The sequence below is a fragment of the Triticum urartu genome, chromosome 3, assembly GCF_003073215.2.
Source record: "Triticum urartu cultivar G1812 chromosome 3, Tu2.1, whole genome shotgun sequence".
Taxonomy (NCBI): domain Eukaryota; kingdom Viridiplantae; phylum Streptophyta; class Magnoliopsida; order Poales; family Poaceae; genus Triticum; species Triticum urartu.
In genome coordinates this window covers 680,685,628-680,757,555 of record NC_053024.1, presented here as the reverse complement: position 1 = coordinate 680,757,555, position 71,928 = coordinate 680,685,628, and the positions used below count along the sequence as shown (strand labels likewise).

General features: G+C 44.2%; 4 protein-coding genes across 6 annotated transcripts; 3 read left to right on the top strand and 1 right to left on the bottom strand.

Annotated features, from left to right (window-relative positions):
- Positions 1-1,875: 1,875 nt before the first annotated feature.
- On the top strand, positions 1,876-4,391 carry LOC125545890 (translation initiation factor IF-2-like). Of its 3 annotated transcripts, none has more exons than XM_048709945.1 (2): positions 1,876-1,971; positions 3,097-4,389. In XM_048709945.1, exons 1-2 carry the CDS (start codon positions 1,923-1,925, stop codon positions 3,741-3,743), a joined length of 696 nt encoding a protein of 231 aa, XP_048565902.1. In that variant the 5' UTR covers positions 1,876-1,922; the 3' UTR covers positions 3,744-4,389. The 3 variants fall into 3 exon arrangements, with proteins under 3 accessions (XP_048565902.1, XP_048565903.1, XP_048565904.1); XM_048709946.1 differs by having other exon boundaries at positions 1,904-1,971; positions 3,112-4,391; XM_048709947.1 differs by having other exon boundaries at positions 1,906-1,971; positions 2,975-4,390.
- A 35,961-nt stretch (positions 4,392-40,352) lies between these two features.
- Positions 40,353-42,234, top strand: LOC125545888. The gene is made up of 3 exons (XM_048709943.1): positions 40,353-40,898; positions 41,024-41,289; positions 41,390-42,234. The coding sequence occupies exons 1-3, from the start codon at positions 40,409-40,411 to the stop codon at positions 41,963-41,965; spliced, it is 1,332 nt and encodes a 443-aa protein (XP_048565900.1). The 5' UTR covers positions 40,353-40,408; the 3' UTR covers positions 41,966-42,234.
- Positions 42,235-42,753: 519 nt separating this feature from the next.
- Positions 42,754-44,942, bottom strand: LOC125545889 (kelch-like protein 17). The gene is made up of 5 exons (XM_048709944.1): positions 44,751-44,942; positions 44,099-44,175; positions 43,646-43,747; positions 43,400-43,520; positions 42,754-43,087 (listed from the first exon to the last, which is right to left on the bottom strand). Exons 1-5 carry the CDS (start codon positions 44,901-44,903, stop codon positions 42,998-43,000), a joined length of 543 nt encoding a protein of 180 aa, XP_048565901.1. The 5' UTR covers positions 44,904-44,942; the 3' UTR covers positions 42,754-42,997.
- A 19,401-nt stretch (positions 44,943-64,343) lies between these two features.
- Positions 64,344-65,504, top strand: LOC125547152 (putative F-box protein At3g52320). Its single transcript, XM_048711143.1, has one exon. It carries the CDS (start codon positions 64,344-64,346, stop codon positions 65,502-65,504), a length of 1,161 nt encoding a protein of 386 aa, XP_048567100.1.
- The last annotated feature ends 6,424 nt before the right edge of the window (positions 65,505-71,928 follow it).

Below are 71,928 nucleotides of genomic sequence, written 5' to 3'. Positions count from 1 at the left end.
TTTGAGCTTTCTCTATCTACTCATTTCCTTGTTCTATAATGGCCATCGTATCAGTAATTAGCTCAGGACTGCAGTATACACCGGTTATTTCTTCTCCCCCATTTTGTAGACGGTCCTTGTGTAGATGCGGCAGCTTATAGTTGTTTCCTCCTTGATCTTTCATCACTTCCACCATGACTGCTTGCAACGTCATAAAGCTTTTGAACAGCTTATGGGGATCGTAGTTCTCAAACTCCTCCTCTACACCCTGTACCAGTTCCTGTATATTCATAGGCGCTCTGTAGTCGGTTAGGGATTGGAGGGAGCAGTGGAAACAAAGATCCAGAACATTGAGCTCAGGGCTGTTTGGTGGTTGTTGCAATAATCGAATATCCAGATCTGTCTGTGCCACGGCTTCTAGAAAACCAGCATCATTAGGGAGGACATGCGGTGTTGCATTATCTTGTTGAATAAAGATCGTTGTGTCCTCGTCACCGTCCGGCCATTTGTCTTGAATGGCAGGGATTACTTTATTGATCAAGTAATCTCTGCACACAGGTCTAGTAACTTTGACCGGCTTCAACTCTATTGTCCCCCTATCTCTGTTCTGGCTTGTTCATTGTGCCTCGGTCTGTACCACGAACGGCCAAATGCCAAGTTTCCCATCAAATATCATCTCCCCATCTTCATTGTAGCAAGGTTTGGCTACAGCTGTTAGAAACATTACCTTCCCAATGCTATGAGTATTGTGCACAGTTCGGTTTGGTTCTTCTTCTCCAGGCAGTACGTAGTAGCTACTCTTCACTCGGGTCATGTCATACCATTTCTCGTCGATGTGGACCATATTTGTCATTGGCTTGAAACTGGGCCAAGGACTTGATATCCATCTTTCATCCATCATGGATAGGCAGAACTTTAGTCTCGCTATCTTGTTCTGTGGCTTGAGGGTGGGTTTGATGGTGCTTGTGATGCGTTTCAGCTCTTGCAATTGAAATATGTCATGTAGGGTTGATCGGGGCACACCTAAACACCTTGATAGAGACCGGATTGTTCTTCTTTTGTTCAAGGGGATTGTGGCTGTTCTCGACAGATCTAGTTCTTTTCTCTTCCTACCACTTTTGTTCTTCTTGCTTGAAACATCAACTTCTTGGCCTGCTGCAAGTTGTCGTTTGGCTAGATTCCATATTCTTGTAACTGTTCGCAGGTGAACATTCAGCATCGTCGCAATGAGCACCTTGTCATACACGTGAACCTGTCCATCTCTAAGCTCGATTACTTGCAGAGCAAAGTAAACACCATGTCTCTCCTTGTCTGTCAAGTCCTTGCCTCTTGGATTGCCATGTGCATCAGCTTCTTCCAATTCTGCATCTTCTTGTGCCTCTTGAGCTTCTTCCAATTCTGCATCTCCTTGTGCCTCTTGAGCTTCTTCCAATTCTGCATCTCCTTGTGCCTCTTGAGCTTCTTCCAATTCTGCATCTCCTTGTGCCTCTTCAGCTTCTTCCTCTTCAGGAAACCAATTCAATTCAATGTCTTCATCCTCATCTTCCGGCATCAAGTTCAAATCAATAGCATCACCCTGTTGAGCTTGTTCTTCTTGTTGAGCTTCATCCTCATCTTCCGGCATCAAGTTCAAATCAATAGCATCACCCTGCTGAGCTTGTTCTTCTTCTTGAGCTTCGTCCTCCTCTTCCGGCATCAAATTCAAATCCATAGTTGTGTGCTCCTATCTGATCTCATAACAAGAGTATACAAAAGATGAATGGTGAGCATATAATCATAACAAGAAAACCATGAAGAATCCTAGACAAAAAGCAAAGAAACCAAGAAAGAGAAAAGTAGATATTAAAAGTACTCCTTGTTCATAAGCAACTACAGGTCCTACTACATCTCTATTTTTTGCAGGGACCAGGGCAGGAATTAAAAAGTAAACAAAAGCAGGGGCCATGAGTACATCTCAACTTTTACTGTATTTCTTGTTGACAACTAGTGCAGGTACACATTTTGAATATTGAAATTATCTTCTGTTAGTAGACCATGGCAGTAGTTATAGAACTATGAATATCTATTACTCCCTCTACAACATCAGAAAAGTTAATAACATCCTCTACAACATTTTCTGTAGAATAGAGTAGGCTTCAATTTGTCAAAACTGAATTTTACTCACTGAAAACATGACAGTGGAGTACTGTCCAAACTGTATTCACTGTCTAAATTTCATTGATGTCAAATTTTATTTATGTTTCAAGTTTGACATCAACTTGACTGAACATCAACTTGACAGATCAAAACCTGACAGAAATTGACAGGTTTTGGAACAAAATGACAGGATCTGAACATCAACTTGACTGAATAATATAGTGTCAATTCTGATTGTTAACAGCAGAATAATACAGTTAATAGCAGAGTAATGGAGTGAGAAATCTTACTATAAATTCAGTTACTATAGTTACTGAAACTTCACTGTAATTATGCAAATGAAATTATTATTCTGTAAATTCAGTTAACAATCAGAATTATGTAATGGAGTGAGAAATATTAGTGTAAATTAGGTTAACAAGAAATCTTAGTGTAAATTCAGTTAATAGTGTGTTCCTAAATAATCTGAGATTTATTGTCAAGTCTGAGATTTTGACAGAAATGTTGTGACATGTTCAGAATAGGACTAATCAAAGTTCAAAGAATTAGTAGAAGAAGCTTGTATTTTCAGCTTATAAATTTTAGGACTATGTGAATAAAATGCTTTCAACTAAGAAGATAATCTGTCTTCCCATCTCACTGCTCACTGCTAGCAAGAGTAGAAGAAGAAGAATTCCAAATAATGTTTCCAATTTGGCTAAATCTGGCCTGAATTTGCTGTAATTTAGTACATGATTTTTTCCTTCTTTTGTCAATGATTCTGACCTCTATAACCTTTCTCATCATCTCATGATTCTGCCCATGACTTATTTTTTACTGCCATGAATGATTCTGCCCCTCTGTAACATTTTTTTGGCAGTACTAAAGATTGGTCCATCAGAAATCAACATCAATGTTAACTGAATTTTTTCAAATTACAGAGCAAGCAAGCAAGCAATGTACACAGATCAGTTATGTTTTAAATTACTCCTTTTTTTACAGAGGGAGGGAGTACAGAGCAAGCAAGCAAGGCACTGGAGATGAACAAATTACAGAACCCTGTACTTGTTCTCACCAGCAGCAGCACGAGTAGGGGACCTCAAGCGGCAGCACACAAGAAGGGGATCTCCGGGCGGCAGCACGAGCAGGGGAGGAGCAGCAAGTTGCGGAGAAGCAGCAGAAGGGGCTCCAGCTTGAGGTCCAGGATCGCAAAAGAGCTTGAGGATGAGCTTGAGGGAGCTCGTGGTCCAGGCGCGGCGGGAGCTCGTGGTCCAGGCGCTCGAGACCCAGGCGCGCGCGGGTCCTGGCCGGCGGCGGCGCAGGCCCTGCGAGGAAGGAGGGGATATCGTCGTCGCAGGTCCTGGGCGGCGGAGGAGCACGTCTTGTGCGGTGACGGAGCAAGCAGGGCGGCGCAGGTCCTTGGCGGCGGAGGAGCAAGCAGGGCGGCGCGGGTCCTGGGCCGCGGAGGAGCACGTCCTGTGCGGCAACGGAGCAAGCAGGGCGGCGCGGGTCCTGGGTCGCGGAGGAGCACGTCCGGAGATCTTGGGCTGACGACTGGCCCTGGCGACGCGCGCCGGCGACGGGCGGAGGAAGAAGGAAGAAGACGCGACCTGTATGGTGACCTGTTTGTAACAAATTTGAAGTTATAAGGGTGTTTTTGAAAAATTGACATTACACTACGCTGTGGACAACTTTTCCCGGACGGAGGGAGTATCAATCTATCTCTTCTCTATGTATTGTTTAATTAGATCCTTTTCTTGCAATATCTACTGTGTGATATGTACATTACTAAAAGTGAGGACTTATTCACTGAATTATATCTGATAACCCGATGTATGTGCCTATGACTGTTTCTAATCTCCACCTCATAGTTTGAACTAAGGGTTCGGTTTAATTTATATGATATACAATTTCCCACACAATTATTTGCTTTTCCAATCACACGAAAAAACTGGCAGATGATATTACAACAATATGACGTAGCAAGTCCATGGATCAAATAATCTTATTATTCTCCAAGAGTTATGACATGAAAATTTTACCAAATTACATGTTTTCAATAGCATATTATTAAATATATATTATAAAAAGTAACTTTATTCGCAAAATTAAACAGGATAAAGAGGATGCCCACGCGCACTTGCAGGGGCCACTATATATGCTAGTTTTGACAACAAAAAAGTGTACCTCAATTAAAGCATTGAAGCAAGGAAATGAACCAGATTTAACAGCGCAGTCAAGTGGTGTTCCCATCATATAAGAGTGAGAATTAACTTCCACACCATTCTCGAGCAGAATCATCACAAGTTCTAGATCTCCTGTAAAAGGGAACAGATCATAAATATCAGATTGGGAATGTTATAAAAAGGGCATGCACGTGGCACAATTTTACCCCTAATTGCGGCCTGGTGAAGGGTTGTGATTCCAAGCAGAGATTTAATACGCGGGTCTGCTCCATTGGTAAGCAACCAATTGGCTGTTCCAACATGACCATTTTTGATAGATCTGTAGAGTGGAGTTTCACCTGGAAACATATTGATATGTCAGGCTATATATGGGCATTTCAATATATATGGGTATATATGACTGCCCTTCCAGTTGCTATCAATAAGCTAAAAAGATGCTGATCTTATGAACAAAGCTAATAAAAAAATGTAGTAATCGAGTAGATTGACAATGATGTGGTCTCATATTTTGTGGCTGACTGTAAAGGATGCAACGGATAGATGTATAGCGGAATGAACAAGGTATTCAGCCACAGGGGAATCGTCAGGCTCAAGCCCTTCTTCAGTCAAGTGCCTCTTCATTCAGTTAACAGATGGCCAGGACGGCTCACATGGCTCGTCGTGTTTACCGTTGTCGCTGTATCGTTTCTTTACAGCAATCATTTCTTACAGTGTACTGTATCATTTCTTACCGTTGTCACCGCACTACATAAGTGATGTGACCCATCCGGCAAAGGCGTTCCTGGTTGATGATATCATTCTCAAATCTAAACAAATGCCTGCATCTTATAGTGAAATCGGGAGTTCACGTGTTCGTCCCTTTTCTCCCTAGAACCCTAAGTTTTCCCCTCGATTATCCCCAAATCCATAGCATGCAGGGCGTGACAGGTGTGGTCTCATATTCTGTGGGAAAGATGCAGCGAATAGATGTATAGCAGAATGACCAACTACTCTTGTATTCTGTTGGTGGAACGCGTTCGTGCGAGGATCTATAATTCGAGCGAATGCACAGATATAGAGCAGAGAAGAATATGATACCATGGAGGTCCCAGGGTTGACGTACGCCCCAAGCGTCTGGACCAAATAGGCGCACACCCCCGTGTGGCCCTCGGCGGCGGCCAAATGGAGCGCCGTACGCTTTTCGAAGTCCCGCGCAGCGGCGGCCGCGCGTTTCGCCTCGTCGTCGAGCCCCGCAACGGCATCTGCACAGCGATCCAGAGGGTGAGGAAGCGGGGAGGCGGCGGGGAAAGAAGACGGAGCGGAATCGGGACGTACTTTCCAGAGATTCGAGGTCGCCGGCGCTCGCCGCCGCGAGGAGAGCTTCCATGTTGCTCCCGACCACACGGGAGACGGCACGGCGGCGACGGGAACGAGGTTTTTTTCCGAGGGTTCCGAGGGGGAGAGAGAGGTGCGCGAGCGGGTTTAGGAACTCGGGCCGACGGGGTCTCTAGAAGACTTGGTCTGGCCCAGTCAGCTCACTGGTATCCCTCATAAGAAAAAAGCTCACTGGTATCCACGATACCCCAAAATCATAAGAAATATTATTTGCAAAGATCACTACCGCCTTCTCATGTTACGATTTTTTTAAAGAAAAGAAAAACCTGCTCATGTTACGACAGCACACTACATACGCGTCAGTTGTCGTAAAAAAATGGGAGAAGCCCCTCTCGCGAAAGCAAAAAAAAATGATTTTTTTTTCTTTTCAAGAGATACGACTATGCCTCCCGCCAAAAAAAATCCGTGCCTCCACGGGAACTAAATCCATGCCTATCATGGAAGGAGAAAAAAGAAAACATTTTTTCTTTTTCGAGAGGCATGACTGTGCCCAGTCAGCTCACCGCTATCCGGTCTAGGACCATCTTTCTCTGATCGCTCAAAGGCGGTCCTTAGTGAAATGCATGATTGGGATGAGGAGATCCTAAAGAGCCCAAAGAAGAGGATCAATAAACTCAAAAAGGACTTGGAAAATTAAGGCGTGGCCCAAACACTTCTGAAGTACACCAAAAAATGAAAGACATGCAGGTCCTCATCGAGAACTTGCTGGATCAGGAGGAACTAATTTGGCTACAGCGGGGTCGCGCCAATTGGTTACTCCGTGGTGATCGTAACACGACTTTCTTCCATAGAGCAGCTTCAGCCTGGAAAAATAGGAACTATATAAAAAAGCTCTCGATGATACAGGAGTATGGAAGGAAAATGTGGATGACTTGAATTCTATCATATCTGGGTACTTCACCAATTTGTTCACCTCTAGTGTCCAAGCCCCAGATATTAATGTTTTATCCAAAGTGCAACGAAAAGTCTCAGATGCGATGAATGACTCTCTTATGGCCCCTTACACGACATATTAGGTAAGGAAAGCATTGTTCTCGATTGGTGATCTTAAAGCACCTAGACCGGATGGACTACATGTTGTGTTCTATAAGAGGTTTTGGCCGATATTGGGTGACGACCTAGTGATGGAGGTTCTTAATTCAGTCAACTCTTAGGTAATGCCATGGGGCTGGAATGATACGACTATTGTATTCCCAAGGTAAACACACTTGAGACAATCTGCCAGTTTAGACCCATTAGCTTATGCAATGTGGTCTACAAAGTTATATCCAAGATGATTGCGGCTAGGCTAGAAATTTTGCTCCTAGAAATTATCAGCCCGGCGCAGAGTGCCTTTGCCCCAGGGAGATTAATCACTGATAACATTCTGATAGCATATGAAAGCCTTCATGCAATAAAACAAAGTAGAGCAGGCAAAGAGGGCTGGTGTGTGGTGAAACTTGACATGCACAAAGCCTACGATCAGGTGGAGTGGATCTTCTTGGAAGCAGTGTTGTTGAAACTCGGGTTCAGGGCTGAATGGGTGAAAATGATAATGGTATGTGCATCATCAGTGGAATATGGGGTAAGGTATAATTCAGTAGAGACTAAATCATTCAAACCCTCAAGAGGGCTTCGACAGGATGATCTTCTATCACCATATTTGTTCTTACTATGTGTTGAGGGACTTATGACCCTCCTGGATCATGCAGAGCAATCCGGAGAACTGGTGGGAGTCAAGGTTTGTCGCAATGCACCTTTCGTCACAAATCTTTTGTTTGTTGGTGATTCTTTAATACTGATGAAGGATAATGCGCAAAATGCTATTTGTCTCAAATCCCCTCCTGGACTTGTATTGTGGGGCATCAGGACAACTAATCAGTGTGGATAAATCGAGTATTTTGTTCAGTCCGAGTACATATGTGAATATGAAGGCTCAATTTTGCTTTATACTCAATATCATGACGGAGGCTATCATTGGTAAATACTTGGAGTTGCCTACCACCCTAGGTTTGGATAAAAGTGATAGTTTTCAATACTTGATTGATCAATTGATCCTGAGGCTCACGGGATGGAAAGAAAAAAGTTTGTCTTCAGGAGGTAAGTAAGTTCTTATTAAATCTGTTGCACAGGCCATACCAACTTATGCGATGTCGGTCTTTCAAATTCCTAAGAAAAATTGCAAAGGAATCACGGATGTGATATCTCGTTTTTGGTTAGGTGGTGATGCATCACACAAAAGAATGCGCGGGTTTGCATGATGAAAAATGTGTATACCTAAGGAAAAAGGAGGTATGGAGTTCCGGATATTCATTGTTTTAACCTTGCACTTCTAGCAAAACAGGCATGGCGGCTCATTGATAACCCTGAATCCTTGTGTGCATTAATTCTCAAAGCAAAATATTATCCTAAGGATGATCTTATGGGTGTTCAGTTGAAAAATAAGGCTTCTTATACATGGCATAGCATAATGGTAGGAGTTGATACATTGATGCATGTGTTGGGGAACGTAGCATGCAATTTCAAAAAAATTCCTACGATCACGCAAGATCTATCTAGGAGATGCATAGCAACGAGAGGGGGAGAGTGTGTCCACGTACCCTCGTAGACCGAAGGCGGAAGCGTTAGATTAACACGGTTGATGTAGTCGAACATCTTCACGATCCAACCAATCCAAGTACCGAACGTACGGCATCTCTGTGTTCAGCACACGTTCAGGTCGATGACGTCCCTCGAACTCTTGATCTAGTAGAGGATCGAGGGAGAGTTCCGTCAGCACGACGGCGTGGCGATGGCGATGGTGATATGATCCGCACAAGGCTTCGCCTTAGCACTACGACGTTATGACCGGAGGAGTAAACTATGGAGGGGGGCACCGCACACAGCTAAGACAAATCTTTGTGTGCCTTTGGGGTGCCCCCCGCCCCCGTATATAAAGGGGGGAGGAGGAGGCCGGCGGCCTAGGAGGGGCGCGCCAAGGGGGGAGTCCTACTTGGACTCCTAGTCCAAGTAGGATTCGCCTCCCCCCACCACCTTTTCCTTCCAACGGAGGGGGAAAGAGGGAAGGAAAGGGCCTCCCCCTTGTGGGTTGTCCCCTCTTCTCTCCCATGGCCCATGAGGCCCATCATTTCCTCCGGGGGGTTCCGGTAAGCCCTCGGTACTCCGATAAAATACCCGAATCACTCGGAACCATTCTGATGTCCGAATATAACCTTCCAATATATGAATCTTTACATCTCAACCATTTTGAGACTCCCCGTCATGTCCGTGATCTCATACAGGACTCCGAATAAACTTCGGTCACCAAAACACATAACTCATAATACAAATCGGCATCGAACGTTAAGCGTGCGGACCCTACGGGTTCGAGACCTATGTAGACATGACCGATACACATCTCCGGTCAATAACCAATAGCGGAACCTGGATGCTCATATTTGAATGAAATATGCCCTAGGGGCAATAATAAAGTTATTATTTATTTCCTTATTTCATGATAAATGTTTATTATTCATGCTAGAATTGTATTAATCGGAAACTTGATACATGTGTGAATACATAGACAAACAGAGTGTCACTAGTATGCCTCTACTTGAATAGCTCATTGAATCAAAGATGGTTAAGTTTCCTAGCCATAGACATGAGTTATCATTTGATTAACAGGATCACATCATTAGAGAATGATGTGATTGACTTGACCCATTCCGTTAGCTTAGCACTTGATCGTTTAGTATATTGCTATTGCTTTCTCCATGAGTTATACATGTTCCTATTACTATGAGATTATGCAACTCCCGAATATCGGAGGAACACTTAGTGTGCTACCAAACATCACAACGTAACTGAGTGATTATAAAGGTGCTCTACATGTGTCTCCGATGGTATTTGTTGAGATGGCATAGATCGAGATTAGGATTTGTCACTCTGATTGTCGGAGAGGTATCTCTAGGCCCTCTCGGTAATGCACATCATCACTATAAGCCTTGCAAGCAATGTGACTAATTAGTTAGTTGCGGGAAGATGCATTACAGAACGAGTAAAGAGACTTGCCGGTAACGAGATTGAACTAGGTATTGAGATACCGATGATTGAATCTCGGGCAAGTAACATACCGATGACAAAGGGAACAATGTATACCGCTATGCGATTTGACCGCTAAAGATCTTTGTAGAATATGTAGGAGCCAATATGAACATCCAGGTTCCGCTATTGGTTATTGACCGGAGACGTGTCTAGGTCGTGTCTACATAGTTCTCGAACCCGTAGGGTCCGCACGCTTAACGTTCGGTGACGATCGATATTATGAGTTTATGTGTTTTGATGTACTGAAGGTAGTTCGGAGTCCCAGATGTGATCACAGACATGACGAGGAGTCTCGAAATGGTTGAGACATAAAGATTGATATATTGGATGACTATATACGGACACCGGATGAGTTTCGGGGGTCACCGGATAATTATCGGAGTGCTGGGGGGTTATCGCAACCCCCGGGGGAACTAATGGGCCTACATGGGCCTCATGAGAGAGAGAGGAGGCCTAGGGCTGGCGCCCCCCCCCTTGAGGAGTCCGAATTGGACAAGGAGGGGGGCGACGCCCCCTCTTTCCCTCCGTCTCTCCCTCTCCTTCCTTCCCCCATTCCTCCTCCTAGTTGGACTAGGAAAGGAGGAGTCCTACTCCTACTAGGAGGAGGATTCCTCCCCTCCTTGGCGCGCCCCAAGGGCCAGCCGGCCTCCCCCATTCCTCCTTTATATACGGGGGCAGGGGCACCCTAGAAGACACACAAGTTGATGATTGATCCCTTAGCTGTGTGCGACGCCCTCTCCACCATAATCCACCTCGGTCATATTGTCGTAGTGCTTAGGCGAAGCCCTGCGCCGGTAGCTTCGTCATCACCGTCATCACGCTGTCGTGCCGACGAAGCTCTCCCTCGACACTCTGCTGGATCGTGAGTTCGTGGGACGTCCCCGAGCCGAATGTGTGCAAATGGCAGAGGTGTCGTACTTTCGGTACTAGGATCGGCCGATCATGAAGATGTACGACTACATCAACCGCGTTGTCATAACACTTCCGCTTACGGTCTATGAGGGTACGTAGACAACACTCTCCCCTCTCGTTGCTATGCATCACCATGATCTTGCGTGTGGGTTGGAATTTTTTTGAAATTACTACGTTCCCCAACAGTGGTATCCGAGCGAGGTTTATGCGTGGATGTTATATGCACGAGTATAACACAAGTGAGTTGTGGGCGATAATAGTCATACTGCTTACCAGCATGTCATACTTTGATTCGGCGGTATTGTTGGACGAAGCGGCCCCGACCGACATTACGGGTACGCTTACGCGAGACTGGTTCTACCGACGTGCTTCGCACACAGGTGGCTGGCGGGTGTCAGTTCTCCAACTTTAGTTGAGTCGAGTGTGGCTACGCCCGGTCCTTGTTGAAGGTTAAAACAACACGTACTTGACGAAAAATCGTTGTGGTTTTGACGCGTAGGTAAGAACGGTTCTTGCTCAGCTCGTAGCAGCCACGTAAAACTTGCAACAACAAAATAGAGGACGTCTAACTTGTTTTTGCAGGGCATGTTGTGATGTGATATGGTCAAGACATGATGCTAAATTTTATTGTATAAGATGATCATGTTTTGTAACAGAGTTATCGACAACTGGCAGGAGCCATATGGTTGTCGCTTTATTGTATGAAATGCAATCGTCATGTAATTGCTTTACTTTATCACTAAGCGATAGCGATAGTCGTATAAGCAACAGTTGGCGAGATGACAACGATGCTACGATGGATATCAAGGTGTCGCGCCGGTGACGATGGTGATAATGATGGTGCTTTGGAGATGGAGATCAAAGGCACAAGATGATGATGGCCATATCATATCACTTATATTGATTGCATGTGATGTTTATTCTTTATGCATCTTATTTTGCTTAGTTCGACGATAGCATTATAAGATGATCTCTCACTAAATTTCAAGGTACAAGTGTTCTCCCTGAGTATGCACCATTGCGAAAGTGATAAGCTCTATGTTCACATACAATGGGTGCAAGCCAGTTTTGCACACGCGAATACTCGGGTTAAACTTGACGAGCCTAGCATATGCAGATATGGCCTTGGAACACTGAGACCGAAAGGTCGAGTGTGAATCATATAGTAGATATGATCAACATAGTGATGTTCACCATTGAAAACTACTCCATCTCACGTGATGATCGGACATGGTTTAGTTGATATGGATCACGTGATCACTTAGATGATTAGAGAGATGTCTATCTAAGTGGGAGTTCTTAAGTAAAACTTAGCCATCTTTGATCAAATGACAACACATGTCTATGGTCAGGAAACTTAGCCATCTTTGATTAATGAGCTAGTCTAGTAGAGGCATACTAGGGACACTCTGTTTGTCTATGTATTCACATATGTATTAAGTTTCCGGTTAATACAATTCTAGCATGAATAATAAACATTTATCATGATATAAAGAAATATAAATAACAACTTCATTATTGCCTCTAGGGCATATTTCCTTCAAATGTTGATGCGGGTTTTGACACTGACTCGCAACAAGGATCTGTTGGAGCTGTTATTAGAGACCATATAGGAAAATGTTTTGCTGCTGCTAATGAAAGATTGGACGTTTGTTATGATGCGTTCACAGCTGAAGCGATTGTGGTAAGGTTTGGCCTGAACCTTGCCTGTACCGTTGGATGCTGCAAAATTGAACTGAATTCGGACAGTTTAGAGGTTGTCGTTGCACTTCAAGAGGGGTATTCTTCTTTGGTGCAGGTGCTATTTTTGATGACTGCTACTTTATGTCCTTAGATTTCACCCATGTTATTTTTTAGCACTATAATAGAGAGAACAATAAGGTAGCTCATGAGTTAGCTAGGATAGCTAGATTTACCCCTCCTAATGTTTGGATGGATATTGCCCCAGGGGCTGTAATTCCTCTTATTACTTTTGATGCTACCATTGTAGCCAATTAATAAAGGAGGTGTGAAAGTGCGTTATATCGACTAGAGGGGGGTGAATAGGCGATTTTTATGAAAGTCTTCAAAACGTAGAAGTTATGAAGACAAACAGTAGAGATATGCCTATTACTATGCAGCGGAAGGTAGACTACACTAGGCAAGCCATGGTCAAGTATTCAATAGAGTGAAAGCACAATGACAAATAGCTGCAGTGTAATAAGGATCAGGTAGGAAGATATTATGAAGCCAAACAGAACATACATTCACGTTGTGAAGACAAAAGATAGAGCAAGCATGCAATGACTTCACAATGAGTAACAGTAAGTAAAAGGAAGTGAAGATGAAACCAGTGACTCGTTGAAGACAATGATTTGTTGGACCAGTTCCAGTTGCTGTGACAACTGTACGTCTGGTTCGAGCGGCTAGGTATTTAAACCTTAGGACACACAGTCCCGGACACCCAGTCCTGAACACGCAGCTCAGGACACCCAGTCCTCACCGTATTCTCCTTGAGCTAAGGTCACACAGACCTCGCTCAATCACTCTGGTAAGTCTTCAAGGTAGACTCCCAAACCTTCACAGACTTCGTTCACCGGCAATCCACAATGTCTCTTGGATGCTCAGAACATGAGGCCTAACCGGCTGGAGGATGCACAGTCCTCAAGTGTAATAAGTCTTCAGATCACTCAGACAAGAAGATTTAAGTGATGCCCAATTCTCTCTGGCTCTGGGTGGTTAGGGATTTATCCTTGCTAGGTATTCTCTCTCTCAAAGGCTTCGAGGTGGGTTGCTCTCAAACGACAAAAGCCGGGCACTGAATCTGAGCAGCCAACCGTTTATGGTTGTAGGGGGTGGGATATTTATAGCCACTTGGCAACCCGACCTGATTTGTCCGAAATGACCCTGGGTCACTAAGGAACTGACACGTGTTCCAACGGTCAGTTTTCAAACCCACACGGCAACTTTACTTGGGCTACAAGCAAAGATGACTTGTCCGACTCTGGACAAGATTAGCTCTCATAGTCTTCACTCGAAGACATAGGTTTTTAATTAGGCATCACTTCAGTCGTTCTGACTGGTTCTCTTGGACCCCACTTAACAGTACGGTGGTGTTGGGGAACGTAGCAGAAATTCAAAATTTTCCTACGTGTCACCAAGATCTATCTATGGAGAGACCAGCAACGAGGGGAAGGAGAGTGCATCTACATACCCTTGTAGATCGCTAAGCGGAAGCGTTCAAGTGAACGGGGTTGATGGAGTCGTACTCGTCGTGATCCAAATCACCGATGACCAAGTGCCGAACGGACGGCAACTCCACGTTCAACACATGTACAGCCCGGTGACGTCTCCCATGCCTTGATCCAGCAAGGAGAGAGGGAGAGATTGAGGAAGACTCCATCCAGCAGCATCACAACGGCGTGGTGGTGATGGAGGAGCGTGGCTATCCTGCAGGGCTTCGCCAAGCACCACGGGAGAGGAGGAGGTGTTGGAGAAGGGAGAAGGAGGCAACCAAAGGCATGGATGAAAGAGCCCTCCTTCCCCACTATATATAGGAGGGCCAAGGGGGGGCGCTAGCCCTAGGAGATCCAATCTCCTAGGGGGGTGGCGGCCAAGGGAGGTTTCCCTCCCCCCCCAAGGCACCTAGGAGGTGCCTTACCCCCTTGGGACTCTTCCTTAGGGTTCCCCCCCACCCTAGGCGCATGGGCCCTAGGGGGAAGTGGCGCCCCAGCCCACTTTGGGCTGGATCCCTTCCCAATTCAGCCCATGGGACCCTCCGGGAAAGGTGGCCCCACCCGGTGGGCCCCCGGGACCCTTCCGGTGGTCCCGGTACAATACCGATGACCCCGAAACTCGTCCCGATGGCCGAAATAGGACTTCCTATATATATATCTTTACCTCCGGACCATTTCAGAACTCCTCGTGACATCCGAGATCTCATCCGGGACTCCGAACAACATTCGGTAACCACATACAAACTTCCTTTACAACCCTAGCGTCATCGAACCTTAAGTGTGTAGACCCTACGGGTTCGGGAGACATGCAGACATGACCGAGACGTTCTCCGGTCAATAACCAACAGCGGGATCTGGATACCCATGTTGGCTCCCACATGTTCCACGATGATCTCATCGGATGAACCACGATGTCAAGGACTTAATCAATCCCGTATACAATTCCCTTTGTCTATCGGTACGATACTTGCCCGAGATTCGATCGTCAGTATCCCGATACCTTGTTCAATCTCGTTACCGGCAAGTCTCTTTACTCGTTCCGTAACACATCATCCCGTGATCAACTCCTTGATCACATTGTGCACATTATGATGATGTCCTACCGAGTGGGCCCAGAGATACCTCTCCGCTTACACGGAGTGACAAATCCCAGTCTCGATTCGTGCCAACCCAACAGACACTTTCGGAGATACCTGTAGTGCACCTTTATAGCCACCCAGTTACGTTGTGACGTTTGGCACACCCAAAGCACTCCTACGGTATCCGGGAGTTGCACGATCTCATGGTCTAAGGAAATGATACTTGACATTAGAAAAGCTTTAGCATACGAACTACATGATCTTGTGCTAGGCTTAGGATTGGGTCTTGTCCATCACATCATTCTCCTAATGATGTGATCCCGTTATCAACGACATCCAATGTCCATGGTCAGGAAACCGTAACCATCTATTGATCAACGAGCTAGTCAACTAGAGGCTTACTAGGGACATGGTGTTGTCTATGTATCCACACATGTATCTGAGTTTCCTATCAATACAATTCTAGCATGGATAATAAACGATTATCATGAACAAGGAAATATAATAATAACCAATTTATTATTGCCTCTAGGGCATATTTCCAACAGGTGGTTCCTATGACTCAACACAAATGAAAGAGAACTACGAAAGATCTAAGTCTTCGAGCTCCATAGGCTTCACGTGGTGTCTTCTCTTGTCATAGTCTTCAATGTGAATATCTTCATATACCACCATTGACTTCAATGTCTTCGTACATTTTTAGGGGTCATCTCTGGTAGGAAAACCGAATCAATGAGGGACTTCTACCTGTGTTATCCTGCAATTCTCACAAACACATTAGTCCCTCAACTAGGTTTGTCGTCAATACTCCAAAACCAACTAGGGGTGGCACTAGATGCACTTACAATCTCCCCCTTTTTGGTGATTGATGACAAACTAGTTGAAGTTTTCAACGGGGAATATAATCTGTGAAATTGTAAAGGATAAGGAATTGTCTTCATAAGTTGCAAGGGCTCCCCCTGAAGATGTGCATATAAGTAATTTGCTTTTGGAATGCAAATGCACATGGCAGGTTGTACTTGTGGAGATCCACTTCAACTTATGATGACAATCCACTATGCATGTGAAAGTATATGAAGATAATGACATGCATAATGGAAAATGGACGTCTGCAGAATGATCTAAGTGCGGAATTTATCGTCGCACATGCGGAATTTATCATCGCAAACAAGGTGGCAGAATAAGTAGCAGACGACCATCGAGTTTAAGTGTTACAACTCAAAGAACCAAATGTAGCAAAACGAGAGTTGTAAGCACGAAGCAAAATATAAAGCACCCGCCCATATGGACCCGCTTGAAGACTATCAACCTCATATGCTTCTCCCCCTTTTGTCAGTAAGGACCAAAAAGGTTTGAAGACATAGAGCATCTACTCGTTCCCATGAGGAGTAGGTGAAGCAGCAGGGTCGTTGGTGGTGTTTGGCGGTGCTGAAGAGCTTGGAGCAGAGTTGACGTGTGCTGAAGGAGGTGGTGGTGAAGTAGCATCGTCTTCATCCTCGATAACTCTGGCAGTCACTGTTGCAGCAGAGGAAGAGAACTCAGAGTCTTCAAGGGATGGAGTTCCTAGCAGCACAGCCCTTCGAGGAGGTGTGGAGTCAAACTTGAATCGCTCAGTGAAGCCATCCTCTTGAAGATCATCTTCAGAACACATCATCGTTAGCCCTTTCCATGTGCGGCGACAGGTTTCATGGGCAACGAAAGCATTCTTGGTGGCAAGATTGCGAATGCGATTAACATCCACCAAGAGGCTTTTCATCTGACGCTTCAGCCAGTCATGATGCCTATCCTGTTTTTGATGAAGGGCCACAAGAAGCTCTCGGTCATTGAGAACACGAGTGCGCTTCTTGGGTCTTGGAGCAGTTGTGCTGTCAGTGGCTTCAGTGGAAGCAGGGCGTGGTGCACGTGTAGTGCCAGCCAACGGATACACCCGAGAGACTGCTTCAACTCCTTCAATGTTTTGAGTGAAGCTCTGGTGTTCTGCATTCTGAAGACTTAGAGGTTGCTTGGCAGGCTCAGGTAAGTGCATCTAGTGCCACCCCTAGTTGGTTTTGGAGTATTGACGACAAACCTAGTTGAGGGACTAATGTGTTTGTGAGAATTGCAGGATAACACAGGTAGAAGTCCCTCATTGATTCGGTTTTCCTACCAGAGATGACCCCTAAAAATGTATGAAGACATTGATGTCAAAGGTGGTATATGAAGATATTCACATTGAAGACTATGACAAGAGAAGACACCGCATGAAGCCTATGGAGCTCGAAGACTTAGATCTTTCGTAGTTCTCTTTCATTTGTGTTGAGTCATAGGAACCACCGTACTGTTAAGTGGGGTCCAAGAGAACCAGTCAGAACGACTGAAGTGATGCCTAAACAAAAAAACCTATGTCTTCGAGTGAAGACTATGAGAGCAAATCTTGTCCAGAGTCGGACAAGTCAGCTTTGCTTGTAGCCCAAGTAAAGTTGCCGTGTGGGTTTGAAATCTGACCGTTGGAACACGTGTCAGGTTCCTTAGTGACCCAGGGTCATTTCGGACAAATCAGGTCGGGTTGCCAAGTGGCTATAAATAGCCCACCCCCTACAACCATAAACGGTTGGCTGCTCAGATTCAGTGCACGGCTTTTGTCGTTTGAGAGCAACCCACCTCGAAGCCTTTGAGAGAGAGAATACCTAGCGAGGATAAAGCCCTAACCACCCAGAGCCAGAGAGAATTGGGCATCACTTAAGTCTTCTTGTCTGAGTGATCTGAAGACTTATTACACTTGAGGACTGTGCATCCTCCAGCCGGTTAGGCGTCGCGTTATGAGCATCCAAGAGACATTGTGGATTGCCGGTGAACGAAGTCTGTGAAGGTTTGGGAGTCTACCTTGAAGACTTACCAGAGTGATTGGGCGAGGTCTGTGTGATCTTAGCTCAAGGAGAATACGGTGAGGACTGGGTGTCCTGAGCTGCGTGTTCAAGACTGGGTGTCCGGGACTGTGTGTCCTAAGGTTTAAATACCTAGCCGCTCCAACTAGACGTACAGTTGTCACAGCAACTGGAACTGGTCCAACAAATCATTGTCTTCAACGAGTCACTGGTTTCATCTTCACTTCCTTTTACTTATTGTTACTCATTGTGAAGTCATTGCATGTTTGCTCTATCTTTTGTCTTCACAACGTGAATGTATGATCTGTTTGGCTTCATAATATCTTCCTACCTGATCCTGGCATTTGGAGAGTGTCCTTTAATGGGCCAGAGAGTCCGTCTGATGATGTGATAGATGGTTCTTGGCAGATACTCAAGGTCTTCAACGAAGAACTCTGTGGGATAAGCAGCATCTTGGGGCAATGGCTTCATCATGCTGAGCATCTGACTCATATCAGGTTCAGGCCTCTGAAAGATGCTCTCAATAGCTTCAGTGTGTAGCTGACAGCCTTGCTCGAAGAGATCGCTAGGAGTGGGAAAGCCAGTGAGCTCAATGATGTCAAATGCATTGGCTTCGTGATGAACATTGCCGGTCATCCACTCCAGGACCCAAGTCTTCGGACCTCTGTTGTACCCACGGATGTGGAGTGTGGCATAGAATTGGAGCAGCAGCTCTTCATTCCAATGCTCTTGGTCAGTTATGAATGGCAGCAGTCCAACTTGCTTGAAACAATCCAAAACTTCTTCTAGGCAGGGCAGACCAGCTATAGCTTCAACGTCAAGGCGCTTGTGTGGGAAGATGCGACCTTGGTTGTACAGTATGCATGAGTAATAACTTCGCTGAGGATAGCTCCAGAACCGATCTGATGAAATCCTTTCCCTTGAGTAGGGGTTCTTGGAGCTATTGAAGAATGTATTGTCTGCCCTGAAGCCATTGATGTTGAAGGAGCCAGGTGCTGATGCAGGACCTAGGAACCTTGGCAGTCTTGGGATTGGCTTCTGTACCTGAGGCCTATGCTCAACATGATAGTCGAACTGGGGACCGGCAGCAGACTCAGGAACAGAAGTGTCAGGATCAGTGGCTTCGCTGTCTTCTGATGCTTTTGGTGGGGAGGGCTCCACATTAGCTTCATTGTTAGTTGTGGCAGCCTCATGAGTTTCATCCTCCACTTGACGAGCAGGAGGGTCGGACACAAGCATGTTCTCCGTAAGAACTGCTTCTTAGTAAGACGGGGGGACTGGTGGTACTTCTTCGTCTTCGGCTGATGCAGCCGGATTGTCTTCGGCAGAGACTTGAGGCCTTGGACCTTTGCGAAGCCTGCGCAACGCGGGCGAAGCCTGTGGAGTTTGAGTGGGCTGGGCCTCATTGTCGTCTTCCTCTTGGGGGCGATCCGCCCATGAGGCATCCTGGACAATTGGCATCAATGGACGACCAATGCTGATGAGTTCGCTGTTGTCGTGCTGAGGAAGGACTGCATCATCTTCTACATTGTCATGTTGACCAATGTCTTCAGCAGCGATGGGATCGGCTGCTGGAATGTCTTCAGCTCCACGAGCCTCTTTGAAAGCAGGCACATGGATGGTCAGTTGGCGTTCTTGGCGATTGGCGTCGGGGTGAACCATGGAAATGGGTTCAACAACCAAGGGCTCTGTGGGAGCAGCCCTATCTTTCTTGGTCTTTCTCTTTTTCTTGGAGGGGGCAGTAGGAGAGGCCTCAGGATATTTCCTTTTCCTCGCTTCAGCTTCAGCCGTCCTCGTCTTCTTGAGCGTTGAAGCTGTTGACCGGCTTTTGGGCTTCGAGCCAGTCATTCTTGTGGGGAAGACAATCGGAACTGCTTCCTGCCTTGGTGAGTCGGGTTCAGCCGTAGCAGGCTTCTTCTTCTTCTTCGCGGCCATCCTGGGGTCGATGCCAGGACGCCCAAGTGCCTTGCGCTTCTCAGCCTCATTGTAGGCTTGCACACATCTGTCAGCCAGAGTCTTCATGCGCTCACGCGAACTCTGAGCTTCTGCACGTTTCTTCAGAAAGGCTTCCTTGAGCTCGTGCAGCATGATCTTGAAGTTCTTCACATCTTGCACGCTGATCTTGGCCATATGCTTCTTGAACTGAGCCTTTTCATAGTCAATCTTCTGCTTCAGCTCAACAACGCGTTGGGCGATAGCTAGTTCTGACGCAATGGCGCCATGGAAGGCGACACTGAGGCCAATGGGTAGCTGCAGATCATCGAAGCTGATGTTTGGCGTGTCAAACCATTCATCAATGAAGTTGTGAATGATTGTGACATCAAAGAGCGGTAGATCATTGAAGATTTCTGCCTCTTCTTTGCTCTTGACGAGTTGCTCAAGAGCGTCATCTGCGAGATCGTCATCACTTGACAGGTCAATGTCGTCATTGCGCAGAATGGCAGCAGCTGTGAGCTCTTGGCCGCTGTGTGGCAGAGGCACCTTGGCCTTCTAGGGCTTTGAGATGCGTGATAAGTCTTCAGACTGCACACTGTCTTCAGGAGGTGCAGTTGCCAGTGGCTTCGCCCTTGAAATTTTGGGTGAAGGGGCAAGCTTTGAAGCTTTACGCTTCTTCATCTTCTTTGGCTTCAGCACTGCAAGAGCTTCTTCTGATTCAGAGTCAGCTGGAGGCTCATTCACTGCAGTCCCTTGAACTAAGATGCGGGTGATGAGGCCTTCAAGGTTGGCATAAGGACCGATGACATTGGGTTCTGCTTCTCGTGTGCCATCTGCCCTTGGTGCTGAGGGACCAGGGTTGAAGTCTAACCCAAATTTCTTCTTGTTCTGCTTCGCTGAGTTTTGGGCAAACTGGAAGTTGCGCTTGAACAGATGGTCGTCACGACACCAGAGTAGTGACGGCGGATGTGCATCATCAGGCTGTGGCCCACGGACCATGCATGGATAGAAGCCTTGGGCAATGGCTTCATCTCTGGACCTGGGTAGAAGATTCTTGTATAGGATGTCTCCCCACGGTCTTTTGATGGCACTTTTCTCAGCATACTCTTAGGTTGTGAAGCGGTATTTGAACTGTAACACCCGTGTGTTACTTAAGGATAATTAAAATGCATCGATTGTCATTTAGAATTAAATTTTTCTTAACTATCATTTTTCTAATAACTCAGGCATGCTAGTATTTATAAATAATTTTGGAGATAAATATCTTAAGACCAATAGGTGCATCCCAATCATTAGTAGATTTTCTTTGTATTAGAAGATGGTGGAGTATTGCATTTGCTTGAGCAATCCACGTACACTTACATGCATGCATCAATGCATGGCATGCACCACATCCATGGTCTGTACTCAACGCACTGCATGCATCCATCTAGTCACCGTTGCCGTAATGCATGTACGTAGCCTGCCGACTAGCTCAGTAAGGTTAGCTGCATTTTCTTCTCACAGGCCAGCTAGCTCTTGGATTACACCGTACCACCGTCTAGGGCACTAGATATTTTTGCATGCAGCGATGAGAAGGCTTGTTGCATGGCTACGTGTCTTTTATAGAATGTACGTGTCATTGCTCTGGTTAGAAACATATGCATGCATGAGCTAGTAGGTGCATCGAACCAGCCATTAGGTGAAGCAAAGGGGCACTAGCTTATCCTTTGGAGCAAGCAGGAGTTACGGCGGCAGCTGGACGACGATTAATGTGTTCACAAGGAGCTACTCACTTGTTACCAGTATATAAGGCGACCAGGTGCTGTAGCGTAGGGCCATTGACACACTAGTCAGAGTCGTCTGCTGGAAGAAGAAGTTGGAGCTCTCGCTGGTGTTGTTCCTAGCAACCGCGTGGTAGACGGGTACTGCTGTCAGGCAAGTAGCAGTTCCTCTGTTCATATTCCGTTGCTGTGCTTGGTCCTGCGACTTGCACACTGTTACACTGATTTAGAGATATACTGCTGCTAGTATTTCTTTTGCTAGCCACTGTACCGTGATATATGAGTTCTTCTACAACTGTCCTCTGTTCGTTGGCCACGGTACTGTTGAAGAGAAACATGTTTCGGTGAGCAAGTAATCGTCATGATTATTAGGGCTTACGCGGAGATGTGAGGATTACTACATAAGTTTCATCATACCACTGACATCCTTATTTCCATATTCACATATTGTCTATATTGGTGTCACGACCGCAAACATATTGTACCGGTCACGGTTCAGGTATGGGACTGTCTGAGTTCTCCGCTGGGGGCGACACTTGTTCCGAACAGGGTATCGGTGATGGATCCTTGGGAACGACCCATGCTAGTAAGTCAAGTTGTCGTGCCTCAGGGGGTCGAAGGGCTCTGCTCTTCTAGAACCCACGTGGTTCTGGTCGAGACTATCGATGTCGGAGTACCCCTCTTAAGAGTGTAAAAGTGTGAATATTCACCCCTGTGAGTCCCGGGTAGGGAACCTTGCTGGTCACGTGTGATACCAATATTTTCCCTATACACCGCTATAAATATCCAGTATTCCGTTAACTCTGTTTAATATCATCTTTTAATTCAGCCTTTTGCACTACTTTATTTTCCGCCGCTAAATCTGTCCATTGCTGTCGTATCATTTCCTTGAAACTGAATTACACCGTTGTGATATCCATAACACTTTCTCCTTTTGTACCCTTGAATAAATGCTACTTGCTGGGTATGAATCATCATACTCACCCTTGCTTAATTTCTATTTTTGCAGCCCAAAGTGGTAATGATCCTGAGCTTGGCTTTGAGCAGTAGGCGTAGCACGCGCCGGGAGGGAATAAATTGAAGTACTTTAGAAGTTTATTTTCAGCAAGAACTATGTATCCCCAGAATAAAGAATACATGCTTATTATGTGTATTATTGTGAAAAGTTTTAGTTTAGGCCTCACACGTTTATAATCTTTTGTTTATAAACGCGTGGCGGCTGTTACGTCCGAACCATGTTTTGGGCGTGACAGCTTAAGTGGTAATCAGAGCTTAGGTTAAATAAAATTAAAAACTATTGCAACCAATGGGGAATAACCAGGGTATTATTTTGTGCGTGTAAGTTAGAAATGCTCTTTTTTGTGCTTATTTTATGTGAAGCTAACATTTACGTGGCTCATTTGATTATATGTCCTGTCATGAAATTTAGTATTTCACTTCTTATGCATGCATTTTGTTAGTGCTAATATGTGTGGTTCGAATCAGGGATGGATGGCCCAACCATCTTCCACCTTAACTTTGTGCAAATCCTCGAGGAGGTAGCCGATCATTTTCACCTAGAGCCACCAGTGATCTCTACTAGTGCTCTTTCGGATGGAGGAATCCAGGGAGCTGTGCACGTGCAGGTCACTCCACATGACCCTGGTGCATACACTACCTTCTATGGCTATGGCGAGGATGATCATGAAGCTGGGTGCTTGGCGGCTCGTGAAGCGCTTAAATCACTCTACTTTAGTCTGAACTTTGGCCTAGTGGACTTGCACAGCTATGAGTACTGGGAGACTTTGCTGGACTTGGCACGTTCTGAGCAGCAACACCAGGAGGAGATTGCACAACTCCAGCAGTACCGTGAGGTTCGTAGGAAGCAAGAACTAGACGAGTTAGAGCAGGAGCATCAGGCCCAACTTTATGAAATAAAGCATGACCATGAAATAGAGGTGGAGGACCGCGATCGCTGGATCGAGGAGGAGGGACACAAGACCAAGAAGCTGAAGCAAGAAAGAGATGAGCTGGAAGACATCAACAACAAACAGGAGAGTGAGATGATGGATTTGAAGGCAGAGAACTGGTGCCTCCGTCAGCAGCTTGTAGCAATGAAGGATGAGAAAGGAAAGAACTAAGGGCATGCAACGTACTAGCTAGCAGGCGATAGTACAACTTGAGTGGTCGTACGTACTAGCTTAAATAAATGAAGTGGCAGAGCTACTAGTATCTAGTGTGTAATGGTGTGACCTATCCAGTTCGCATGTGATGTCTGCCTCCTGTAGCAACCCTAGTAGTAGTAGGTTGCTTCCACTTTTACTAGCCTTTGCATGTAGCTTGATGTTGACACTAGCACTCCTGTCAGGTGAGGCTGTGCAAATTTTGGTTGTACGTGTCAATCCCTCTTATATAGTAAAATCAACTTTTATGTACTGTTGCATGCTATGAAGAGTGGCAGTTTATTTATTTATTTTGCTCTCCATCCTTCATGATTGTATATATGGCTAACCACGATCATGGAGATTTTTCTACTACCCACGCTGGAGGTAGCGGTGGATCTCAAAGGACCGCAGAAGATCAACTTCCTCCAAGTAATTTGCTCTTGGAGATTTTGAACCGCCAGGAACAAACTCAAATGCGACAGACTGTAATCTTGGAGCAGTTAGTACAACAGTCACCCCGAGGAGAGAACTCTCATGAGGGTGGGACACAGGACAGCTTGCGCCAATTCATGCGACTGAAGCCGCCTGCCTTTCTTGGCAGTGCTAATCCTATGGACGCAGATGACTGGTTAACTGAGATAGAAAAAATATTTGAAGCAAGGCACTGTCCAGAGCAAGAGAAGGTGACACTAGCTACGTTTATGTTACAAGGTGGAGCTTTTGATTGGTGGAATGTGCACAAAAAGAAATATCCAGAAAATTATTTGGTTACTTGGGCGATATTTAGGCAAGAATTTCAAAGAAAATATTTTCCTGAAAGTGTTCAGAGGAAAATGGAGCTTGAATTTCTACAGCTAAAGCAAGGTGATAAAAGCGTGGCAGAATATGAAATTAATTTTTCTAGACTTGCCCGTTATGCGATGGCGTACGTTGAAAATGATGAAGTAGAGGCGCGAAGGTTCGCTCAAGGCTTACGTCAACCCATCAAGGCGCGCGTGGAGGTATTTGAATTAAAATCATTTCGTGACATAGCTAACAAGGCTCTTACAGTGGAACAAGCATACCTTGAAGAACGTGCTGAATTTGAGAAACCAAACAAAAAGATGAGGTTCGACGACCGTGGTCAAGGAAACATGCAAAGGAAGGCACATCAAAATTGGCGCCCAAATAATCGAGCAACATATCAGCCCATAGTTAATAAATGTGTTATTTTTCATGGAGATCATATGGCTTCCCAGTGTGAGCAGCGACAGGGAAAATGCTTCGGATGCGGCAAGGAGGGACATGTTATCAGTCAGTGCCGGAACAAGAATTTTACTCATAATCAGTCATTTGCTTTGCCTGCACCAAAAACACCATTGTACCTACCTGCACCGCCTCCTAAGGCGAATATTGCTCCTCCGTACACGAACAATCCTGGAAGGAAGCAATAGCCTGTTCGTGCTAAAGTAAATCATTTGACCCAAAATGAGGTGGACAATGATAGCAATGTGGTTACAGGTACGTTCCGAGTATGTTCTCATAATGCGGTTGTTTTGTTTGACTCTGGTGCTACCCACTCTTTTATATCTTCTAAATTTATTGGTACCCATGGAATAGAAAGTACACCTATAAAGAAAAAAATCGTGGTAGTGTCTCCAATGGCTGAGATGATAACTCGAAGGGTATGCACTAATTGTCCGGTTATTATAAGGGGACATGAACTTCGGGCAAATTTGATAGTACTAGATATGCATGATTTTGATATAATACTAGGCATGGATTGGTTGATTGAAAATCATGCAACTATTGATTGCCATGGGAAGAAAGTGATACTTCAAGTATCTGGTCAACAGAAAATAGTGTACCAAGGGAGCCACAAGAAAACAAGGTACGCACAAGTTAGGAACTTGGAAATAAAGGAGAAACGTATAGAGGATACTCCTATGGTTAGAGAATTTCCTGATGTATTTCCTAAAGAGTTACCTGGAATTCCACCGGACCGAGAGATTGAGTTCAGCATAAACCTGGTCCCTTGTACTAATCCTATTTCAAAGACCCCATACAGAATGGCTCCAGCAGAACTAAAAGAACTCAAGCAACAGATCAAAGAGTTAGAAGAAAAGGGATTTATTCGTCCAGGCATGTCACCATGGGGCGCTCCAGTATTATTTATAAAGAAGAAAGATGGCAGTTGGCGATTATGCATTGATTATCAGGAGCTGAATAAGGTAACTATTAAGAATAAATATCCCTTGCCTAGGATCGATGATTTATTTGATCAGCTACAAGGCTCGCGGGTATTTTCAAAGATAGATTTGCAATCGGGGTATCACCAGCTAAAAATTAAAGAAGGAGATATTCCAAAGACAGCTTTTCGCACCAGATACGGACACTACGAATATATAGTCATGCCGTTTGGATTAACAAATGCACCCGCAGCTTTTATGGATTTAATGAATCATATATTCAGACCATTCATGGACCAGTTTGTTGTGGTATTTATTGATGATATTTTAATATATTCAAAGACAGAAGAGGAACACGCCGAACATTTGAGAGCAGTACTTCAAACATTGAGGGAACACTGGTTATACGCTAAACTCAAGAAGTGCGACTTTTGGTTAGACAAAGTATCATTCCTAGGCCACATTATTTCTGGAGAGGGTATATCTGCAGACCCAACAAAAGTTCAGGCAGTGTTGGACTGGAACAGACCAACCACGATTACTGAGATAAGAAGTTTTCTTGGGTTAGCCGGATATTACCGGAGATTTATTGAAGGTTTTGCTCAGCTTGCAGCGCCACTGACACAGCTCACTCGCAAAGGAGTAAAGTTCGACTGGACCGAGAAGTGCGAAGAAAGTTTTCAAGAATTAAAACGTCGACTAGTGTCTGCCCCAGTTCTCGCAGTACCAATAAATGGGATTGGATTTACTATTTTCTGTGATGCTTCAAAAATTGGTTTCGGTTGTGTCCTCATGCAGAACAACAAGGTAATCGCATATGCCTCTCGACAACTTAGACCATATGAGAAAAATTATCCAACACACGATCTGGAATTAGGTGCTATAATCTTTGCTCTAAAAATATGGAGAAATTATTTGTATGGAGAACACTGTGAGATTTTTACTGACCACAAGAGTTTAAAATATATCTTCACACAAAAGGAATTAAATATGCGGCAGAGAAGATGGATCAAGCTATTTAAATACTACGATGTCAATATCAATTACCATCCGGGTAAAGCAAACGCAGTAGCTGACGCGCTAAGAAGAAAAGTTGATTGCAATGTGGCATCTTTAATCACCTCACAAAGGAAGATTTTGGAGGACTTAGACAAGATGGGAATAGAGGTGCATGTACGTGACCCATCGATCACTATTATGGCACTACAGGTCAAACCTAATCTTCAAGAAAGAATTAGGATAAAGCAACTGGAAGATCCTTTTCTTGTCAGTCTCCGAGAAAGCATAGAGCAAGGAAAGCCATCAGAATTTCACATACGGATGGATGGATCTATATGGTTGAGAGAACGTATTTGTGTACCTAAAAGTGCAGAGTTGAAATTGGAGATCATGCAAGAAGCTCACACCACTCCATACACTGTACATCCTGGTAGCACAAAGATGTATCGGGATATTAAAGGAAATTTTTGGTGGCCAAATATGAAGAGAGAAATAGCAAGATTCGTCCTGGAAAGTCCAATATGTCAGTAGGTAAAGGTGGACCATCAAAAAGCACCAGGCCTCCTGCAACCGCTAAGAATTCCTAGTTGGAAATGGGAGGATATCAGTATGGATTTTGTTACCGGATTGCCGAAAACTTCCGCAGGATATGATTCTATATGGGTTATAGTAGACAGATTGACCAAGGTGGCACAATTCATACCAGTCAAGAAAACAATGACCCTTGAAAAATTAACAAGGTTATATATTAGGGAGATAGTTACGAACTATGGCGTCCCTGTAAATATTGCTTCAGATCGAGATCCAAGGTTCGTTTCAAGATTTTGGAGAAGTTTACATAAGACCTTGGGGACCAAACTGAATTTTAGTACAGCCTATCATCCCCAGTCTGGTGGACAAACAGAGCGAGTCATACAAATACTGGAAGATATGCTTCGAGCAAGCACGTTGGACTTCAAAGAAAAGTGGGATGAGTCCCTTCCTCTAGTCAAATTTGCATACAACAACAGTTATCAATCCAGTATAAAGATGGCTCCGTATGAAGCTTTGTATGGTAAGAGATGTCGTTCTCCTATATGCTGGGAAGAAATTGGCGAGAGGAAGTATATAGGCCCAGAATTAGTTCAACAGGCAGAGGAAAAACTACGAGTAGTTCGGGAGCATTTAACGGCGGCACAGAACCGTCAAAAGAAACAAGCAGACACCAAACGGAGGGAAGTTGAATTTCAAGAGGGAGATCTAGTATACCTAAAGGTTTCACCTCGAAAAGGTACGAGACGTTTTGGTTTGAAAGGAAAGTTGAGTCCAAGGTATGTAGGACCTTTTCAAATTATTGGCAGAGTTGGACCAGTAGCCTACCGATTAGAGCTGCCTCCAAACTTGTCAGGGGTACATAATGTTTTTCATGTATCCACACTGAAGAAATGCGAGACACTGCCAGAAGCAACACAACTACCAATCGTGGAACTGAGACCAGACCTATCATACGAGGAGTACCCCCTGAGAATACTAGATGTCAAAGATCGAGTAATGAGAAAAAGGACTATCCGATTTGTAAAGTACAGTGGAGTAACCACAATGAGGACGAGGCGACATGGGAAAAAGAAGACGAACTTCACAAAAACTTTCCGCATCTTCTATCGACCGGTAATTGAATTCCGAGGACGAAATTTTTATAAGGCGGGGAGGATGTAACACCCGTGTGTTACTTAAGGATAATTAAAATGCATCGATTGTCATTTAGAATTAAATTTTGCTTAACTATCATTTTTTTCTAATAACTCAGGCATGCTAGTATTTATAAATAATTTTGGAGATAAATATCTTAAGACCAATAGGTGCATCCCAATCATTAGTAGATTTTCTTTGTATTAGAAGATGGTGGAGTATTGCATTTGCTTGAGCAATCCACGTACACTTACATGCATGCATCAATGCATGGCATGCACCACATCCATGGTCTGTACTCAACACACTGCATGCATCCATCTAGTCACCGTTGCCGTAATGCATGTACGTAGCCTGCCGACTAGCTCAGTAAGGTTAGCTGCATTTTCTTCTCACAGGCCAGCTAGCTCTTGGATTACACTATACCACCGTCTAGGGCAGTAGATATTTTTGCATGCAGCGATGAGAAGGCTTGTTGCATGGCTACGTGTCTTTTCCTTGAGAGATAGAATGTACATGTCATTGCTCTGGTTAGAAACATATGCATGCATGAGCTAGTAGGTGCATCGAACCAGCCATTAGGTGAAGCAAAGGGGCACTAGCTTATCCTTTGGAGCAAGCAGGAGTTACGGCGGCAGCTGGACGACGATTAATGTGTTCACAAGGAGCTACTCACTTGTTACCAGTATATAAGGCGACCAGGTGCTGTAGCGTAGGGCCATTGACACACTAGTCAGAGTCGTCTGCTAGAAGAAGAAGTTGGAGCTCTCGCTGGTGTTGTTCCTACGACCGCGTGGTAGACGGGTACTGCTGTCAGGCAAGTAGCAGTTCCTCTGTTCATATTTCGTTGCTGTGCTTGGTCCTGCGACTTGCACACTGTTACACTGATCTAGAGATATACTGCTGCTAGTATTTCTTTTGCTAGCCACTGTACCGTGATATATGAGTTCTTCTGCAACTGTCCTCTGTTCGTTGGCCACGGTACTGTTGAAGAGAAATATGTTCCGGTGAGCAAGTAATCGTCATGATTATTTGGGCTTACGTGGAGACGTGAGGATTACTACATAAGTTTCATCATACCACTGACCTCCTTATTTCCATATTCACATATTGTCTATATTGGTGTCACGACCGCAAACATATTGTACCGGTCACGGTTCAGGTATGGGACTGTCTGAGTTCTCCGCTGGGGGCGACACTTGTTCCGAACAGGGTATCGGTGATGAATCCTTGGGAACGACCCATACTAGTAAGTCAAGTTGTCGTGCCTCAGGGGGTCGAAGGGCTCTGCTCTTCTAGAACCCACGTGGTTCTGGTCGAGACTATCGATGTCGGAGTACCCCTCTTAAGAGTGTAAAAGTGTGAATATTCACCCCTGTGAGTCCCGGGTAGGGAACCTTGCTGGTCACGTGTGATACCAATATTTTCCCTATACACCGCTATAAATATTTCCAGTATTTCGTTGAACTCTGTTTAATATCATCTTTTAATTCAGCCTTTTTCACTACTTTATTTTCCACCGCTAAATCTGTCCATTGCTGTCGTATCATTTCCTTGAAACTGAATTACACCGTTGTGATATCCATAACACTTTCTCCTTTTGTACCCTTGAATAAATGCTACTTGCTGGGTATGAATCATCATACTCACCCTTGCTTAATTTCTATTTTTGCAGCCCAAAGTGGTAATGATCCTGAGCTTGGCTTTGAGCAGTAGGCGTAGCACGCGCCGGGAGGGAATAAATTGAAGTACTTTAGAAGTTTATTTTCAGCAAGAACTATGTATCCCCAGAATAAAGAATACATGCTTATTATGTGTATTATTGTGAAAAGTTTTAGTTTAGGCCTCACACGTTTATAATCTTTTGTTTATAAACGTGTGGCGGCTGTTACGTCTGAACCATGTTTTGGGGCGTGACATGAACCATTGTTCTGCCCAATATCGTCGAATCCATTGGATTCAGGTCTTGCGCTGACTGTAATCCTCTTCAGGATCTATCTTGTACATTTCTGCGAGTTCATCTGGCAGATCTGTGGATGTTCTGCCACGACGTTGTCTGCCTCCCTTCCTTGCTGCTTTCTCTGAAGCCATAAACTTTAGCTTGAAAGGCTTCAAGACGTTCAAAGGCTTCAAAGGCTTTCTCTTGCTGGACCAACAGGAACTGGCTTCAGGAGAATTTATGTGATGCTGTAAGAATTCTGCAAATGAATGCAGACTATGAGAACCAAATGATTCTCCCACGGACATGTACCACACTGGGAACTGCTAGACGGAGTGGGAGATGAGGCCGAGCAGTTCAATCTTCCGTGCCCTAACTTGGCGACGGAGGACACCTACGGCGACGGCGGAGAGGACGATGTCCGCGATCGGCGTGAAGACGGCGTCGGAGAGGTTGCGGCAGCGAAGCGCTTTGTCACCGGCGTCGTCGAGGGCTAGTGGTGGCGCTAGGGTTCGTGCGAGGGTGGAAGAAGGGATAATGACCGCTGTGAGTGTGTATTTATAGGTACAGGGGTGGCACTGCGCTATTACACAGGTGCCCCTGGCGATTTGCATCTAAGTAACACGTGGCCATCATGCGGAATTTTGGGTTTGTTCCACGTCCCACGCACACCTGGATTGTCGGGTGGTCGTTCCTACTTCTCCGGATTTCATGTGGATGAATGAGCATTGAAAACGGACTTAAAGGTTGTCTCTGTGTCTTCTGCTGACAAGGGCGCAGAAAAGACATTCGACAGTTTCAATAGAATGCATATGACTTGGAGAGATAGAATTTGAGATAGAAAGCATAGAGAGGTTAGGGTCCAATCACATTCACTTAGTTCAAAAGAATCAAGGAAGACATAGCTATAAGTGAATGTTGTAGAGGACAGAACACTGGTATATAAATATCTATATAATCAACATAGTGAAGATAATCATGAAGACATGTTGAGATTGAAGCCAAACCAAATGTGAAGACATTGTAAGGTAACGCCATGAGTGAAACACTTCAAAATAGAACGTTTGGTGGTGGCTTTACCCATCGTATAGGAAGTATTAGACCCAGACACGGCGCACAATTATCGTGGCGCTCCGAAGTCAAATTCCACATTAATGTATTCACACTTAGAATGTATGTCTTCATTGATTGAAGATATACGTTACTTCGTGTGTTGCACATCTAAGTCATCAATATGCATAAGTGTTAGGATGTGTGCCTGATCACAGGACATTTGAGGATTCCAGGATATTTAGCTCACACAGTAACTTGCAAAATCTCTTCTCATCCAAGGGCTTGGTGAAGATATCTACCAATTGCTCTTCAGTGTTGACGTGTATGATATCAATATCTTTCTTCACAACATGATCTCTGAGAAAGTGATGACGAATTTCTATGTGCTTTGTCTTCGAGTGCTGAACTGGGTTGTTGGCAATCTTGATGGCGCTTTCGTTGTCGCAGTAAAGTGGCACTTTCTTCAGATGAATGCCATAGTCCTTGAGAGTTTGCTTCATCCACAGAAGCTGAGCGCAGCAAGATCCAGCAACAATGTATTCAGATTCAGCAGTGGAGAGAGATACACAGTTCTGCTTCTTTGAAGACCAACATACAAGTGATCGTCCCAGAAAGTGACATGTGCCTGATGTAGACTTCCGATCAACCTTGTCACCAGCATAATCAGCATCCGAGAATCCAACCAGATCAAACTCTGAGCCCTTTGGATACCATAATCCTAGAGTTGGGGTGTGAGCCAAATATCGAAGAATTCGCTTCACAGCTAAGTGATGCGACTCCTTTGGTGCCGCTTGAAATCGAGCACACATGCAAACACTAAGCATAATATCTGGCCTAGATGCACATAAATAAAGCAAAGAACCAATCATGGAGCGGTATACCTTTTGATCGAACTCTTTACCATTGTCGTCGGGACCCAGATGATGTTTGGCTGGCATTGGTGTTGTGAAGCCTTTGCAGTCTTGCATACCAAACTTCTTCAGGCACTCTTTGAGATACTTCTCTTGAGATATGAAGATGTTGTTGCGTTGTTGTCGTATTTGAAGACCGAGGAAGAACTTCAGCTCCCCCATCATAGACATCTGATATTGCTCTTGCATCATATAGCCAAACTCTTCACTGTACTTCTGATTGGTGCAGCCGAAGATAATGTCATCCACATATATTTGGCACACAAACAGTTCACCATCATATGTCTTCGTGAAGAGAGTGGGGTCTAGGGAACCAGGTATGAAGCCTTTGCTCTTCAGGAAATATTTGAGTGTGTCATACCAGGCCCGAGGGGCTTGTTTGAGGCCATACAGTGCCTTGTTGAGCTTGTATACCATGTCAGGATGTTTTGGATCTTCAAACCCAGGTGGTTGTGCAACATACACTTCTTCTTCAATCTTGCCATTGAGAAAGGCACTCTTCACATCCATTTGATATAGAAGTATGTTATGATGATTTGCATAGGCCAGCAGTATACGTATGGCTTCAAGTCTAGCCACAGGAGCAAATGTTTCATCGAAATCAATGCCTTCCACTTGCGTATATCCTTGAGCAACGAGACGAGCTTTGTTTCTGACAACTTGACCATGCTCATCTTGCTTGTTGCGGTATATCCATTTGGTGCCTATTATATTGTGCTTCCGTGGATCAGGACGCTTAACCAGTTCCCATACATTGTTCAGCTCAAACTGTTGAAGCTCTTCTTGCATAGCTTGAATCCATTCAGGTTCCATGAAGGCTTCTTCAACTTTCTTGGGTTCTATAATTGAGACGAATGCGAAGTGCCCACAGAAATTTGCCAGCTGAGTTGCCCTTGAACGAGTGAGTGGACCGGGTGCATTGATGCTGTCAATTATTTTTTCAATCTGCACTTCGTTGGCAACGCGTGGATGTACAGGGCGAAGACTTTGCTCTTGCTGATCATTGTCGTTGTTGGAGGGATTGTCTTCAGGTTGAGCATTGTCTTCAGGTTGATCTGGTGCGGAGATGATGAGTTCCTCTTCAGGATGAGCTTCAGAAGGTATGATTTCTCCAGTTCCCATTAGCTTGATTGATTCACTGGATGGAACTTCATCTAGCACATTTGGCAGGTGCTCTCTTTGTGAACCATTGGTCTCATCGAACCGCACATCCACTGTTTCAACCACTTTGTAATGAAAGAGATTGAAGACTCTGTAGGAGTGTGAATCCTTTCCATATCCAAGCATAAAACCCTCATGTCCTTTTGGTGCAAACTTTGAGGTGTGATGTGGGTCCTTAATCCAGCACCTTGTGCCAAATACTCTGAAGTAACTGACATTAGGCTTCTTGCCAGTTAGGAGTTCATAAGATGTCTTGTTCAGAAGCTTGTGAAGATAAACACGGTTGATTGTATGGCATGCAGTGTCAATGGCTTCAGGCCAGAATTTTCTTGGAGTCTTGTATTCATCTAGCATCGTTCTGGCCATCTCAATGAGTGTTCTGTTCTTGAGTTCGACGACGCCATTCTGCTGTGGCATGTACGGGGCTGAGAATTCATGTGTGATGCCCAAGGTATCAAGATATGTATCAAGGCCAGTGTTCTTGAATTCAGTGCCATTGTCACTTCTGATGTGCTTTATCTTGGCGCCATAGTTGTTCATTGCTCGATTGGTGAAGCGTCTGAAGACATCCTGCACTTCAGTCTTGTAAAGGATTATGTGCACCCAAGTATATCTAGAGTAATCATCAACAATGACAAAGCCATATAGGCAAGCTGTAGTGGTAAAAGTTGAGTAGTGAGTGGGACCAAAAAGATCCATGTGAAGCAGTTCGAAGGGTTGAGTAGTGGTCATGATTGTCTTCGAGGGATGTTTGGCCCTCGTCATCTTCCCTGCTTCACAGGCACCGCATAAGTGATCTTTCTTGAACTTGATGCCCTCGATGCCTATGACATGCTTCTTCTTTGCAAGGGTATGGAGGTTCCTCATGCCAGCATGCCCAAGCCTCCGATGCCAAAGCCAGCATTCTGAAGCTTTTGCTAGAAGACATACTGCAAGCTGTGGCCCTGCTGAGAAATCTACTACGTACAAATCATCTTTCCAATACCCTTCAAACACTAGAGACTTGTCAGATTCCATTAGTACCAGGCAACGATATTTTCCAAATATTACGATCATGTTCAAATCGCAAAGCATTGAGACAGACATTAAGTTGAAGCCAAGGGATTCAACAAGCATGACTTTATCCATGTGTTGATCCCTTGAGATTGCAACTCTACCTAGACCCAATACCTTACTTTTACCAGTGTCAGCGAATGTGATGTGGCTCTTGTCGGATGGACGTAAGGTTGAGTCCATAAGAAGGCTTCTTTTGCCGGTCATGTGATTTGTACACCCACTGTCAATAATCCATTCTGAAGACGCTGGTGTCGTACCCTACAGTGCAGTTAGGGGGATAGGCTTCACGAAGAGAATTGTGAAGCAAAAACATTTGACGAACCAGTGGGTTATGAAAACTTAGATCCAGATTAGGACTAATGAGGAGAGTAGCATGCGATTCAGGAACGAAGTACATAGTAATGCCATTCGGGCATTTGATCTTGTGCCCTACAAGATGTTTAAGGTCCCCAGCAATAGCGTCAGAAGATTTTGGTTTTCTGCTGGAGACCTTTCCCTGCAAAAGAGAGTTAAGCTTTCTTAGCCACCCACATCTTCAAGGGTGGCTTAGAAGCAATAAGTCTAAGTGCAGCATCTGAGAATTTTAGCTTTGGAGCCCTAGCAAACAGTCTAACAGGCGGACAATAGTACTCATAAGAATAGGCAGAATAGTTCTTGGTCATATGAACATGGCGGTTTGATGAACCGCTCTCATATTCATATGCCTGAGTATGGTTTCCCTGCAAAACATTTGCATTAGTGCGACTCAGGTGAGTCCTCTGTCTGTATGAAGCCTTTGGACCGTATGAAGCCTTTGGTCTGAGGTTTGCCTTCTTCATGTGAGGTGTCATGAAGACATTCACAGGAAGATTTTCCAGACACCTTTTCGGAACCCAGATCTTCTTCATGGGCGGTCCATTCCTGCAGTTAGTACCAATGTACCTGGCAAACACTTCACCATTCTGATTCTTAAACAGTACATAGTTTGCATCAAAGGATTCATCAATGATAATGGGGTTAGCACAAGTGAAGCCAGATATATTGGATGGATCTGCTGAAGGTTCCTTTGCAGCAACCCACATGGTTTTGGGGTACTGCTCAGGTTTCCAGTAAGAGCCATCTGCATTCATTTTCCTTACGAACCCAACACCCTCTTTCCTAGGGTTTCGGTTCAGAATCTGCTTCTTGAGGACATCACATAATGTCTGATGCCCTTTAAGACTTTTATACATCCCTGTTTCAAGCAATATCTTCAACCTAGCATTCTCATCAGCAATAGCGGTGGTATCCTCAGCAGAGGGGTTAGTTACCACATCAACAGTTGAAGATATTGCAATAGCAGTAGCAGTGGAACATTCAGCAACAGAAGTAGCATTATCACGCTCAATGCATTTAAGACATGGTGGTTCAAATCCTTCCTGAGCGGAACTGATCTGTTTGGCGCGAAGTGACTCATTTTCCTTTTGAAGATCTTCATGAGCCGCTCTCAATTTATCAAGATCTTGCTTCCTTTGAAGATAATCATAGGAAAGCTTTTCATGAGTTGTTGAGAGAGTATCATGACGACTTTTAAGTTCCTGATACTTAACGTGAAGATTTTTTATGTCTTCAATTAAGGATTCAGATCGAGTCATTTCAGCACCCAACAGATCATCGCTTCTGTCTAACAGTTTTTGAATATGTTCCATAGCTTTCTGTTGTTCAGTTGCAATTTTAGCAAGTGTTTTGTAGCTGGGTTTCGAACCACAATTAGAGTCATCGTCACTAGATGTTTGATAGTGAGTAGTGCGTGTGTTTACCTTGGCACCGCGTGCCATGAAGCAGTAGGTAGGAGCGGAGTAGTCCTTGTCATTTGCATCGGTGTCGGTGATGAAGTCATTGTCTTCAGTGTTGAAGATGAACTTGGCGATGTATGCTGTAGCCAGACTTGCAATGCCAGAATCAGACTCCTCCTCAGACTCCACCTCTGCCTCCTCAGAAGCGGACTCCTCCTCTGAATCCATTTCCTTGCCAACAAACGCACGTGCCTTGCCAGATGAGCTCTTCTTGTGTGATGAAGACTTTGAGGAAGACTTGGAAGAAGACTTTGAGTATTTCTTCTTCTTCTTGTCGTCAGAGTCATATTCCTTGCTCTTCTTCTTCTTTCTGTTCTCATTGTCCCACTGTGCACACTCAGAGATGAAGTGTCCAGTTTTCTTGCACTTGTGGCATGTTTTCTTCTTGTAGTCATGAACAGAAACTTCATCATTCCTTGAGCTTGATCGTGAAGACTTTCTGAAGCCTTTCTTCTTGATGAATTTTTGGAACTTCTTCACAAGCATTGCAAGTTCCCTTCCAATGTCTTCAGGATCATCAGAACTGCTGTCAAATTCTTCTTCAGATGAGGAAACAGCTTTTGGCTTCAAGGCACGAGTTCGCCCATAGTTTGGACCGTAGATATCTCTTTTCTCAGAAAGCTGAAACTCATGTGTGTTGAGCCTCTCGAGCATGTCAGACGGATCGAGTGTCTTGAAATCAGGACGTTCTTGAATCATCAGGGCTAGGATGTCAAACGAACTATCAAGTGATCTCAGCAACGTCTTGACGACTTCATGTTTGGTGATCTCAGTAGCGCTGAGGGCTTGAAGCTCATTTGTGATGTCAGTGAGTCGGTCAAATGTGTGCTGGACATTCTCATTGTCATTTCGCTTGAAGCGGTTGAAGAGGTTGCGAAGAACACTGATTCTCTGATCTCTCTGGGTTGAGATGCCTTCATTGACCTTGGAGAGCCAGTCCCAGACCAGCTTGGATGTCTTCAAAGCACTCACACGGCCATACTGTCCTTTGGTCAGATGACCACAGATGATATTCTTGGCAGTAGAGTCCAGTTGAACGAATTTCTTGACATCAGCAGCAGTGACACCTTCTCCAGCCTTGGGAATGCCGTTCTCGACGACATACCATAGGTCGACGTCAATGGCTTCAAGATGCATGCACATCTTATTCTTCCAGTAGGGATATTCAATTCCATCGAAGACGGGGCACGCAGCGGAGACTTTAATTATCCCTGCAGTCGACATAGCTAAAACTCCAGGTGGTTAAACCGAATCACACAGAATAAGGGAGCACCTTGCTCTGATACCAATTGAAAGTGCGTTATATCGACTAGAGGGGGGTGAATAGGCGATTTTTATGAAAGTCTTCAAAACATAGAAGTTATGAAGACAAACAGTAGAGATATGCCTATTACTATGCAGTGGAAGGTAGACTACACTAGGCAAGCCATGGTCAAGTATTCAATAGAGTGAAAGCACAATGACAAATAGCTGCAGTGTAATAAGGATCGGGTAGGAAGATATTATGAAGCCAAAAAGAACATACATTCACGTTGTGAAGACAAAAGATAGAGCAAGCATGCAATGACTTCACAATGAGTAACAGTAAGTAAAAGGAAGTGAAGATGAAACCAGTGACTCGTTGAAGACAATGATTTGTTGGACCGATTCCAGTTGCTGTGACAACTGTACGTCTGGTTGGAGCGGCTACGTATTTAAACCTTAGGACACACAGTCCCGGACACCCAGTCCCGAACACGCAGCTCAGGACACCCAGTCCTCACCGTATTCCCCTTGAGCTAAGGTCACACAGACCTCGCTCAATCACTCTGGTAAGTCTTCAAGATAGACTCCCAAACCTTCACAGACTTCGTTCATCGGCAATCCACAATGTCTCTTGGATGCTCAGAACGCGACGCCTAACCGGCTGGAGGATGCACAGTCCTCAAGTGTAATAAGTCTTCAGATCACTCAGACAAGAAGACTTAAGTGATGCCCAATTCTCTCTGGCTCTGGGTGGTTAGGACTTTATCCTCGCTAGGTATTCTCTCTCTCAAAGGCTTCGAGGTGGGTTGCTCTCAAACGACAAAAGCCGTGCACTGAATCTGAGCAGCCAACCGTTTATGGTTGTAGGGGGTGGGCTATTTATAGCCACTTGGCAACCCGACCTGATTTGTCCGAAATGACCCTGGGTCACTAAGGAACTGACACGTGTTCCAACGGTCAGTTTTCAAACCCACACGGCAACTTTACTTGGGCTACAAGCAAAGCTGACTTGTCTGACTCTGGACAAGATTAGCTCTCATAGTCTTCACTCGAAGACATAGGTTTTTAATTAGGCATCACTTCAGTCGTTCTGACTGGTTCTCTTGGACCCCACTTAACAGTACGGTGGTTCCTATGACTCAACACAAATGAAAGAGAACTACGAAAGATCTAAGTCTTCGAGCTCCATAGGCTTCACGTGGTGTCTTCTCTTGTCATAGTCTTCAATGTGAATATCTTCATATACCACCATTGACTTCAATGTCTTCGTACATTTTTAGGGGTGATCTCTGGTAGGAAAACCGAATCAATGAGGGACTTCTACCTGTGTTATCCTGCAATTCTCACAAACACATTAGTCCCTCAACTAGGTTTGTCGTCAATACTCCAAAACCAACTAGGGGTGGCACTAGATGCACTTACAAGGTGGTTATTGTAAAAAATAAGTGCCGCACGGTATGCTGTCACATGTTGTCACCTAGGAGTTTTCTCCTTTTTCGTAAATTCATTTGATTAGAACGTTCTATCTCTTAAGTCGTGCATCCGAATCTCAAAACGTTTTCACCCTTGGATTCCTTGCATCGAAATCTTCAAAACTAGTTTCCATGTTTATAGGTTTCGACAAACTCTTTTTTTTTCACGAAAAAACGAACAAAATAAATCAAATCGGGAGCATATTTTCCCCTTTTCAAAGAGGCACGATTGTGCCTCTAGCGGAAGCAAATCCATGCCTCTAATAGAAGGAAAAACATGTTTTTTTTACCTTTTTCGAGAGGCACAGCCGTGCCTCTTGCGGAAACAAATTTGTGTCTCTCACAGAAGTAAAATAACACATTCCCCCTTTCCGATTGTGCCTCTCCACGAGAACTAAATCTGGCCTCCTGTAGAAATAAAACAAGAAAATATGTTTTTTCCTTTTCCGAGAGGCATGGTTGAGCCTTTTGTGGAAGCAAATCCATGCCTTCACGAAAAGTAAATCTATGCCTCTCGCAAAAGAAAAAAGCGCGTTTTTTTCTTTCCGAAAGGCACGACTGTGCATCTCGTAGAAACAAATCCAATGCTTCACAAGAACTAAATTTGTGCCTATCACAGAATGAGAAAAACACATTTATTTTTTCCTTTGCCGAATGGCACACAACTGTCTTGCAGAAGCAAATCAGTGTTTTTTGTCCAAAACCTAAGAACAACCGGGGTGAAACCCAAAAGCCAAATAAACATCTAAAAATAAAAAAAATGAGTAAAAAAAGGGGGCCGTCATGTTTGGATGGCTTAACCTCATGATTCTTTTTGTATTGCAAACTCTGTGATCTTTGAGCAATAAAGACTTGGCTTCCCTTAAAAAAAGAGCTCTCCGGTTTTGTCAAGTTACCTCATGTATTTTTCTGTGTTTTTTTTAGACAACTGTGTTTTTCTTCTTTAATCGGTTTTCTTTCAGGTTTTTATCATTCATTTTTTAATGTTTTTATTTTTAGCCCAATATAAATTACTCTCTTCGTTCATTTTTGAAGTCGTTTCAGACAACTCAAAATGAGATGTTTTGCACATTGTCTAAACTGTCTTCAAAGTCTTATAAAAGTGAACAGAGGGAATAGATTAAGAACTTTAGCCCAATAAGAAACGGTCCAAACAGCGGCGGATTCCGGCCCAAGTCTACTCGCGCTCGGATCTGGCCTGGTGAGCCCAGCTCGATATCAGTAGAGCCCTCGCGAGAGTGAGAGAGGGGGTCGACCGAATCCCTAATCCCCAATCCCCAATCCCAAACCTTGAATGCCGCCGCCGCCGCCGCCGCCGTCAATGGATGAGCTGCGTCGGCCGCCCGAGTTCGACCACATGTTCACGGACGAGGCGTGGGCCAGCATGACCCAGGACACGCGGCGCCGGATCGTCGACATCTCGTGCCGGGTGGTAGAGGAGCCCACCCAAGAGGAACGCCGCATGCATCAACTCATCGCCGGCGCCGGCGGGCCCTGCAGCGTCTCCACCGATGCCGCTGCCGTCGCTGAGGTACTGGATTTCGCGGACAGACATCACCGGGAGGCGGAGCGAGAGGACTGGGAGGCGGTGCTGCAAGGGCGGCATTACGCCGACGAATGCGCAGATGACGATGAGGACGGCAAGACCATGACGAAGACGCCGATGGCGCAGACCGTCGACACCCGGCCGCCGAACCAAACATTGTCCAGGGATATACAGAAATCAAAGGCTTTTCTCTGGACTAGATACCACCAGCTACACCTCCTACACCGACCCTCACCAGGTAAGCTAATTTTATGTTGCACAAGCAAATCTTTTTACCAATCAGTACTAGCGTTCTTCTTTCCTTTCCAATCTGATGATGATGATACAAGTGGTAGTATGACCCAAACTGCTTGATTTATTCAGCTCGGCCGGGTCCGATGAGATACGCTTCGTGTGAATTTGGTGGTGATGACAGATGCCCACACAATCCTGTCCCTATGCTACAGTTCCTCGATGTTATGGTCGAGCTGTATACGAAATCTTACTGTTTCGTCAAGTTTTTGCGTGAGAATATGGTACAATCGAATAATATCGAGGTCTATGGCGTGATCGCAGTAAGGGATCACCTGGATTTCTCGCGCAACTACATTTTCCATTGCTCTAGAGAGAATGCACAAGCAGTTGACCCAGTATGTAATCCTTCCTTCTTTTATACACATCCTTGATGTTATTTATGGAGAATATATCCAATATTAAGTCTGATTATCATTGCTCTTCCCTACATTTTAGAAAGGTGGCTATTTATGCCTGAGGAATCCTGCAAGAGGAATACTCGCAGCATCCTGCTTGATCGAAATTGATATAAAGGCCAAGGCCAAGGTGGCTGCTGAAGACTTGACTATTGTCTCCGGTTGCCTGAAAGCATCTGAACAGTTTGACCCGTGGAGACTGAACCATGTCGATGATATCAACGGCAAGATTACACTGGAAACATGTGTTGTTCCTAGAGGCATGGAGGCTACTATAGACCTGGATTTTGTGGAGGTGCCTGCAGATGGCTTTCTTGTGCGCATGCGTGGCAACACTGTCCTTTCCCAAGGCTCCTACTCCTTCATCGATGAGCACTGCCGTGACACAGTTGGTTTTATACCATCCAGCGGGAAGCACATTCAAAAGTTCGTTGCAGCCGTGAATCTAGGCGACACGCTGCGTATAGACTTCATGGAGGAGGGCCAAGACGCGCTTTCGTTTGTGGCGTCCAAGCATGGCGAAGAGGAGCAGACGTATCGGTTTAGCAATGGAGCGTTGGTCTCGGTGCGAGTTGTGTGGTCAACTATATTAAGTGTAGACGACTATGAAGAATGATCAGTGGCGCCCAGTTTTCAAAGTCAGTTCCTTTGTCGGTGTTGGAGTAGCCTGAGTTATCTTTTTCTTAGATGGAAGGCCTGAGAGAATGATATCCTATTTGCTATTTTAGCCTTGGTGTAAGTGTGCACAAGTAGATGCTGATTAGTGCTGTAATAATGTTTAAAACCGGTTGATCCTGACTTTTTCGGTGATGGTGTAACACTGACGATTACATGGTTGATCATTTAGTAGATGCTCATTAGAAGTTATATGAATGGTCAATGTCACTTATTCGTGTATTTGAAGGGGCACTTATTTCTGGTCTGCTGATCATATAGTGCTAATGCCAGTTCTGGCAAACTTTGTGAAACTTGCCCAAAATAGTCTGTCTATGAATTTCTGAAATTATAAAAAAAATTAAACCTGACATATAATTGAAATGTTTTTCATAAATGAATTATGTTTGGCGCTCTTATGAAATCAGCAAAGAAGTTTTTTTAAGCCAGACGCAATTCAAATTCAATGTAACTCGTGTGTTTTATCTCTGTAAGTAGAAATGAGAGAGAAGGAAGAAGAACTTGTGTTTGACACTTATGATATGAAATCAGAGAAGCCAATCAAATACAAGAACTGAGACGCTATTACACTTATTCCTCATATAATGCTTAATTAAACTGTGTTCCAAATATCTCCCTTAGCCATATTGCAAGCTTGTCCTAGCTCTTTACTTTGAGAAAAAGGTTCTCGGATAACCAAGGTAATCATAGGAAGATACTGTTAGGTAGAAAACCCTAAGCTAGGGAAAATTCTAGAGCAAAATACTTTTGGTGTTCACCATGCGCTGCCGTCTTCTTGCTTTTGTTTCAGATAAGATAAGAGCTCGGACTGGGATCTGAAACTGGATTAGAGGGACTAGAGTTTCCTCCCTTACAGAAAAAGAGGGCTTTTGCCAAATTGAGCTCACTCCAGTTTTCAGTACATATAGGAAACTTTCTGATGCATTACTAGCAAGTAGACTTGCTGGGCCACTGTAAAGCATCTGCAACCAAGTCAGTAGACAATGGCAGAACAATGGCTTCTCCTGCCGATTGATTTGAGCGCTGTATTCACCCAACCACGCCCTTCACTGTAGCACTCTACCTGACAAGTTTATCCAACATAAAGGTTCCAACTGTTAGTTAGTCAAAATTATAAGAATAAGAACAGACAAGTTCATACATCAGGAGTTTCCACACTGACACACATACATACATGCAATGCAACCACAAGTTTACTACTCCCTCTGTAAAGAAATATAAGAGTGTTTAGATCACTACTTTAGTGATCTAAATGCTCTTATATTTCTTTACGGAGGGAGTAGTATGTTCTATAACTATATACAATTTGGACATTAGCAATCTGATGCTTGATAGATTTACTGATGCAAGCATAGATCTTGGTGTAGCTACCTACCACGTCTATAACTATATACTTCATTGGTTCGACTGCCACCCATGATGGCATCCTTGGGTCGTACAGCTCAACAGTGGCCACCCCTGCTCTAGCCTCAGGATTGTAACCACCAATCGAGTATCTGAAAGCAACAAATGGCAAGACAAGTTAGGTATCTGCAACTCATGACTACACCATCAACAATGCTTGGAGGCAAGTTTTGGTGGATCCTCCTAAGTTGTAAGAAAGAGCTAGCTCCATACTTACATCTTCTCATCAAGAACTGCCAGCGTATGGAAGCATTTTTGTGTACTCATCGTTGGGAGCATTTTCCAGTGAGGTTCCCTAGGATCAAGTCTCTCAGCGCAGCTGGCAACCAACACCATAATGTTAGCCAAAAAAGTCCATGTATTATTCTCACTTCAACAACAAGTTCACCACCATGAAAGCCATAGGAAATAGTCTAATGAGCATTGTGAAATGATTCATGGGTTACGGTCTGATTGTATCCCTGATAATCAGTAGATTAAGTGCTTAAGTCTAAAGAAACGATTCAGTTGATTACAGATTTACACTAGTCATTCAGTGTACAGTACTTTAACTTTAAGCCAATTATTTATCCACCTTTTTAAATAGAGGATTCGCATGGGATTCACAAAGTCATTAATCAACATGAGTTTGTAACAGTAGCTCTACATACAGGCAGCAAAAGGACATCACCTCCAAGTTTCAATACCAGCATATCCACCAACCGCATAAATCGCACCATTGAGTTTCACACCAGCTAGAGCAGAGCGCTGAGGACCAAGTGGGATAAGTTATTCAGATAAAAGAAATCATCACATCCTACATAGGTACAAAATCATATCCCAGAGCAACATTATAAAGAACTAAGTAAGAAACCAAACTAGTAAGTAGAAAAATAAGATGGCATTTTGAGAGCACTATAAAAGTATGCATTTCCTTGAGCAGATTATATCTCTCCACGACTTGTCCTTGTTTCAGGCGAGGTTTAGGTACATTGTAAAAAGTAAAAAGATGGTAAAGACTGTTGTCAACGATAAGGAAATTTGCAAAATGAAAGCAAATAAACGATGTAGACTAATAGCTAAGAGTTTGAAGCAATTCTAAATTTTTTACTATCTCAAATGAAAACCCAGTAACTAACAAGCTAGTTAATCAGTAACCACATTTTTTTCTGAAGAAAAACACCACATTATTTCCTTCTTCTGGGTAGAGTACTATCAAATCACTGGTAATTTTATTTTCTTGCTCTGCAACATATACAGCAAACCCAAGATCAAATCAAACCATTACTTAATAACGGTAAACTGAATCAAGGATGATATGTTAAAAATGTAGGTAGCTATACCTTTTTCAGCATAGGCTGATTCTTTATCCACTTCCCATATGCAGGATCGAAGACCTCAACATCAAGAAAAGATTCAGAACCATCTCCACCACCAAATGCATAAATTTTCCCACACAAACTAACTCCGGCAAGGTTTGCCTTTGCACGGGTCATTGGTGGGCATAGGGTCCAATCATCAGAGGTTGTGTCATAACAGCAAACTTCATGATAAAGATTAAAAGCACATATTAGGGCAGAAACGGCAACCAGAAAGATTTTGGGAAGGTAAACATAAAAATGATCAGCACCTGCATCAATGCTGCTTCCATACGGATGATCAGCACCGCCCAGAACAAATATTCTGTTGTCTAAGGCAACAGTAGAGTTAAAAAGCCTTTCATCCGGCATTGGTTTCATAGGTATTAGTACGTCCAGGGAGGGCGAAAAGCATGAGAAACCTACTGACGATGGACAAAACATGTCATCTAGACCACCAACAAGATAAATGACGTCTGAACCCAAACACTGTTTAATCAACTGGTTTACTGAATCATCTAGGGGTAAAGGGTCTATTTGAGAATTCAGGTTCTTCACAGTGCCATTCAGCTCAACAACTTTTTTCAGTAACCTGCCATTTTCTCCACGTAGGTATTTGACTTTGTCGATGGAGCAAGCCTGCATTCAATTATGCCAAAATATCAGGAACATAACACCAAAGGAAGCTAATTAGTAAAGGGTTTCCAACATTTAAAAACTGTTTGACCCTCCACATAAGAAGATAGTAAACTTGTTTAAACTACAGTCTACCTGAAAAGTTAACTACACGTAAGAACTTTTTCATATATGAGCAAATTCCATTTCATCATGAGTTAGAAGGATGACAAACATCTTATTGTTTCCTAATCTTTAAGATCCAAAGGTTCAGTGTAACATACATAAGGCATTTGAACATGGTACATCATTTGAAAACAGACCTGTTTCTTCTCCATAGTCGCTACACGCTCAGAGAGCTCTTCAACCACACCCATCAACTGCAGAGACAAAATAAATGTGAGATATTTGAAGATAGACAATAAGCAGCATTTTAGCAGCGGTGACATTTGAATTAGACAAACAAGAAAGCAGGATGTTGGCAACACAAGCATCTGTGGGCAGTTACAACTCGTATTGTTTGCTTCTGAATAGGATTCATAGTCCAATCTGTGCACTATCAAAGTAGAATGCCTTGAATAAGCTTCAGGCAGTAGGCAAAAAGACACTAGTGTTACCAATCCATGAGAGAGTGCAAGGCATGCGACCGTGACATTGCTTAAACTAACGAGCAGCATACACATACCTGGTCGAATAGCAGCACATCCTCAGTGCCAGAGGTGCTACAGCCAACACTTTCAGCGTAATGCAGCCCTTGCAGTACCCCTTCCCTGTCACGTCGCTCCATTTGCCAGTGATATTCTTCTGCGGATTTCAAGACCTCACGAACAGCATCTGGATCCACGAAGATCCTCCACGGACGGCCAAGTGACTCAATTGGACCCTCAAAATCTGCATCCGTCCGTCCGTGAACAATGAAAAATGAGATACTTTGCTGGTACCCATATCAAACTATCAGATACAAACATCACAAACATGTAAAATGAACCCATGTACAGTAGGTAAATGTTAAAAAATGTCAAATTTCTAGTGCCCCCTATCGTTTGGGACCTGGGGTGATGTGGTCGTGAAGGATTCGAGACCTAGGCCAGCTTATTAACACACTGGGCTTAATGTTGCGTGTTGGGAACATGGGCTCAGTGTAGGGTTAGGGTAACTACTGGAGTACTATATGAAAAAAGAATTGAATTTCTCGGAGGAGGTCCCTAGCGAGTAGAGAGGAGGTGTGCGCCTACCATCGGGGAGGAGGGAGGGGTCGGGGGGGGGGGGGGGGGGGGGGGGGGGGGGGGGGGGTAGCTGATGCTGCCGCCGCCGACGATGAGCTCATCGTGGATGCGGCGCTCCTCTTCGGTGGGCTCCTCTTCCACCCGGCACGAGATGTCGACGATCCGACGCCGCGTGTCCTGGGTCATGTTGGCCCACGCCTCGTCCGTGAACATGTGGTCGAACTCGGGCGGCCGGCGCAGCTCTTCCATTGGCGGCGACGGCGACGGCGGCGGCGGCGGGATTCGAGAGTGGGGACTGTCGGTGTCGGCTGTCTCTCGTCGGCTAGGCGCTGTCTCCCAGTAGCGTCAACAAACTAGGCGCGTGTCTCATGGGCCAGGCCCATCCCCGGTTTTTGGGCAGCCGGTTTTTTATTCGTCCTTTTTCCTGGGAGGGTGCTGCAGGCCGCCGCGTGGCGACTCGTCACGAGCGGAACAGAGCGCTCGAGTGAGGTTCTTTTCTTTCTATGGCATGGTTTTTTAATGGTATGTCTAAAAAAATGTTTTTATAATGGTCCAATACGTTGAAGTGTACTGCACGAACGTACAAGGCGAAGGTGTTGCTAATATAGAAGCAGGTAACTAATGCTCCATCCCAAGTCTGTATCTCATGTGACGGTTGGTTACTCTAGCAATAGGATAGGCGATCGTCATGTCTTAGGGTTTCTGCCGCATAGATCAAATCCTATCAAGGGCTGTACCAAGATCTAGTTACCCATCCCTCCCTCCACCATAATCATTTCGTGTGTGCTAGGGCGCACGATCGTACACCACCCACACCAAACCTAGTTTCGTCTGGCGTTTCATTGGAGGGTGCTCGGGGACCATGGGTCGGTAAAAGGATTAATGAAGAGTCCAAAATTGTTGGAGATGGAGAGCAAGGGGAGGAAGATCATCTGGAAGGAGGAGAAGGAGGAGGGGGCCGGGAGGGGGAGGAAAGGTGTGTGTTGTGGAGCCACAAGCCATATCAAAGATCCTGTTAGATAAGCTGGCTCACGCAGAGGCACTAGCCAATGCTCTAGCTAGAGTATGATGCTCTATGAGGGGTTTGGACTGCAAAGACATGGGAGAGAACATCTTCTTGTTCACGTTTCACCAGCCGACAAGGAAGAGAAAAATACTTGAGGATGGGCCATGTAAATCAGGTAAGGCACTCTTAGTGGTGAAGGATTTTGTCCCGAGTAAAACTTTGCTGAATATGAATTGCAAATGGGTGTCTGTGTGGTGTGCGTGAGGATCTTCAACCTACCCTCGGTAAGATGTGTCGGGATGCAAGCGAAGTCGTCAGAGGTTTCATAGGGGAGACTCTGGAAGTGTATGTGGGTGTAAACGAGGTGGCAATTGGCAAATTCCTTAGAGTTAAGGTTCGTCTAGATATCTAGGAGCCCCTTATGCGAGGTTTCATGATAGAGGAGGATGAAGAGGACGGGGAATGGGGGAGTGATGATAAAACTGATGTGTTCCTCTGGTGTAGGTTTCAGTATGAGTTCCTGCTTGATCTTTGCTTCACATGTGGGAGGCTCGGCCATGTAAATAATTAGTGCAACATCAAGTTGAGAAAAAGGGGAGGAACCCTAATACAGAGCATGGATGAAAGCTTCTATACCCCGTAGGGAGAGTGACACGGGCCAAGGAAATTTGTGTGAGGGATGAGCTTCTGGGTGGAAGAAGTGGAGGGAGCGGGAAGAGTTTTAACATTGGCTCATTCAAAAGAAACTTGCATACTAACAAGGATGCTTGGAGGAAAAATAAACCACTGACTCTTGGGGACCATAAGGGGAAGGTTGGAGCATACCGGGAGGTGCTTATCCCACTTAAATCACTGTCGCCTGCAGGAGAGGTGAAGGATGGAACTAGTGGGAGTGGGAAACAACCGACCTTTGGGGTTACAAAGCTGAGTGAGATACAAAATACTGGAGGGTCGGAGGAAGTTAAGGGCTCGAACAAAACGGATTTGAATATGCCTGGTAAAGGGAGAAGTGTAGGGGCTTTGGGTGGAGAGGATCTGCATGCGGGGAACCGGGGTGGGAAGGGGGAATGAAAATGTTCCAAAGAATAATGGAGAAGGGAAGCAGTGCAGTAAGTTCCAGAGACAAAAGAGGAAAGGTTTAAAAGGGGATCAACATCCTCTTGAGGTTCGTGTGAGAAATAGGAGAAGTGGGGACAACATGGAGGTGGATGATGTGGTGAGTGATGGAAAAAGGAAGGCCAACATCGGGGAGCAAACACCACAATCTATTGAGGGATGTTGGAAACACCCTGCAAAGACTAATGAAACCGATTGCCTATAACTGCTGAAGGCTTGGGAACCCGACAACATTTTAAAGCCTTCTATAACTACAGATGGCAGAATACCTTGATTTGCTCTTTATCTCGGAGAAATATATGCGGGCTAATACGAAGAGTTCCTTGAATTTAGTTGTTGTTTTGTCCAAGAGTACCTCTTTCTTATTCTCCTCATCCTAATGGTATCAGGCGCTGATGAAATCGTTATGGCACGGGTTTTGGAAATGCTTGAAGGGGTTTAGTGTGCCGCCGCAACAAACTCAACATCTTGCTTGACGCACTTCAACCTCTTCCCTAGGTAACCACGACTTCTGATGGTGTTGCCTTTCGTGCTTGCATATTCTACTTCATTTTCCATCACCTTGACTTCAAGGGTTTTGCCATGCTCCTTGAATAGGTTCCATTCCACCTCAGAAACCGAAGGCCACATCTTTTGGATCTCGTCGCAATCTTTAGCAAGGTGTTCATTTTTGGCCTTGGATTTCCAACCATTCAAAAGAGTGGAAACATGGAGATGGCTATGTTATTTACTGAAGTGATCTCCTATACGGACTCATTCGAGAACATATATCGAGTGTGCATCTTCACATGAGGAGTGCTTGCTGGTGGCTCATTATTTTTTGACTTAAGATTAGTTTCATTAATGCTCACAGTTTCGTATAGGATGTAGCCTAGCGCATTACTATAGCCTTGTTTGGCCCTCTTGGGACTAACAGGTAGACCGGATGGCTCGCACACTAAATTGATGACAATCCTATTGGTCTCGAGCTTGTTTCGATGCCTAGGCCTATGTTGCCTTTTGGGTTGTCCATCATGCCGGTCCCCCCTAGTCGACCCATTCATCTTGATCGGTCGCATCTTTAAGATTTGAGGTCGCGCCAGCCTCTTCATGATCAATGGATGTGTAATCCTTATGTGCACATGTGAATCAAAGAGGCCCTTATAATTCCTATGTTTTGAAATCATGTAAGAATTCATAGGACATGCCATCTCAATCCTACTATACGGTTTTACTGTTCCTATGTTTCTACTTCATGCAATCAAAAGAAGCCTTAAATTGGAGGCAATTTATATTTTTAAACGTGAATAAAATTTTAGGCCTTTCCATTTGAGCAGGGAATTGTAATCTTTCATTTGTCCCGTTCGTTCATTTTCTCTATCATATTTTTTGAGGGATTTTCCCCTATCATATCTTTTGAGGGATTTTCCCCTATCATATTTTTTAAGTCTAAATACACTTTATTTATTGCTCAATAATGTTTAAAGGGATACATAGAAGGTCTGGAGGGTTTAACAGCCACACATGGCGCCCATCGTCCAAACCGAAAGCATGTTTAGCGAGGCTGTGTGCCTCAATATTTGTAGCCCTCCTCTCAAAGATGAAGGTACAGTGGGCAAAAAACTCCGCCTTCTCCGTAATCTCCTTTACGGTGCTAGCATAAGCTCCCCCATGCGGAGGTTAATATTGTTGACCACTCCTTGGCAATCAAATGCAATGGTGATGTGTGTCAGGCCCAAGCCTGATGCAAGTGCCAATGCCTCGCGGCAGGCTAAAGCTTCCAGCGTCGCCGGTTCCGTTATTCCAAGGATCTTAATGACATAAGCACCCATGTAGTCTCCTGTTGCGTTCCTGCAAACAGCACTAAAAGATCCATGCATAGCATCTCGTGAAACAGCCCCATCCACTCTGATCTTCGCTATACCTGGCGGTGGCGGAATCCATCTTTGCTGCGAGCGTACAATATTTGGAGGTACTTCCCGTAGATTTTTCTTCGGTTTGCACTCCGCAATCTCTCGGATATACTTCATGATGAAACTATACGTGGATAACAGACTTTGAAAAATATGCTCATGAAGGGCTAACCTCCGTGCGTGCCAAAGCGCCCATAGGGTAACAGTTACCAGATGAATTCTTTTGGAGAGAACATGTCCAAAAGTGTAAACAACCACCTTTTTGCATCAGGCTCCTTGGTATTGTTCAGTGCTTCCACCAGATCCTGATCGTGCAATGCCCAAACACATCGAGCAACAGTGCAATGAAGCAAAGAATGTTGCCAATAATCATCAGCACCACATAACCCACATCGTGTAGTGGTAGACATATTCCGATGATGTAATAGGTCAGTGATACGTCTCCATCGTATCTACTTTTCCAAACACTGTTGCCCATGTTTTGGACTCTAACTTGCAAGATTTGAAAGGAACTAACCCAGACTGACGCTGTTTTCAGCAGAATTGCCATGGTGTTATTTTTGTGCATAAATAAAAGTTCTCGGAATGACCTGAAACTTCACGAAGAATATTTTTGGAATTAATAAAAAATACTGGCGAAAGAATCAAGGCCAGGGGGCCCATACCCTGTCCACGAGGGTGGGGGGCGCGCCCCCTGCCTCGTGGGCCCTCTGGTGCTCCACCGACCTCAACTCCAACTCTATATATTCGTGTTCGGAGAGAAAAAAAAATCAAAGAGAAGGATTCATCGCGTTTTGTGATACGGAGCCGCCGCCAAGCCTTAAACTCTCTTGGGAGGGCTGATCTGGAGTCCGTTCGGGGCTCCGGAGAAGGGAATCCGTCGCCGTCATCATCATCAACCTTCCTCCATCACCAATTTCCTGATGCTCACCGCCGCGCGTGAGTAATTCCATCGTAGGCTTGCTGGACGGTGATGGGTTGGATGAGATTTATCATGTAATCGAGTTAGTTTTGTTAGGGTTTGATCCCTAGTATCCACTATGTTCTGAGATTGATGTTGCTATGACTTTGCTATGCTTAATGCTTGTCACTAGGGTCCGAGTGCCATGATTTCAGATCTGAACCTATTATGTTTTCATGAATATATGTGAGTTCTTGATCCTATCTTGCAAGTATATAGTCACCTATTATGTGTTATGATCCGTTAACCCCGAAGTGACAATAATCGGGATCCTTACCGGTGATGACCGTAGTTTGAGGAGTTCATGTATTCACTAAGTGTTAATGCTTTGGTCCGGTACTCTATTAAAAGGAGGCCCTAATATCCCTTAGTTTCCAATAGGACCCCGCTGCCACGGGAGGGTAGGACAAAACATGTCATGCAAGTTCTTTTCCATAAGCACGTATGACTATATTCGAAATACATGCCTAAATTACATTGATGAATTGGAGCTAGTTCTGTGTCACCCTATGTTATAACTATTGCATGAGGAATCGCATCCGACATAATTATCCATCACTGATCCAATGCCTACGAGTTTTTCACATATTGATCTTTGCTTAGTTACTTTACTGTTGCCACTGTTACAATTACTACAAAGCTGCTACTGTTACTTTTGCTACCATTACCATTACTTCCATACTACTTTGCTACTAAATATTTTGCTGCAGATATTAAGTTATCCAGGTGTGGTTGAATTGACAACTCAGCTGCTAAGACTTGAGAATATTCTTTGGCTCCCCTTGTGTCGAATCAATAAATTTGGGTTGAATACTCTACCCTCGAAAACTGTTGCGATCCCCTATACTTGTGGGTTATCTATCAGCTGTAGGGATTGACTGTTGGGCCAATCTCCATAAAAATATTTTCACCTTTGAGGGAACATCGACCTTCCACATCATCTCCCAAGACTTTTGCTCTTTGCCCGTATTTGAAGAATCTGATCGGCCCTCAAGCTAGGCCTCTCTTCTCATTTTTGTCTCCACAAGCATTCGATATGCAGAACGGACTGAGAAAACACCATTATTTTCATGTATCCAGGACCAAAAGTCCTCAATGTGTCTTGTGCATAAAGGAATCGACATGATCGCGGAGGCATCTGTCGGCAAGAAAATGTCAGCAACGACAGCACGGTTCCATTCTGCACTTGGCAGGATCAGCTCGCCCACCAGCCGAGGGGGGTTCACGACTTTTCTCAAAATTGGTCTCATGTTCGCTGGTCTCGGTAACCAGTTCTGCTGCCAAATGTGCAATCGTCTATCCGTCCCTGATCCGCCGAATAAGACCTTGAGTTAGTACCTCACGACCATGAAGGATGGCCCGCCATATCTAAGAAGGGGCTGAACCCAGCTCGGCCTACAAGAACTCAGCATTAGCATGGTACTTTGCCTTCAGAATGCGTGCACTAAGAGATCCTAGGTCCATTAAGATCCTCCATGCTTGTCTAGCTAGTAAAGCTAGGTTAAACAGTTCTATGTCGCGGAAACCTAGACCTCCACAATATTTAGGCTGTGTCATCATGCTCCATGAGACCCAGCTTGGCTTCTGTTTCCCTTCCTTGCTGCCCCACCAAAACTTCCTGATCAACGAGTTGATGTGTTCAAAAAGGCCACGGGGGAGTTTGAAGCATGACATCGAGTAGACAGGAACAACTTGTGCAACAGATTTAATTAGAACTTCCTTTCCTCCCACTAACAGCAGCTTCTCCATCCACCCCTTGACTTTGTTCCATACTTGGTCTTTTTAGAATTTGAAGGCCCCATCCTTACAGTTTCCCACATCAGATGGCATTCCCAAATATCTATCTGAAAGTGATTCATTGGTGATATTCAAAGCAGTCTTCACCTCCGTTATAAGAGAATTTGGACATCCCTTACTAAAGTAGACCGAGGATTTTGATAGATTTATTTTTTGACCCGAAGCATTGCAATAGTTCTCCATCAAGGAAGATAATTCCATTCCTCCCACAGAGCTGGCTTTAACAAATAGCAGGCTGTCATCTGCAAATAGCAAGTGGCTTACCGGCGGTGCCGATGGAGAATATTCTTTGGCTCCCTTGTGTCGAATCAATAAATTTGGGTTGAATACTCTACCCTCAAAAATTGTTGCGATCCCCTATACTTGTGGGTTATCAAGACTATTTTGTGGCGCCGTTGCCGGGGAGAATAGCTCTATTCTTTGAGTCACTTGGGATTTATATCTGCTGGTCACTATGAGGAACTTGAAAGACGAGAAAACCAAAATGTATCCCTCAACTACGAGGGGAGGTAAGGAACTGCCATCTAGCTCTGCACTTGATTCACCTTCTGTTTTGAGTAAGCTTGCGACACCAAAACCTGCTTCTGCTATTAATTCTGATATGTCGCATGTTATTGATGATGCCACTTCTGCTATGCATGATACTTATGATGAAACTACTTCTATGCTTGATAATACTGTGCCACTAGGTGAATTTCTTGATGAACAACTTGCTAGGGCTAGAGAGAATGAAATTATTGAAACTGATAATATTGATGAAAGTGATGATGAAGATTCTCCCCCTAGATATGAATTGCCTGTTGTGCCCGAGGGTTATGTTATGGATGAAGAAACTGCTAGAGACTTTCTTGCTTGCAATGATAGGAGTGATCTTAAGAAATTATTAGCTAAGCTTAAAGAAAAATCTTTGAATGCTAGAATGAAATATGACCCTGCTTTTGCTACTTCACCTATCTGTGTTGCTGATAAGGATTATGATTTCTCTGTTGATACCGAGATAATTACTTTGGTTGAATCTGATCCTTTTTATGACTATGAATCTGAAACTGTTGTGGCACATCTTACTAAATTAAATGATATAGCCACCCTGTTCACTAATGATGAGAAAACTCGCTACTACTATATCCTTAAATTATTCCCGTTCTCATTAAAGGGTGATGCTAAAACATGGTTTAATTCTCTTGATACTGGTTGTGTATGTAGTCCCCAGGATATGATTTATTACTTCTCTGCTAAATATTTCCCCGCTCATAAGAAACAAGCTGCTTTAAGGGAAATATATAATTTTGTGCAAATTGAATAAGAGAGTCTCCCACAAGCTTGGGGGAGGCTTCTCCAATTACTTAATGCTTTGCCTGATCATCCTCTCAAGAAAAATGAAATACTTTATATCTTTTATAATGGACTAACCGATGCTTCCAGAGACCATCTGGATAGTTGTGCTGGTTGTGTTTTCAGGGAAAGAACTATTGATCAAGCTGAATTGCTATTCAATAATATGTTGACTAATGAAAATAATTGGACACTTCCTGAACCAACTCCTAAGCCAACTCTGAAGAAAAGGGGTATTCTATTTTCTCAGTCCTGAAGATATGCAATAGGTAAAGAAATCTATTAAAGAAAAAGGTATTAAAGCTGAAGATGTTAAGAAATTACCTCCTATTGAAGAAATACATGGTCTTAATTTGCCTCCTGTTGAAGAAATACATGGTCTTGATAACCCGACACAGATAGTAAAGGTAAATTCTCTCTATAGATTTGATGAAGGTGATATTCCTCGTTACAAGTCTGCTAGCCAATGCTTAGATGAGCTTGACAATTTTATTGTTAAACAAGAAAACTTCAATGCTTATGTTGGTAGACAATTGAAACGCAATGCTTATATGATTGAACACTTGAGTGATTATATGTCTAGAGTTAAAGGTGAACTTAAACTTATTGGTAAACATGCTTCTATGGTTACCACTCAAGTAGAACAAGTGCTTAAAGCTCAAAATGATTTTCTCAATGAATTAAATAATAAGAAGAATGATAATGCTGTTAGAGTTATGACTAGAGGGGGTAAAATGACTCAGGAACCTTTGTATCCTGAGGGCCACCCTAAGAGAATTGAGCAAGATTGTCAGAGAACTAATGTTGATGCACCTAGTCCTTCTAAGAGGAAGAAAAAGAAAAATGATAAGACTTTGCATGCTTCTAATGAAACTGTTGTTGACACACCTGAGAATCCTAATGATATTTCTATTTCTGATGCTGAAACACAATCTGGTGATGAACATGAACCTAGTGATAATGTTAATGATGATGTTCATGTTGATGCTCAACCTAGCAATGACAATGATGTAGAGATTGAACCCGCTGTTGATCTTGATAACCCACAATCAAAGAATCAATGTTATGATAAGAGAGACTTTGTTGCTAGGAAGCATGGTAAAGAAAGAGAACCATGGGTTCAGAAACCCATGCCTTTTCCTCCTAAACCATCCAAGAAAAAAAGATGATGAGGGTTTTGAGCGCTTTGCTGAAATGATTAGACCTATCTTTTTGCGTATGCGTTTGACTGATATGCTTAAAATGAATCCTTATGCTAAGTACATGAAATATATTGTTACAAATAAAAGAAAGATACCGGAAGCTGAAATTTCCACCATGCTTGCTAATTATACTTTTAAGGGTGGAATACCAAAGAAATTAGGAGATCTAGGAGTACTAACTATACCATGCTCCATTAAAAGAAACTATGTTAGAACTGCTTTATGTGATCTTGGAGCCGGTGTTAGTGTTATGCCTCTCTCTTTATATCGTAGACTTGATTTGAATAAGTTGACACCTACTGATATATCTTTGCAAATGGCTGATAAATCAACTGCTATACCTGTCAGTATTTGTGAGGATGTGTCTGTTGTGGTTCCAAACGTTACTATTTTAACGGACTTTGTTATTCTTGATATTCCCGAGGACGATAGTATGTCAATTATCCTTGGTAGACCCTTTTTGAATACTGTAGGGCTGTTGTTGATTGCAACAAAGGCAATGTCACTTTTCATGTTAATGGTAATGAGCACACGGTACACTTTCCGAGAAAACAACCTCAAGTCCACAATATCAACTCTATTGGAAAATTCCATCGATTACTATTGGAGGTTTTGAATTTCCTTTGCCTACTATTAAGAAGAAATATGATATTCTTATTATTGGGGATGTGCATATCCCCGTTGAGGTAGCTGATAACCCACCAGTATAGGGGATCAATTGTAGTCTCTTTCGATAAGTAAGAGTGTCGAACCCAACGAGGAGCTAAAGGTAGAACAAATATTCCCTCAAGTTCTGTCGACCACCTATACAACTCTACGCACGCTTGACGTTCGCTTTACCTAAAACAAGTATGAAACTAGAAGTACTTTGTAGGTGTTTTTGGATAGGTTTGCAAGATAATAAAGAGCATGTAAATAAAAGCTAGGGGCTGTTTAGATAAAGACACAACTAAATTAGTTTTAGTAGAGAGCTTTTTGTCACGAGAAAGTTATTTGTCCCTAGGAAATCGATAACTAGACCGGTAATCATTATTGCAATTTTATTTGAGGGAGAGGCATAAGCTAACATACTTTCTCTACTTGGATCATATGCACTTATGATTGGAACTCTAACAAGCATCCGCAACTACTAAAAATTTCCACCATTATTTGTGTACTCAGTTCATCATTTATAGCAAAAGATATTTGTGCTGTAAAGTTATTGACATTTACGCTTTTATTAACCTATGAAAAAACAGGGAAAAGAAAGGAAGAAAAAGGGATGCTCTTCAAATGATTTACCATTGGTTAGATACCTTTGTGGTGCTTTCAATTGAAGTTTTTCATCTCTTACTCATCCCTGTAGAGGTTAGATTGTCTATGGAGATATGTCAACCTGAATATCATCCCTGCTGTTCTTTTGTTTTTGTGGTCCGAGAATCAATTTCTCCTCCTATACACAAAAGCACAATAAAAAATCAGGAGTATCGAGAAAATGAGTTTTTCGTTTCTGCTAAAAGGGGGTAAACTGATGTAAAATAATGGCAGCTGTTGATTTCTTTGAACAATGCTCGAAAGGAGTACGGAGTACCAGAAATAATGGTAGCTCCTAAAAAGGGGTAAACTGATGTAAAATAATGGCAGCTGCTGATTTCTTTCAACAATGCTCGAAAGGAGTACCGGAAAAAATGGCAACTGCTAAAAGGGGGTAAACTGATGTAAAATAACTCAGCTTCGGAAGGACTAATCCGGAGCCGAGTTCTATCTTGTGGGTCTATTTCAACTATGACCTGCAAAAATGGTCAAAAGGAGTAGCAGGCACCAGATTAGAAACCTAAAATTGATAATTAAACAAAATCATAATTTATGAGAAAACAACTGAAGATGACACCGCAAGTACTAAAAAATGGGACAACACATACAAGCATGCATATTTCATATAAAAATAAATAAAATTATGGTGGGTAACAGAAATCATTCGGCACACCAATGTCTCATCAAGGATTAGCTAAGAATTCTCCTAGCTTAATGCTCAATGTATATACAGATTGTGCTCTATCTCTGTTGTTTGAACAATGTTCAGAGCTCAGTTTCTTTGAACAAATGTTCAGAATTCATACAATAATTTGCTACAGAAAAACAAAATGATATTCAGAGATTTAGCTCATTCTCTGAACAGGGGCAGCTTCTGATTTCCTTGCAGTGTTCAGTATTTATAAAAATAACTTGCTACAGAAAACAAAACAATGTTCAGAGAATTAGTACATTCTTGAACAATGGCAGCTGCTGATTTCCTTGCATAGTGTTCAGTATTTATAGAATAACTTGCTACAGAGAAACAAAACAATGTTCACAGACTTAGTACATGAACAAATGCCAGCTGCTTATTTCTTTGAATAGTGTTCAGAATTTCATCCAAGAAAGATTCCCCTACAGAATAAAAATGAACTGCTAGTATCAGTTCATTGACTGAAAAAATGTCATTGTTTCAGAGATGCATTTAGGGATTTCCTTTTTCCAATCTCCACAGACGGTTCTGATACTTGTAAGGATTTTCGCAGAGAAGATGCGCCCCAAACACTACTACGTTGTCCTCCGGCGTCAACGAAAGATGAGACTGATGCGGATGAGTTGCTGTCGAAAAGTCCTATTTTTGTGAATCAGTAAGCAATCCTCTATTCTGAGCACAGAGCCACCAAGGTGGCATGCTTTTCTTCAGTTTTGAGATCCATATTCCTCCTATTTTCTTGTACAACATCCTCACTGGATTAGTCCTTCCAAAGAAATGAAATCATCTTCTTCCTCCTCATGCTGAAAACGAGCAAGCTGTGCCTGACGAACCTATCCATACTAGTTTCATGAGAGCAGAGCTGCCAAAAATCGACATCCATGTGCTGCTCCCTGTCAAATCTGGGTGTTCATGAGCTCAGAGAAGGTGGCCACCATCAGCTATGGACTCATCGGAAGGAAGAGGGATGGCCAAAAATCGACATCCATGTGCTGCTCCCTGTCAAATCTGGGTGTTCATGAGCTCAGAGAAGGTGGCCACCATCAGCTATGGACTCATCGGAAGGAGGGGGGGGGGGGGGGGGGGTACGGGGACATCCTCGGAGCCGACGCGGACGCCGCTGGGAAGCTTGGGGACGCACAGCGGGAGGTCGAGCCCAGGCAGGAGGACGTACGGCCGCCGGACAGCCACCGCCTCGCCGTATTGGCCGCTTCCGCCCCTGGACATCGCGGCGGCCGTGCGCCAGCTGCGCCTTGCCGTATTGGCCCCTGCCGCCCGTGCGGACGCGGCGCCTCGCCGTATTCACCACTGACCTCGCGGGCGCTCGTGCGGCCGCGGCGCCTCGCCCTATTCGCCGTTGACCTCGCGGGGGCTCGTGCGGCTGGGGCGTGTCGCCGTATTGGTCGCTGCCGCGAGGGAGGAGCCGCCGGCGAGGAGGGGAAGCGGCAGGGCAGAGTAGGAGGGATGGCGAAAGGGAAAAGGGAATAAGATGCGGTCGGTTTTCCCAAAAAGGAAACGAGCAGGAAAGGGAAAGGGAATAGAACGTGCGCCACACGTGGTCGGAATCGATCGCTCCGGCGATCAATCGCCAAGGAGTCGTTTCGATCTCTATCCTTTCCTCCGCCCCGATCTGCAGATTAGCCGTCCTCATGGGATCCATGGAGACGGCCCTCATGAGCGACCCGACGGCCAAGCTCCCCGGCGACGTCCTGGTGGACATCATCTCGCGCGTGCCGTACAAGTCCACCCGCTGCTGCAAGTGCGTCAACACGCGCTGGCGGGACCTCATCGCCCACTCCGACCACCAGGAGAAGGTTCCCCGGTCGACCCGCTGGCTTCTTCTACAAAACCTACGACATGGACCGCTGTCAATATGACTCTCATGGTTACCGAAGCCTCTCAGGGAACTGGTGCCCTATTGATGCCTCACTCTCATTTCTGCCCGAATACAAGAAGATCGACTTGTTGGACTGCTGCAACGGCCTCCTGCTCTGTCGATGTTCCAAGCCTTATCCTGAGACACCGAATTACGTGGTGTGCAATCCTGCCACTGAGAAATGGGTAACTGTCCCCGCCAACAAATGGTCCTCGGACTCGTATGCTCGCTTGGGATTCGACCCGGCCATCTCCTCCCATTTCCATGTGTTTGAGTTGGCACCTGCCGCGGCTTTGAATGCGAATGTGAAGTCTGATTATAACATCGAAGAGGTGGGGATCTACTCTTCCAAAGCTGGAGGTTGGACACATCAAATTGCTTGGGACGATCCAATTGAGATACTCTACTTTACAGGTGGCACATTTCTCAGCGGGTTGTTGTATTTTACCTTCTGATAATAATTTGGTTGCAGCAGTCAATGTCGAGGGAAATTGTAGGATCATTCCTCTTCCTACTTCTCATGATGCTCCTATTGTTCCTAATGTCTATGTATCACGGGGACAATTGTATCTCACAAATAAGCGTGCTTCTGAACTATCAATCTGGGTTCTTGAAGACTCTACTAGTGATGAAGATTGTTGGACCTTGAAGCTCAATGTCAGCTACTTGCAACTGTTTGGAGAAGGGTATTCAAGCTGCATGCCATATTATGGTGTTATCTCAGCGCACCCAGAACATAATATGGTATTCATAACCGTAGGATTGAGATCGGGGTTCCTATAGCTTGTGAAATTATTTTCATACGAAGTGGATTCTAGGGAGCTGTGTTTCGTATCTGATCTTGGCTGGTACGACAGGCAAGCTTATCTTTCATATGTTCCTTTGTTCTCGGAGTCATTAGCAGATGGGCACTAAGGTATTGGAGCCTCACAATTGTCTATCTTTCTGATGATACTGGTGTTACATCGTGAGTATGAGCAACAACAGTGATTTGGGTAGACCGTTATAAGTGTGGACTCATGTACCAGACTTTATGAGGCTAGCTATTCAGTCAACTTTGTACTCTGTTTGGTCATATATGTTAGCAGCATATATGCAGCTGCAACACCCTACTACTAAAGTAAGGACAATTGATCGTTTTGTTGGAACTATTATGAGTATTTTGATATCTACATTCTTGTATCTGTTTGTGGAGAATTTTATCTGCGCACCAACTTTTTTGTGCGTTAAAGGTTATTTTCTCCTTATTAACCTCTAACTCTACCCTAGAGCCTAAGATTTTGCTGTTTGGGTGGACCTAGAAGTGCTGTTGCATTTCTAGAGCGTTCTGTTTGTCATGCCGTCTTTGTTTTTCATTTTCATGTCTACTGAAACTGTGATATATTGTAATGTAATAGCAATAGCTTAACACGATCTATTGCTAAGGCTTTCTGATAGATGAACTGCAACTTCAGTTTAGCGTGAACCACAAGTGATTTTTCACCATTATGGTTACATTATCTTTGTGTCACCATCACCGGCTTCGAAGCGTGGTTCTCCAGCTGCAGTTTCTAATAGAAGTGTTGAGTTGCCCGTTCAGTTGGTTCAGTCATGGGGAGACTCCTACTCTGAATTGTAACTGCGCCCTATTGTTGCTAGGATTTTATGATCTACTACATAACTAGCAGATCTTGATTCTCCCTTTGTCTCTCCTCCAAGGAAAGGCGGCTAGGGTTTCTGCCTCTCATCGGCAGCGCAGCGGGTCTCCCACGTCTCCTGTGGCGTTAGGGCCATGGGTGCGTGGTGGATCCCGGCCCTTGGTGGCGGGAGGGCTCCGTTTTCAGGTGTTTCTTCAAGTTTTGTTAGGGTTTGTGTCTTGCTCAAGAAAACGAGACAACAGCAGCTTCTTGAAGATGAAATAAGGTTCTCCCAGCCTAGCCCTCGTCCCGATGGTGTGTTTAGCATTGTCGGAGGGCACGTGAAGATGTGTCTCCGACGAATCTCGTGAGATTTGGTCTGGGTTTGTCTTTGGTGGATCCGGTGTTTGTTCGTCTTTGTTCATGGTTTTCAGGTTGGATTCTTCCGATCTAAGCTTCCGTTTATCGGCGGCGGTTGCCATTCTGATGTGTTGGTCCTATGGGACCTTATCCTAATGACTTCCTGACTGTCTACTACAACAAGTTGTGCCCAGCTGCGGGGAGGGAGGGGCGATCACGGCGGCGCGCCTTCGGCTCGCTTCAGTGCTTGTAGTTGTCGCTAGGTGGTCCATGAATCTAGATGTAATTTTTATTATTTCTGGTGTTCATTGTACTGCCATGATTGAAGATGAATAGATCGACAGTTTCCCGCAAATAAAGACCAGGATGACAAAGTTGCCAGAATATCCTCCCAACCCTGCCTGTTATCTTTGTGTCAGTTTGACCAATTACCTGTAATTTCTTGTCATGGCCTATTTTTTTTTAATTTAGAAAAAACACCCAAAGGATATCTTACTGATAATTATCAAGGAAAATGGTAATCAGCACGGTGTATAGACAACATGACATAAATTGACCTGCAAAAGATAAAATTACACCGAAAAGCATACTGGCTGCCTTCTTCCTAAGATTGTATGCCACCCGTCGAAGCCTGAAAATTGCACTAAACCGGTGGTAGAGAAAAGGGACACTTGCAAATGTACACCCGCGTCATACCGGACATTAAATGCTAGAAACAAGATCTAGTAACTGCTACAAGAGCATCGACTGGGGTCTTGCACCACGCAATGGAAGCTTGCAATGTTTCACCACCAGCCAGAGGGTTGGTGAAACTATCAAGACCATGCTGCGCGAAGCAAATCAAAGAAAGAGGTTGAAGTCTCTACACCAAGAGCCAGCCAATCGCTTACCTTTATTAACACACAAATTATCAAGATATGAAGAGAACTAACAAATAGGCGACACAAATCCATACATGACCTTCGTCGCCACTGGATCAGAAGTTGTCAAGGTAGATTGCTGCCACTACCTTGCCGATGCTGTCAGGAAACCAAAACTACGCAAAAAAAATAAGGATATACGAGAATTAATTTTTTTTGAGGGAATTAAAAAAAATTAAGGGATGTATCATCACTCCTCGATCTACTTTTTTATTAGGACTTCAAAATGGTGTATGTTTTGTTTTGAGGGACTGCAAAATGGTTTACGTGTGTTTTACTGTGAAATACTGCGACTCACATGGCCTAGTAAAAAGCCCAGATAACTTCACGCGCCCGTCCTCCCTGTTCCACTCTTACAGCCTCAATAAAACTTCCGCAGCCTAAAAAAATGATCTCGGTCATGTGCTTTGATTTGTGCTTTATTTAGGCGTGCTTGGAGAGATAGTTGGCTGGATAGTGGCCAACAACATTTTGCCCTCTCTTGGCATGCTTGATGACAAACTCCCTACCCACCTCAAGAAGCTCTTTGGCCTCTCGAACCATCATCATATGCTCCGATCCATCATAGCTCATGCCTTAGATTAGCCGGGAGTTCTAGACAATCCAATTGCACAATGATCGGCCGTGTACTCCACTGGATGGCATGGCCGAGGCTGATGCTGATGCCTTCCAGGCACTCTCTGTCTCCGCGCTTCTCCTGCTCCGCGTGAGGAGCCAGCCCGAACGCTGCAGCTCCACGAATCCAGCTCCGCGGAGACGAGTCCTCTCCAGTGTAAAATCGTGGAGCATCAGAAGTGCACCTCCCAGAAACAGCGAAGTAGTAGAAGTTTGACAAAACTACCTCAGGATTGCCACCGCCAAGTGAATAACGGTTCTATTAGAAAGACAAGTCGAATGATGCCTCGCCCTACGTTCTCCCAGCCAAACCACGCCATGGGCTGCTGCCCTTTTCAAAGAAACGGGCCTCAAGCCCACCACATGCAGCCCATCTTCACTTCCACAGATCTGCGAAGCATTTTACGCAGCCGAACACACCTAGCTCCGCGAGAGAAGTTGGCAGTGAGTACGAGAAGCTGGAATCGAGGATTTGGAGAAGCCAGACGAGTTCTGAACGGGGCCTAAGAGTAAAGTGCATTGCGGTAGCTCCAGGCATGCATAGAAAATAGGCGCACCTACGTCGTCCCTTAGAATCATACCTGCCCCAGCCTCATTGTCATGCTCACTAAAGGATCCATCGACGTTCAAAGTACATGGAGTGTTTAAGGATCCATCGACACTCATATACGTATGCCCCTCTGGTACATAGTTCCACGGGTTGTACACTCGAAGGTATTTATTTTTACCAGACAGTTTATACTTTGAAGAAAAGAATTACTCTCGAAAAGCAATATTTGGTCGTGGTAGTAGAAATCCAGAGATGACGTGTTAGCTCGTACGTGTATCCTCTACTTCTACGTTTCAAGTCGTGCACGGCCCAGATAAATCCACTAGTACCTCCAACTCGCTACTGCCGCGTGCGCAAACCCTAGCCGGCGGCCGGCCGTCCTTCGCTTCACATCTCGCTAGCAATTGGTAGTTCCTCCCGTCCGTCACGCTCCCATCATCAGTTCATTACCGTGGATGCATGAGTCTCTAACCGTCTCCTTCGTCCCGATCTGCAGACTGTCCTGCCATGATGCGGGGCTCCAAGAAGAAGAAGAAGTGGGACACGGGGAGGAGCCCGGTGTCCGAGCTCCCGGACGACCTCCTGGTCGAGATCATCTCGCGCTTGCCCTACAAGTCCACCTGCTGTTGCCAGTGCGTCTCCACGCGCTGGCGCGATCTAATCTCCCACCCGGACCACCGCAAGAAGCTTTCTCAGTCGACCCTCGCCGGCTTCTTCTTTGAAACATGGGACACAAAAAAGGTTTCTCGTCGTTACCAAAGCGTCTCCGGGAACTGGCGCCCTCCCATCAACTCCTCCCTCTCGTTCCTGCCGCGATGCGAGAAACTCCACATATTGGACTGCTGCAATGGCCTCCTCCTCTGTAAGTGCTGGCAGGACACTGATCGCAAGATACTTGATTACGTGGTGTGCAATCCGGCCACCGAGAAGTGGGTGGTCGTGCCTGCCACAAACTGGTCCAGCAAGTTGTACAAAGCTCACCTGGGGTTCGATCCAGTGGTCTCATCACACTTCCATGTTTTTGAGTTCGTACCTACCTATGTCTGGGATGGGGATAAGAGTGGTGATCATAGTCAAAGATACATCAAAGTGGTGGGAATCTACTCTTCCAAAGCTGGAGTTTGGACACGTCAGCGTGCATGGGACCTTCCAATTGAAACAGTCCACTTTATAGGTAGCGCATTTTTGACCGGGATCCTGTATTTAACTTCCAATAATGATTTGGTTGCAACCGTTGACGTGGATGGAAATTGCAGTTCCGTTCGTGTTCCTAAACCACACTGTCCCGGTTGTGCTTATGATGTTTATGTATCACGGGGCCATTTGTATATCGCAAATTGTGATGCTTCTGAAATATCAATCTGGGTTTTAGAAGATTTTAGCACTGCAAAATGGACATTGAAGCTCAATGTCAGCTACGAGCTACTGTTTGGAACAAGGTATTCAAGCCATGATGATCATTGCTGTGTTATCTCAGCTCACCCAGAACATAATGTCATATTCATAATTGTAAAATATACTTTGTATTGGCGTTCACTGGTGGAACTATTTTCCTACGAAATGGATTCTAAGGAGCTGCGTTTGATATGTGATCTTGGACGGGAATCCAGCTTCCCTTATCTTTCATACGTTCCATTGTTCTCAGAGTCATTGGCAGATGAACACTAAAAGTCTTGCATATTGGAGCCTCACAATTGTCCATCTTTCTGATGATATACAAGAGTTACGTCTTGAATACGGGAGGCAATGAAGGATAGACCTTTACGAAGCTTTTTGATAGGCTCTAGGTGCTTGAATGAGCGCATTTATCCGACTTTATACGGCTAGCTATACTGTCAACATCGTACCTGCTTGTGTTTGTGTAGTTATAAATATATTAGTAGCCTATGCAGATGTAACACCTTAGTACTTCACCATGCATACTCAGATTGTTTTGGGTGAACTATTATGAATATTTAATATCTACACTTTATTTATTTGTCTGTGAATAATTTGTCGTTATAGCAACTTCTGTTTCCAACAATACATAAAGGTTATTTTCTTGTTTGTAATCTCTAGCTGTGGCCTAACTAACTGAAGATCTTGCTGTTTGGGTGGACCTGGAATGGAAGAGCCCAAGACTGCTGTTGCATTTCTGTAGCGTCCGAGGACTACGTGCTATATACGGAGATTCATGTCTGTTTGTCATTCCATTTTTGTGTTGTATTTTCCCTTGCCTGCTGAAACTGTGATATACTAGTAAGGTGATAGTACTAGTTTAACACGATCGTTGCTAAGGCTTTCTGATATATGAACTGCCGTTTCAATTAACTCTGAACCTCAAGTGTTTCTCACCTCAATTTCTAATAGATGAATCGTCTGTTCAATTAGTTCAGTCATGGGTCCCTCCTGCTCAGAAGTCAGGATGATATATAACTTGCATCCTAACATCTCTGGAAAATCATGATCTACACGGCTTGCAACAGAGAAACTTCTTATTTGTTTGCTCCACATCGTGCTTCTGATTGTTTGTCAAATCTATCAGGCGGCAGTTCAGATTGGATAATGGAGGAAATCTGGACTGCACACGTTCTTCATAATTGAAGAGTGTCGTTTTGCATGAGCAGTTCACCAGGATGAGACGAAGTTGCCAGGACGTCCTCGAGCACCGCCTATTATCTACGTGTCGATTTGATTAAGTTTTCTGGTGGTTTTTTGCTGTGACCCAATTTGCAAGTCTTGTACAAGAGACTAGAAACATAATCTGGCATGGAGAACATTCTTGTTTGGTTCTATGCTTATGTGTTGACATTAATTTGTAGTAATACTCTATTTAGACACATGCACAGAGAGATTTACTGTAGGAGAAGGAAAATATTTGACTCGGCGGTAGAAATCCATAGATGAGGTGTATGAAACGAAATACCGTGCCGAGTCGAATTGAAATAGAAGTGTACGTCTACTTCTACGTTCCGACTCATATACGTGCCGAGCCAGATTAAAAGTTTGTGAAAGCGAACGCCGGTCTCCTCTCTCGCCTCATCTCGACTCATATACGTCCTCCGCAAAAAAGTTCGTGAAAACGAACGCCGGTCCCCAGATCTCGTAGATAGAGGAAACGGCCAGAAATATGCAGGTTCCCGCAAAAAAATTACAGAATGGACAATTTTACGGGATCTATTCGGGACAAAAAAAGCGCCCTCATCCCGTAAATCGGTGGTCATTTTGCCGGATGGTCCCTTTTACAGGATCTGCCAGAGATGCTCTAACTAATGTGGCAGACTACTCAATATAGTATCACGTGTTTTGTGGAGATATGCATGTGTAGAGGTTCTTCTATATTGACAGTATCACTATGGATCGCTATCTTTATCTCCCTTCTTGTGAAATCATTTCTCTTTTTTTCCTTTCGGTTGTTTATTGTTATCAGGTTTCTAGAAATATTTAAGCTAATCAAAATGTCTCCTCTCCATGGTACTCGACTTTATGTGTTCCTCTTCTATCTTCTGCAGGGAAGGACCACTAAAATGTCCAATAGGTTAGCAAACTTGACCCTCTCAGGTGTTCTCATGGTCTGAGATTTGTTAGCTTGACCGCCGTCAACTCCAAACCTGACCATGTATAAGTTCTGTAAGTTAATGCCTGGTCAAGTTATTTTTGCTTCATTAGACGGATTTTTAAGCTTTTGCCATCAGAATGTCACCCATTTGGCTAATGCTGTTCACGAGCTCACTAAGCCAAATTGAACCCCTTCCTCCTGCCATTTTGAGTAATAAGAGGAGCCTTTCAACTTCAAGTTGCAAGTGGTTTTAAACTTGTTTTAGCTTCTCTGACCATGACATGGTTAGGTTGAGAAATAAGTATGTTCCAGATACCAATCTTATTCCCAACCATATTCTGGACGAGCGCTTTCAATACATGGAAAAAACGAGCAACTCCTAATTAGCACTGGATGCCTCGACCTCCAGGTCTTTGTTTTCACCCTGATATTCCATCACCAACAGAAGTGAAGAACATCTCTTATACATAGAAGTTAGAACAGCCAGAACGAGAACTAGAACAAGACTACGCTCGATGGAAAGCATATTCTGTAGAAATATAAATGGAAGAAACTGTGGACCAAGCAACCAGCACTCCTGCAAACATGGAAAACACAATTGACAGCATAATGACCTCATCAGATGATGAAGATTAATTTAAGAAATGCAAAATTACTGCTATGGGTCATACCGTACCGAGTGTATGAATTTCCACTAATTTCAGTTTGTCTGTACAACACCTATGCTATCTTATCTACTTCTAGATAATGTTGCCGTTTTTTCAGGTAATTTATTTGTCCTAGTTTATAAAATAAATGAAATCCCACAAACAACACGCTATTAGAATCATTCGATCGTCCTACTGAATTAAAACTCGGAATAACAAACTTACAAAAACTAATAAATTAACGAAAGAAACACATAATAATATTCACATGCTATTAATCTATACCATAATTATAAGCAATGCGCGGCATGCCACCGCGCGGGTATAGGCTAGTTATAACAAGGAAATGTTTGTCAGGTCATGTATAGATGGACGAAAACTTGCACTCAATAACCAAGTTGAGGCTAAATGTACGGCCACATTTCTTCTCATGCATTCTTTAATACTTTCAACATCGTCAATGCAACAGTACCAAATAGCCTTCTGGATCGATGCATATTTGTGACTTGTGGAATTTCTCTTGCCAGCAAACAGGCATTACCTTTTGGGACCGAAGTAGTAGATAGTTTGCCAAACTTACTCACCGAGTCCTGTATTCGATCAAATTTAGGCGGAGGCAATTCATCAGTTTGTGCATGGGCTGGATACACTTTTATGGGAGACCGCAATGCTAACACTGATCTCCAATATGGAAAGTAACTATTCCATGTGCATTCACGCTCCCAACGTCTGCATGGTCTATTTCTGAAACGCTTTTTATCTGCATTAGGCGTTTCTGCAGTTGCCTTAGTTTCGACAATCTTCTCACCATTGGGCACTGGCCACCATTCGTAAGGGGAGAGGTTTCCAATGCGGATGACTCCTCCGGTGGCGAAAAAACCATGATCATTGAGAATCTGTGAAATGTGTTGAAGAACCTTTGTTTCAGGCACCTCTTTATGTGTCTGAATGTAAGAATCAAGAGCTTTACCAGCTTGGAAAATTATTTGACCAAGCAATAATGTATTGTACAAATGTTCACCCTGGGCCTCCAAATTCAGCTTTTCCTTTTCGTCTCGATCCATCCCCAATTTTATGCTATCAATCTGTTCAACAAGGCGATCAATGATAGTAGAAAACCCATGAACCCCAACATTACCATTTCTATTGCAGGAGGAATACCCTGCACGGATATGTCCTTGAGCTGACAGTAGCAAAACGGCTGTTTGCAACAGTTTCCTATCCTTTATATACTTCCAGATCTCCTCATCTAGATTGTCAGTGTGTTCGGCAAGCAGTCTATGAAGGAAATATGCCCTAGAGGCAATAATAAAGTTATTATTTATTTCCTCATATCATGATAAATCTTATTATTCATGCTATAATTGTATTAACCGGAAACATAATACATGTGTGAATACATAGATAAACATAGTGTCACTAGTATGCCTCTACTTGACTAGCTCGTTGATCAATGATGGTTGAATTTCCTAGCCATGGACATGAGTTTTCATTTCATTAACGGGGTCACATCATTAGAAGAATGATGTGATTAACTTGACCCATTTCGTTAGCTTAGCACTTGATCATTTAGTTTACTGCTATTGCTTTCTCCATGACTTATACATGTTGCTATGACTATGAGATTATGCAACTCCCGAATACCGGAGAAACACTTTGTGTGCTACCAAACGTCACAACGTAACTGGGTGATTATAAAGGTGATCTACAGGTGTCTCCGATGGTGTTCTTAGAGTTGGCATAGATCAAGAATAGGATTTGTCACTCCAATTATCGGGGAGGTATCTCTGGGCCCTCTCGGTAATGCACATCACTATAAGCCTTGCAAGCAATGTGACTAATGAGTTAGTTACGGAATGATGCACTATGGAACGAGTAAAGAGACTTGCCGGTAACGAGATTGAGCTAGGTATTGAGATACCGACGATCGAATCTCGGGCAAGTAACATACCGATGACAAAGGGAGCAACGTATGTTGTTATGCGGTTTGATCGATAAAGATTGTAGAATATGTAGGAACCAATATGAGCATCCAGGTTCCGCTATTGGTTATTGACCGGAGACATGTCTCGGTCATGTCTACATAGTTCTCGAACCCGTAGGGTCCGCACGCTTAAAGTTCTGTGACGATCGGTATTATGTGTTTTTGTGTTTTGATGTACCGAAGGTAGTTCGGAGTCCCGGATATGATCACGGACATGACGAGGAGTCTCGAAATGGTCGAGACGTAAGGATCGATATATTGGACGACTATGTCCGGACACCGGAAGTGTTTCGGGAGGTTTCGGACATATACCGGAGTACCGGGGGGTTACCGGAACCCCCCGGGGAGTGTATGTTGGGGAACGTATTAATTTCAAAATTTTCCTACGCACATGCAGGATCATGGTGATGCATAGCAACGGGAGGGGAGAGTGTTGTCTACGTACCCTCGTAGACCATTCGCGGAAGCGTTATATCAACGCGGTTGATGTAGTCGTACGTCTTCACGATCCGATCGATCCAAGTACCGAAAGCACGGCACATCCAAGTTCTGCACACATTCGGCTCGGTGACGTCCTCGCCTTCTCGATCCAGCAAGAGGGGCGAAGTAGTAGATGAGTTCCGGCAGCACGACGGCGTGGTGACGGTGTTAGTGAAGAACAATCTCCGCAGGGCTTCACCTAAGCACTACGAAAACTATGAAGGAGGATAAACTAGAGGAGATGGGGTTGCCGGCACACGGCTTGGTGTTTCTTGATGTGTCCTTGGTGCTAGCCCTGCCCCTCTATTTATATGTTGATCCCTGGGGTCGAAACTTGGAGCAAAAGCCTCCTCAAAGTCGGTTTTGCCCGAAAGGCAAGAGTCCCACTCGGACACGAGGACCAAACGCCACAATCGTTGGCGTCTGGCCCAGACGCCATGGGCCTCGGTGTCTGGCCCAGGGCCAGACGCCAGGGTCTCCGGCGTTTGGCCCCCTGGCCTCTGCAAAACTCATTTTGCTCCGACTTATAGCCCCATGGGCCTGACCCCTTGGCCAAACCATATCATCCAATATATGAATCTTTACCTCCGGACCATTCCGGAGCTCCTCGTCATGTCCGTGATCTCTTCCGGGACTCCGAACAACATTCGGTCACCAACATACATAACTCTTATAATACTATATCGTCAACGAACGTTAAGCGTGTGGACCCTACGGGTTCGAGAACTATGTAGACATGACCGAGACACCTCTCTGGTCAATAACCAATAGCGGGACCTAGATGCCCATATTGGTTCCTACATATTCTACGAAGATCTTTATCGGTCAGACTGCATAACAACATACGTTGTTCCCTTTGTCATCGGTATGTTACTTGCCCGAGATTCGATCGTCGGTATCTCAATACCTAGTTCAATCTCGTTACCGGCAAGTCTCTTTACTCGTTCCGTAATACATCATCTCGCAACTAACTCATTAGTTGCAATGCTTGCAAGGCTTATAGTGATGTGCATTACCGAGAGGGCCTAGAGATATCTCTCCGACAATCGGAGTGACAAATCCTAATCTCGAAATACGCCAACCCAACAAGTACCTTCGGAGACACATGTAGAGCACCTTTATAATCACCCAGTTATGTTGTGACATTTGGTAGCACACAAAGTGTTCCTCCGGTAAATGGGAGTTGCATAATCTCAGTCATAGGAACATGTATAAGTCATGAAGAAAGCAATAGCAACAAACTAAACGATCAAGTGCTATGCTAATGGAATGGGTCAAGTCAAGCACATCATTCTCTAATGATGTGACCCCGTTAATCAAATGACAACTCATGTCTATGGCTAGGAAACTTAACCATCTTTGATTCAACGAGCTAGTCAAGTAGAGGCATACTAGTGACACTCTGTTTGTCTATGTATTTACACATGTATTATGTTTCCGGTT

Coding starts and splice junctions, on each gene's coding strand:
- LOC125545890 (XM_048709945.1), top strand. CDS start 1,923: ATGAGTACATCTCAACTTTTACTGTATTTCTTGTTGACAACTAGTGCA. Junction 1,972..3,096: donor CTTGTTGACAACTAGTGCAG/GTACACATTTTG, acceptor CTTTTTTTACAG/AGGGAGGGAGTACAGAGCAA.
- LOC125545888 (XM_048709943.1), top strand. CDS start 40,409: ATGCCGCCGCCGCCGCCGCCGCCGTCAATGGATGAGCTGCGTCGGCCG. Junction 40,899..41,023: donor CCTACACCGACCCTCACCAG/GTAAGCTAATTT, acceptor TGATTTATTCAG/CTCGGCCGGGTCCGATGAGA. Junction 41,290..41,389: donor ATGCACAAGCAGTTGACCCA/GTATGTAATCCT, acceptor CCTACATTTTAG/AAAGGTGGCTATTTATGCCT.
- LOC125545889 (XM_048709944.1), bottom strand. CDS start 44,903: ATGACCCGTGCAAAGGCAAACCTTGCCGGAGTTAGTTTGTGTGGGAAA. Junction 43,521..43,645: donor GCAGTTCTTGATGAGAAGAT/GTAAGTATGGAG, acceptor TGTTGCTTTCAG/ATACTCGATTGGTGGTTACA. Junction 43,088..43,399: donor AGTATATAGTTATAGACGTG/GTAGGTAGCTAC, acceptor TAAACTTGTCAG/GTAGAGTGCTACAGTGAAGG.
- LOC125547152 (XM_048711143.1), top strand. CDS start 64,344: ATGATGCGGGGCTCCAAGAAGAAGAAGAAGTGGGACACGGGGAGGAGC.